The 62898-nt window shown below is 41.6% G+C and overlaps 3 protein-coding genes and 2 long non-coding RNA genes across 7 annotated transcripts; all 5 read left to right on the top strand.

Annotated features, from left to right (window-relative positions):
* Positions 1 to 558: 558 nt before the first annotated feature.
* Positions 559 to 4851, top strand: LOC109876558 (zinc finger protein 239-like). The gene is made up of 2 exons (XM_020468964.2): positions 559 to 1133; positions 3635 to 4851. Exons 1-2 carry the CDS (start codon positions 794 to 796, stop codon positions 4435 to 4437), a joined length of 1143 nt encoding a protein of 380 aa, XP_020324553.1. The 5' UTR covers positions 559 to 793; the 3' UTR covers positions 4438 to 4851.
* Positions 4852 to 7938: 3087 nt separating this feature from the next.
* LOC116359022 (uncharacterized) lies at positions 7939 to 16191 on the top strand. The gene is made up of 2 exons (XR_004206589.1): positions 7939 to 8353; positions 14398 to 16191. It is a non-coding gene; the product is annotated as an uncharacterized LOC116359022 (long non-coding RNA).
* Positions 16192 to 24474: 8283 nt separating this feature from the next.
* LOC109876726 (oocyte zinc finger protein XlCOF6-like) lies at positions 24475 to 36180 on the top strand. Its single transcript, XM_031811635.1, has 2 exons — positions 24475 to 25045; positions 33804 to 36180. The coding sequence occupies exons 1-2, from the start codon at positions 24724 to 24726 to the stop codon at positions 35981 to 35983; spliced, it is 2502 nt and encodes an 833-aa protein (XP_031667495.1). The 5' UTR covers positions 24475 to 24723; the 3' UTR covers positions 35984 to 36180.
* A 1227-nt stretch (positions 36181 to 37407) lies between these two features.
* Positions 37408 to 39373, top strand: LOC116359024 (uncharacterized). Its single transcript, XR_004206591.1, has 2 exons — positions 37408 to 38866; positions 38961 to 39373. It is a non-coding gene; the product is annotated as an uncharacterized LOC116359024 (long non-coding RNA).
* Positions 39374 to 46028: 6655 nt separating this feature from the next.
* Positions 46029 to 58536, top strand: LOC116359020 (zinc finger protein 501-like). Of its 3 annotated transcripts, XM_031811659.1 has the most exons (4): positions 46030 to 46554; positions 51239 to 51332; positions 57559 to 57608; positions 58001 to 58536. In XM_031811659.1, the coding sequence occupies exons 1-4, from the start codon at positions 46320 to 46322 to the stop codon at positions 58042 to 58044; spliced, it is 423 nt and encodes a 140-aa protein (XP_031667519.1). In that variant the 5' UTR covers positions 46030 to 46319; the 3' UTR covers positions 58045 to 58536. The 3 variants fall into 3 exon arrangements, with proteins under 3 accessions (XP_031667518.1, XP_031667519.1, XP_031667517.1); XM_031811658.1 differs by lacking the exons at positions 57559 to 57608; positions 58001 to 58536 and having other exon boundaries at positions 46029 to 46554; positions 51242 to 52278; XM_031811657.1 differs by lacking the exons at positions 57559 to 57608; positions 58001 to 58536 and having other exon boundaries at positions 46031 to 46554; positions 51239 to 52278.
* Positions 58537 to 62898: the final 4362 nt, after the last annotated feature.

Consider the following 62898-nt stretch of genomic DNA (forward strand, 5'->3'; position numbering starts at 1 on the left):
CTCATATGTATATACTGTACTCGATACCATCTACTGCATCTTGCCTATGCCGCTCTGTACCATCACTCATTCATATATCTTTATGTACATATTCTTTATCCCTTTACACTTATGTGTATAAGGTAGTAGTTTTGGAATTGTTAGCTAGATTACTCGTTGGTTCTTACTGCATTGTCGGAACTAGAAGCACAAGCATTTCGCTACGCTCGCATTAACATCTGCTAACCATGTGTATGTGACAAATAAAATTTGATTTGATTTGATTTGGGGTATAGACCTAGTCTGTTCATTATATACATCTACATGATGTATTGTTACACCATGTAGGAGCAGTATAGACATCTCTGCTTATTGTGATATCGGTGCTGGTCTAGAGTGAGTGCCTTAGATCGCTGTACCACTCGGGAGCCGTCACTCAAGACCTGTTTGTACGTTTTCATTTAACTATTCTTAATTATTATTTTACGAAATAAATGAAAATAAATCAAATACATATTCATTTCCTAAACTGCGTTACCTACTCTAGTCAGCAGATGGCTAATGGCGTCTTTCAGGCAATGCTGCCTGTGTGACGTATAATCTAATGGACGGGAAGTTTGTTCAACCACAACTGCGACCTCGCTTTGTTAGGCGACGTAGCAGGAACATTTGAGCTCTTTATATGCTTTTGGTGTTTATTCGCCACTCTGTTTTAAACACACGTCTGTCGTATCTACTAGTTATCCCTTTTAATATCATATGTACGTCAGCTAGCTGTCTGGTTAAGGTAGCAGTAGCACTAGGCTAATCGCTAATGCTAACATCCCCGACCATGAGTTCAAAAAGCTACCACCCCTCTGCTGAAGAGGAGGACTGCTGGACGGAGAGAGAAGCTCTCGTGAAAGATGAGAAGGAAGAAGAGGCTGTCACAGTTAAACAAGAAGTAAAGGATGAGGCTATTACAGTGAAAGAGGAAGACGTTTCAGTGAAAAAGGGAGAGGAAGTTAAACAAGAGGGTGCCGTTTGTACAGTGAAAGAGGAGACGACTGTCACGGTGAAAGAAGAGGAAGACGTTTTTGGAGTGAAGGAGGAGGGGGAGATCACTGTCACATTGGAGGAGGAAGAAGAGCAGAATGGAGATCTGATTAACACCAGTGAGTAGTGTCTTTAAACAAAGGGGCACAAACTCTGCAGTTGTTTAACAGATGACCCTGAATATCTCTTTCTGTTGAACCGATGTCCCTGAATATGTCTTTCTGTTGAACCGATGTCATTTTGAAGGGTCATTCTACTGAAGTTATGGGCGATTCCAGCGTTATAGACGTTACATTTGCACGGAGATCACAACTTTAATGTCTCACAGAAATGTAATACAAAATATAAATTAAACGTTTGATGTGTTTGTCTGTAGTACCCCTGAGTGTATACCCAGGAAATCTGAATTCTAAATATTGGCATGTTGGAGAAAAAAACCCAAATAGAAGCTTTATGGATGTTACATGTTACACGCTTTTTTGCGAGATTGCTAACGAGCGTTAACAAAATGACTGGAAGTCTATGGGTATATGCTAGCAGATACCTGTAGACTTCCAGCCATTGTGCTAACGCTAGTTAGAAATTGGCTTGCAAAACTACCTCTAAATTCCTTCATACAGGACACAGAGACATACAAATGGTATCCACAAGTTCCTCTGACTCTGGGGGAGTAGCTGAAGAGCCCCAGTGGCAAAATCACAAATCAGCCCTTTTAACGTCTGTATTTAGGATTTCAGGCTTTATTTGAAACGTTTAGGGAGGAAATTGCCTGAATTTTGACCATTACCTTGTTGCGGTCCAATCATATTTCATGGCTTTTAGAAAGGGCTCAGAGAGCTTGTTTTTTCCACTCACAGCTTTCCTCCAGTATTAGTTAAGATGTTAATGAAGCAGTACAGGCCACATTTTACAGTACAGTTTTGTTTGTGTGTTCTTTCGTCTTGTCAAGAGAGGGAGGAGGGGGTGACGGAGAGGAAATGTTTTTGTAAAACCTGCAGCATACATCGGATCATATTAAAACTTTATCTCTATAGAGAACTTTCATCAAGGTTTATACATGGTTTATATTGGTTTCTTTCCTTTCTTTCCTTATGATATTCCTAACATCCATAAGCATTTGTTGATATCTTGAAAAATGATGTGTTCTGGCTAAGATTCTCTCGCTCTCTCGTTCTCTCACACATCATTTTTCAAGACATCAACAATTGCTTGTGGTTGTTAGGAATATCATATATTTATATATATATATGCTAAAATAAATTTCTCATTGTGTTTATCAACTATCTGTGAAATAGTCCTGTAGTATTTATTCTTCTTCAATTTATTCTTGAGATTATTGCATAAAAGCAGGTTAATAAACTATTTAAACTTATGGTTGTGGAAGGAATGTATTTATCCTTGGTATAATTTCACAAGCCCTGAATTCATTAGATTATTGATGACTGTTTGAAATGCAGTGTATTTGACCTTTTAATTGTTCGACAAAGCTTATTTAGAGAGAACATGAACAATTAAGAGACACTCACCGGCCAATTTATTAGGTACACCCATCTAGTACCGGGTCAGATCCTCCTTTACCTCCAATCCTAGACACTGTCAGGCGTGAAAAGCCCAGGAGGGCGGCCGTTTCTGAGACACTGGATCAGGCCCGCCTGGCACTGACGACGACGCTCAGTCTCTTAGGTCACTTGTTTTGCCCATCTACTTAAAAATATGCCAAATGTAAGCCAATGTGTTATGATAGATTTGAATCAAGACATTTTTAGATCGGAATGTCTGTCCGTCTGTAACATCCATAACGGTTGTTTTCCTCTGTGATGTAATAATGAAAATCACAAACTTAAATGTTTTTGGTTTGTGTTCAGCCAAGCCTTTCCTTCGATATGCCTAACCATGTTATAACTAACACTGGGGGACAGCTGTGAGTGGAGAAACAAGCTCCAAGAGCTCTTTCAAAAAGCCATGAAATATGATTGACTGAAAAGCCTTCTTTGAGACTTGCCCTCCTACTCTGTAAGGGCCAAAATGCATGCAATTTCCTACTTAATTATGAATGTGGCCAATACAGAAATCATATTTAGATTAGGATTATGGTCATTAATATTAACAGAACATGCAACTCCTGTATTGAAGCAGCCAACAAAAACATCCTTTTAAAACATTTGCCAAAATGCAATTCGCAGTAAAACACCATTGTTAAACATCTCCGTCAGGAACTTAGAAAGAGATCTAAAGATGCCTGGGCTGCTAATATGACGAGGACTGTGTTAATCGAGGACTGTGTTTAATTAATGATTGTGGACATTGAAAGACAGAACAGGAGCCAAATGCTGACCAATAAGAACCTATGAAATAGGCCTAATTGACTCCACCTTTCTTTTGTCTGATTGTTGGCTACTGACTCATTGTTTCATAATGAGCACCAGAAAAACACCTATGGAACTTGGCCTCAGGTTTATTGAAGGATTTGATTTGGATTAAACCTAATAGGAAGACAGTTTTATCATGTGAAGGTTTCATTCAGGGTCGTATTCATTCGTGAACACCGTTTCGTTTTAGTTACGAGTGAATACGACCCTGATCTCCCTGTTAAATTAAACCCACGGTTTGTCTTTGGTAGGAGAGACACCAGACTCAGAAGATCCAGAGCAAGAGACGTCTGAACCAGCAAGACGACACCACTGTTCCCACTGTGGAAAGACTTTTACCCAGTTACGGACACTAAAGGTGCATGAAAGAATACACACTGGAGAGAAGCCTTACCAATGTTCCCAGTGTGGAAAGAGTTTTACCCAGTTAGGGAGCCTGAAAATACATACTAGAATTCACACAGGAGAGAAGCCTTACCAATGCTCCCAGTGTGGAAAGAGATGTTCACAGTTAAGTTGCCTGAAATCACATGAGAGAATGCACACAGGAGACAAGCCTCACAAATGCCTTCAATGTGGTAATACTTTTAAGCGGTTAAGTAACCTGAAGGACCATAAAAGAGTACATACAGGGGAAAAGCCTTACTACTGTTTATATTGTGAAAAGCGTTTCAGCTGGGTAAGGCAACTGAAAGAGCATGAGAGAACACACACCGGAGAGAAGCCCTACCAATGTTCCCAGTGTGGAAAGAGTTTTACCCAGTTCGGGAGCCTGAAAATACATGAGAGAATCCACACAGGCGAAAAGCCTTTCCAATGTTCCCAGTGTGGAAAGAGTTTTAACCGGTTAGGTAACCTGAAATCACACGAGAGGACACACAAAGAAGAAGAGCCACATCACTGCTCCCAGTGTGGAAAGAATTTTACCTCATTACGCTTCCTGAAGAATCATGAGCAAAGACACACTGGGGAAAAGCCTTTCCGCTGCTGCCAGTGTGGAATGACATTTACCTGGTTACGGCAACTGAAATCACATGAAAGAATCCACACATGAGAGAAATGTTACGAATGCTCCCAGTGTAGAAAGATATTTCCCCAGTTCAGGCACCTGAAAGACTGAGGTTACACACACAGGGGAGAAGCTTTACTCATGCTCCCAATGTGGAGAGTGATTTTTCACATACTTACAATTCATGAGGTAACACGCACATTGAGGTAACACACTTCTCATCCTCAATTCATGAGGTAACACACTTCTCATCTTATACTGAAAAGTGGTGCTTTGTGGTTTTGTTTATGCTCTTTTTTCCATATGAAATCAAATTGGAGAAAACCTACTCAAAAATACATTTGTATGTTTTATGTTTTTAAATCACAAGATATTAATTGAATATGGAGTGTGTCAGTTTTTATGTAGATTCTATGTACACTCTCTCTCTGATTAAATAGTCTTCTTTTTTTTACTCTGGCTCTGTGTGTTTTTCTGTGTGTGTTGGGGATGTGGAACGCCATTGGGGTCTTTGCGTGTCAAAAAAAACACTTTGATGTGTCAAATAAGCTTGTTGACCAATCAGGACCTGAATATGACTGCACGTCACATAATAATTTAACGCATTTATACATTTTTTCCCCCCCGTAGTTATTACACATTGATTACATGATCACTCGTATTTCATATGCTATGATGCTGGTAAAGTTGTCTCGCGCACCTACAGTGCAGGTCATTAAAAAAAGCTAGCTAGCTCATGGATGCTAACAATGTTCTTCCCCCAAAAACATAGCAAAACGACATCTGTTTCAGTAGCGCTAGCTAACTATATAGCGAGGTGTCATCATCTAAAAAGAACCCTCATTTATAAGACCGTTTTTATTTGATTAATGGTGTTCGGACCCATCTATGTGAAGCGAGCCACAATAAGGATTAGCTAAATAGTGGACTTTGTGGTTAGCCTTCAAAATAAAAGTATGTAATTAACAGTGATGAAAATGAATACAAATAGTGGAATTGTGCCGTAATTGAATAGATCATGCTAAAGAGGTTAGAATGTTATATAAAGTCAACAAAAGACAATTTGTTAATATGACAAAAATCTGTTTTAATCACACTGGATGTATTAGACTTTAGAATTGCATTAGGGGACATACTTATTTCACTGTACAGCCGTACCTATGGAGTGTGGCTCAATGACATGGGGTATCAGTCTACTCAGTGACACCCAGAGAACATTAGTGTCGTAGCTCCTATTGCGGGACCCAAACCACTGTGAATTGAGCCACATTTATTGTCAACCTATGGGTATTGAACACTATTCCAGAGGAAAAACTATGCAACGTGGATGTTGGAGTCTGAGAAAAAAGTATTTGGATACTGAGTCGACCCCATTTCATTAGTCCGCAATCCAACCTTGTTTAACATTATCTAGTCTAAATATGGCACGATTCCACCAATTGTAACCTTCTTTCAACGAGGGACTTTTATCTTGAAGGCAAACCGCAAATTCCACTGTTGTGGCTAGCTTCATAACACGTAACCCCGCTAGTTTTTTTTCATGAACTGAAGTTCAATAGCCTTGCAGAAGCATCCCCCAGATCATCACTGATCCTCCACAGAATTTCACAGTGGTTGCGAGACACTGGCTTGTAGGCCTCGCCAGGTCTCACCCCACTGTGAAATTTGGTGGAGGATCAGTGATGATCTGGGGTTGGGGGTGCTTCTGCAAGGCTGGAATCGAGCAGATTTATATTTGTGAAGGACGCATGAATCATGCCACATACAAGGTTGTCCTGGAAGAAAACTTGCTTCCTTCTGCTCTGACAATGTTCCCCAACTCTGAGGGGTTGTTTTTTCCAGCAGGACAATACTCCATGCCACAAAGCCAGGTCAATCAAGGTGTGGATGGAGGACCACCAGATCAAGACCCTGTCATGGCCGGCCCAATCTCCAGACCTGAACCCCATTGAAAACCTCTGGAATGTGATCAAGAGGGAGATGGATGGTCACACGCCATCAAACAAAGCCCAGCTGCTTGAATGTTTACGCCAGGAGAGGCATAAAGTCACCCAACATCAATGTGAAAGACTGGTGGAGAGCATTATTATTTTTATTACACCTTTATTTAACCAGGTAGGCAAGTTGAGAACAAGTTCTCATTTACAATTGCGACCTGGATGCCAAGACGCATGTAAGCTGTGATTGAAAATCAGGGTTATTCCACCAAATATTGAAAAAAAAAAAAAGTGATTTCCGAACTCTTCCTAAGTGAAGAAAACATTAGTATTGTGTTGTTTTAAAAATGAATATGAACTTATTTTCTTTGCATTATTCGAGGTCTGACAACACTGCATCTTTTTTTTTGTTATTTTGACTAGTTGTCATTTTCTGCAAATAAATGCTCTAAATTAGAATATTTTTATTTGTAATTTGGGAGAAATGTTCATTTTACCCAAACACGAACCTATAAATAGTAAAACCAGAGAAACTGAAAATGTTGCAGTGGCTGTATGTATTGTTACACCATGTAGGAGCAGTATAGCCCTAGTCTGTTCATTATATACATGATGTATTGTTACACCATGTAGGAGCAGTATAGACCTAGTCTGTTCATTTTATACATCTACATGATGTATTGTTACACCATGTAGGAGCAGTATAGCCCTAGTCTGTTCATTATATACATCTACATGATGTATTGTTACACCATGTAGAAGCAGTATAGCCCTAGTCTGTTCATTATATACATCTACATGATGTATTGTTACACCATGTAGGAGCAGTATAGCCCTAGTCTGTTCATTATATACATATACATGATGTATTGTTACACTATGTAGGAGCAGTATAGCCCTAGTCTGTTCATTATATACATCTACATGATGTATTGTTACACCATGTAGGAGCAGTATAGCCCTAGTCTGTTCATTATATACATCTACATGATGTATTGTTACACCATGTAGGAGCAGTATAGACCTAGTCTGTTCATTATATACATCTACATGATGTATTGTTACACCATGTAGGAGCAGTATAGCCCTAGTCTGTTCATTATATACATGATGTATTGTTACACCATGTAGGAGCAGTATAGACCTAGTCTGTTCATTATATACATGATGTATTGTTACACCTATAAATAGTAAAACCAGAGAAACTGAAAATGTTGCAGTGGCTGTATGTATTGTTACACCATGTAGGAGCAGTATAGCCCTAGTCTGTTCATTATATACATCTACATGATGTATTGTTACACCATGTAGGAGCAGTATAGCCCTAGTCTGTTCATTATATACATAATGTATTGTTACACCATGTAGGAGCAGTAGGCTGTTTACAAAGGCAGACCATTTCAGATATTTTTGGGGGACCTAACAAATCAGCTCTGAAAAATATCAAATTCTTAAAATATTACATGTGATTGATCAAAAGACCAACATGAAAAATTGTATTAAATATTTCCTGAAACTGCATTACCCGTCCCACTCCAGTCAGCAGATGGCGATATGCGTTTTACAGGCGATTCTGCCGGAGCGTGACGTGGCATTAAATGTAGTGGACGGGACGCTTCTTCTTCAACAGCTAATCAGCCACCTCGGTATCTTGCTAGCCAACATAGCCGAAACGTTGGAGCTCTTCAGACGTTTTCGGTGTATATTAGTCATTGTGTTTTAAACACACGTCTGTCGTATCTACTAGTTAACCAAGTCCACCACCCCGTATTTACATTGTTAGTTAGCTAACTTAGCACAAGGCTAGTCGCTCATGCTAACTAGCTAGCTAAAATCCCTGACCATGAGCTCACCAAGGTACTCTCCGCCTGCTAAAGAAGAGGACGTCTGCTGGACCGAGAAACAGGGTCTGTGGCTTAATATTGTCGTGAAAGAAGAGGAGGAAGAGAAGGATGTCACAGTGAAAGGCGATGAAGAAGCTTCCAGAGTGAAAGAGGACGAGACTGGAGATCTGATTAACACCAGTGAGTACTATTTTAAAAACTGGAGCAAAACCTTGTCAAACAACAAAATGTCCGCCATGACACTTAAAAAAAACCCCAATTTTAGTCATTTAGCAGAGGCTCTTATCCAGAACCACTGACTGGAGCAATTATTGTTAAGTGACTTGCTCACGGGCACATCGACAGATGATTCACCTAGTTGGCTCAGGGAATCGAACCAGCGACGTTTCAGTTACTGGCCCAAAGCTTGTTTTGGTAAACAGCTACGGGATGGGGGCTGGAGACCCCGGTATGTAACCATTCTCAAATTTTAAATAATCCGAATATAAAACGTTGTGTTCTAGCTCCGCCCTGATGGCGCAGTGGACTAATTCTACGGGTAGAGAACAGGAGATCATAGGTTCCAATCTCACTAGAAAATAGATGCGACAGTTGCCTGCTATAGGGTGCTCCTGTCGATAAAAAAAATAAAAATAAAAAAAACGTAATGACATCTCACCTAAAATACAAATCATTTTTTCGTAAAAACACGGTGTCTAATGAGAATGTAGAGGTTGAAGTGTTTCCAATACCCATTTAGGCTGTCGACAAATGTATTAATGACCAATTTGCCGGTCTGCCCTCCCAGCTATCAGTTTCATGTCTCAGCCCAGCCTGTCTGTTTCATGTCTCAGGTAGCCTGTCTGCCCTCCCAGCTATCGGTTTCATGTCTCAGGTAGCCTGCCAAAGCCAGCATGAATAAAATGCAATAAAACATTTGGGGGAAACATTAAGCAAGAAAGGCATTTCGCTATATTAGTGCACGTGACAATAAAAATTTGGAACTTGGCCATCTGCCCAAGATTGTTGAACCACTTTATAGAAGCCCATTTTCACTAGAGTAGCTACACTATCTGTGGACAACCCTTCAAATGAGTGGATTCGGCTATTTCAGCCACACCCGTTGCTGACAGGTGAATAAACTCGAGCACACAGCCATGCAATCTCCACACACACACAAACATTGGCAGTAGAATGACCTTACTGAAGAGCTCAGTGACCTTCAATGTGGCACTGTCATAGGATGCCACTTTTCCAACAAGTCAGTCGGTCAAATTTCTGCCCTGCTAGAGCTGCCCCAGTCAACTGTCAGTGCTGTTATTATGAAGTGTGAAAAAATCTAGGCGCAACAATGGCTCAGCTGCGAAGTGGTAGTCCACAAAAGCTCACAGAACGGGACAGCTGAAGCTCGTAGCGTGTAAAAAATCGTCTGTCCTCGGTTGCAACGCTCACAGAACGGGACCTCTGAAGCTCGTAGCATGTAAGAAATCGTCTGTCCTCCGTTACAAAGCTCACAGAACGGGTCCTCTGAAGCTCGTAGTGTTGCAACGCTCACTACCCAGTTCCAAACTGCCTCTGGAAGAAATGTCAGCACAATAACTGTTCGTCGGGAGCTTCATGAAAAGGGTTTCCATGGCCCAGCTGCCGCACACAAGCCTAAGATCACCATGCGCAATGCCAAGCGTCGGCTGGAGTGGTGTGAAGCTTGCTGGCATTGGACTCTGGTACAGTGGAAACGCATTCTCTGGAGTGACGAATCACGCTTCACCTTCTGGCAGTCTGATATACGAATCTGGGTTTGGCGGATGCCAGGAGTCGCTACTTGTCCCAATTCATAGTGCCAACTGTAATGTTTTTGGTGGAGGAGGAATAATGTTCTGGGGCTGTTTTTCATGGTTTGTACTAGGCCCCTTAGTTCCAGTGAAGGGAGACCTAAATTGCTACAGCATACAATGACATTCTAGATGATTCTGTGCTTCTGAATTAATGGCAACATTTTGGGGAAGGCCCTTTTCTGTTTCAGCATGACAATGTCCTTGTGCACAAAGCGAGGTATATACAGAAAGGGTTTGTCGAGATTGGTGTGGAAGAACTTGACTGGCCTGCACATAGTCCTGACCTCAACCCTATCGAACACCTTTTGGTTGAATTGGAACGCCGACTGCGAGCCAGGCCTAATCGCCCAACATCAGTGCCCGACCTCACAAATGCTCTTGTGGCTGAAAAGAAGCAAGTCCCCGCAGCAATGTTCCAACATCTAGTAGAACGCCTTCCCAGAATAGTGGAGGCTGTAATAGCATCACAGGTGGGACCAACTCCATATTAATACCCATGATTTTGGTATTCATTACTTGATCATTTAGGGATCTGTATTTCTCCCCAAATGCATCATTTCAATAGATATCCTGACATGTGTAATCATTTCAATAGATATCCTGACATGTGTAATCATTTCAATAGATATCCTGACATGTGTAATCATTTCAATAGATATCCTGACATAGCAGCAAAAGGGGGGGGGGGGGGGGGGGAACTCCATATTAATGGCCATGAGTTTGGAATTAGACGTTCGACAAGCAGGTGTCGACATACTTTTTTTGGTCATGTAGTGTTACCTTTTTTTTGTAATGAAATGAATACATATTTTAAAAAAAATAAAAAACATTTAAAAGGTACACTACATGACCAAAAGTAATGTAGTGTACCTTTTAAGTTATTTAGTGTTTTTTTAAGGTAGGGGTGTGGATCAGAAAACCAGTCAGTATCTGTTATGACCACCAATTGTCTCAAGCAGCACGACACATGTCCTTCTCATATGATCAGGATGTTGATTGTGGAATGTTGCCCCACTCCTCTTCAATGGCTGTGCGAAGTTGCTGGATATTGGCAGGAAGTGGAACACTGTCGTACAAGTCGAGCCAATGTCAATGTACATTCAAATTGCCGTTGATAAAAATGCAATTGTTCGTTATCTGTATCTGACGCTTGCCCACTGTCACAACCCCACTGCCACCATGGGGCACTCTGTCCACAACGATGACATCAGCAAACCGCTCGCTCGCTCACACGACACCATACATGCTTTCTGCCAACTGCCTGGTACAGTTGAAACCCGGGATTCAAACATTGAGCACACTTCTCCAGTGGCCCACTGAAGTCTGTTACAACACCGAACTACAGTCAGGTCAAGACCCTGGTGAGGACGATGCACACACAGATGAGCTTCTCTGCGGCGGTTTCTGACAGTTTGTGCAGAAATTGTTCGGTTGTGGAAAAAAACACAGTTTCAACAGCTGTCTGGGTGACTGGCCTCAGACGATCACGCTGGATGTGGAGATCCTGGGCTGGCTTGGTTAAACATGGTCTGCGGTTATGAGGCCGGTTGGGCACACTGCCATATTTTCTGAAATGAAGTTGGAGACTGCTTATTGTAGAGAAATTAACATTTAATTCTCTAACAGCTGTTATGGACTTTCTGCCGTCATCATGACAATTGCAAGTTCCCTCAACTTGAGACATCTGTGGCATTGTGTTGTGTGACAAAACTGCACATTATAGAGTGACCTTTTTATTGTCCCCAGCACAAGGCGCACCTCTGTAATGATCATGCTGTTTAATCAGCTTCTTGATATGCCACACCTGTCAGGTGGATGGATTATGTTGCTTTTTTATTGTCCCCAGCACAAGGTGCACCTCTGTAATGATCATGCTGTTTAATCAGCTTCTTGATATGCCACACCTGTCAGGTGGATGGATTATGTTGCTTTTTTATTGTCCCCAGCACAAGGTGCACCTCTGTAATGATCATGCTGTTTAATCAGCTTCTTGATATGCCACACCTGTCAGGTGGATGGATTATGTTGCTTTTTATATTTTTGTTCAAAAAGCTTAAAGGCAAATACGGCTACTTTTGCTGTTATTCTGGATACATTGTTTGATGTGACAGTGTTAGCCGTAGATGGCTAGCTAGCAAGCAAGGGATAAGAGGGATGCCAGCCTTTTGCTGTTATTCTGGATACATTGTTTGATGTGACAGTGTTAGCCGTAGATGGCTAGCTAGCAAGCAAGGGATAAGAGGGATGTACAATAACGGGAGAGGTTAGCATTTTATATATATATATATATATATATATATATATATATATCATAACCCCAAGACATGCTAACCTCTCACCATTACAATAACAGGAGAGGTTACCATTTATATATATATCATACCCCCAAGACATGCTAACCTCTCACCATTACAATAACAGGAGAGGTTAGCATTTGGTATTATCACTTTAACACTACAGCCACTCTGTGATGACGCACTCTGCTGTTCAATATTTACATTTCAGCCATTTAGCAGACTCTCTGATCCAGAGACTTACAGTACTGAGTCATTTAGAAGACACTGATCCAGAGACTTACTGTACTGAGTCATTTAGCAGACGCTCTGATCCAGAGACTTACAGTACTGAGTCATTTAGCAGACACTGATCCAGAGACTTACTGTACTGAGTCATTTAGCAGACGCTCTGATCCAGAGACTTACTGTACTGAGTCATTTAGAAGACACTGATCCAGAGACTTACTGTACTGAGTCATTTAGAAGACACTGATCCAGAGACTTACTGTACTGAGTCATTTAGCAGACTCTCTGATCCAGAGACTTACAGTACTGAGTCATTTAGCAGACACTGCTCCAGTGACTTACAGTACTGAGTCATTTAGCAGACTACCTGATCTAGAGAGACTTACAGTACTGAGTCATTTAGCAGACTACCTGATCTAGAGAGACTTACGGTACTGAGTCATTTAGCAGACTCTGATCCAGAGACTTACGGTACTGAGTCATTTAGCAGACTCCCTGATCCAGAGACTTACGGTACTGAGTCATTTAGCAGACTCTCTGATCCAGAGACTTACGGTACTGAGTCATTTAGCAGACTCTCTGATCCAGAGACTTACGGTACTGAGTCATTTAGCAGACTCTCTGATCCAGAGACTTACGGTACTGAGTCATTTAGCAGACTCTCTGATCCAGAGACTTACGGTACTGAGTCATTTAGCAGACTCTCTGATCCAGAGACTTACGGTACTGAGTCATTTAGCAGACTCTCTGATCCAGAGACTTACGGTACTGAGTCATTTAGCAGACTACCTGATCTAGAGACTTACGGTACTGAGTCATTTAGCAGACTCTCTGATCCAGAGACTTACGGTACTGAGTCATTTAGAAGACACTGATCCAGAGACTTACTGTACTGAGTCATTTAGCAGACTCTCAAAGTTGTGGCAAAATGGCTTAACCACTCTGGGATATTTGGGACGGTAGCGTCCCACCCCGCCAACAGCCAGTGAAAGTGCAGGGCGCCAAATTCAAAACAACAAAAATCTCATAATTAAAATTCCTCAAGCATACAAGTATTTTACACCATTTTAAAGATAAACTTCTCGTTAATCCAGCCACAGTGTCTGATTTCAAAAAGGCTATACAGCGAAAGCACCACAAACGATTATGTTAGGTCACCACCAAGTCACAGAAAAACACAGCCATTTTTCCAGCCAAAGAGTGGAGTCACAAAAAGCAGAAATATAGATGAAATTAATCACTAACCTTTGATGATCTTCATCAGATGACACTCATAGGGGTTCATGTTACACATTACATGTATACATGCAACCACGTACCTATGTGAGAGTGGATTCTCGGCCCTCACGAGCACGATAACTAAATACAGGCACAGACTGTGTGTGGGAAAATTATTTTAAGACTGTTACTCTCTCCAATACAACCCAACATTGCAGAGTTATGTGCATCCTTTCAAGCACACCCTTCTCATTAATCTGTGGTGAGTTATTCACACCCTTCTCATTAATCTGTGGTGAGTTACTATATTTTTGATGAACAAATAAAGTTTTCTATGTGAGATGGCTAAATAAAGTACAACATTATTGATTATTATTATTTGTGCCCTGGTACTACAACAGCTCTTTGTCACTTCCCACGAGTCGGGTTGCGACAAACTCATTCTTATGTTTAATAAATGTATCGTATAGTGTGTGTGTGGCAGGCTTACAATGATTTGAGAGTTTGAAAAACATTTGAGACTGCGCTGATCCTGGTGCTAAGAGGAGGATTCGCAGCTGGAGGTCGAATGTTTTGAAGGGGTATGAGACTATAAAACATTTAGGAACCACTGATGTAGAGGTTTCTTTCAGGTCTCTCTGTTTAACCAAATATTCTGTTTTGTCTTCAGCAGGTGAAAGACCAGACTCTCACAGAAGGAAAAGTCCTTCAGGGGAACCAGACCCACAGAAGACCAAACCAGCAAGACCACACCACTGCTCCCAGTGTGGAAAGTGTTTTAGACACTCGGGGAACCTGAAAACGCATGAGATGATACATACAGGAGAGAAGCCATATCAATGCTCCCAGTGTGGAAAGGGTTTTAGACTCTCAGGGCATCTAAAAGTGCATGAAAGAACACACACTGGAGAGAAGCCATATCTATGCTCCCAGTGTGGAAAGGGTTTTGGACACTCGGGCAATCTAAAACTGCATGAAAGAACACACACTGGAAAGAAGCCATATCTATGCTCCCAGTGTGGAAAAGAATTTTTCTCATCTGGGGACCTGAAAAAACATGAGAGAACGCACTTAGTAGAGAGGCCTTTCCAATGTGACCAATGTGGAAAGAGATTTATTCAGTCAGCGCATCTGAGAGATCACGAGAGAATACACCCAGGAGAACAACCATTCCACTGCTCCTTGTGTGGGAAAAGTTTTACCCATTCATGGAACCTGAAAATGCATGAGATGACACACACAGGAGGGAAGCCTTTCAGCTGCTCCCAGTGTGGAAAAAGCTTTAGCCAGTTAGGGACCTTGAAAACGCATGAAATGACACACACATGAGAAGGAGAGAAGCCTTTTCACTGCTCCCAGTGCGGAGAGGTTTACTTGGTTATGGAATCTGAAAACGCATGAGAGAACACACACAGGGGAGAAGCCCTACCACTGCTCAGACTGTGGAAATAGATTTACTCAGCTAGGCTACCTGAAATCACATGAGTGGACACACACTGTGGAAAAGTTTTACCTAGTTAGGGAACTTGAAAATGCATGAGATGACACACAACAGGAGAGATGCCTTTCCACTGCTCCCAGTGTGGAAAGAGTTTTAGAAATGTAGGGAACCTGAAAGTGCATGAACGAGGACACTATGGAGAGAAGCCTTTCCAATCTTCTCAGTGTGGAAATACATTTTCCCTGTCAGAGGACCTGAAGTCACATGAGAGAATACAGGCGCTGTGTTCTAACTTATATTTTTGACTTAAGATATTGTGTTTTGGTTTATGCCACATCAAATCCACGTATACGAAAGCTTACTCAAAAACAGGGTTACTTTTGTTTTTCTTTAAGACATGATAATATCTCAAATCAAAATATATATTTTTAAATGTCTATTGATTATGAAGTATAGATTTGAATATTGGTATTTAAAAATGTAAATTATTATATAGATTAATTAGAATGTACATTTCTAGATTCTAACCTTGAGACCTATTGGATATGATATGATTTGGATATTACTAAAGACATTTGATTGGATGCATGATTTGGATATTGCAAAGTGTAAATTGATTAGATCAGGAACAAAACTGATGGAGAAGCAAAAATAGCATCAATAAGGTAAGTATACCAGTTTCATTTGAGTACCAGAATGTTGAGAGGTTTTTTGGGGGTAGGGGGCTGCTATGTGTGGGTCTTGGATGGTTGGTGGCCTGGCGTTTTGGACCTTGGGCCGGTGGCCCGAGAGGTTGCTGGTTTGGTGGGTCCCTGATTCGACTGGGTGTGAGATCTGTCAATTTGCCCCTTGGCGTGGCGCTTGACCCTAGTTACTGTTGTGGGTTGCTCTGGATGGGATTGGCTGCTAGATGACTGAATACAATGTAAATGTTGAGTGGCTTCACTGCAGGTAGATTTGTATGATTTTCTTTTTTCAAATTCAATTGAAATAAAATAAATGTAACGTGCATTTCTTACATTTCATATGTTTGTCATTCAGCAGATGCTTATCAAATCACATTTTATTGGTCACATACACATATTTAGCAGATGTTATTGTAGGTGTAGCAAAATGCTTGTGTTTCTAGCTCCAACAGTGCAGTAATATCTAACAATTCACATCAATACACATCTATAAGAATGAAATATATAAATATTAGGACGAGAAATGTCAGAGTGGCATTGACTAAATACAGTAGAATAGAATACAGTATAGACATATGAGATGAGTAAAGCATTGACTAAATACAGAATAGAATACAGTATATACATATGAGTACAGCAGTATGTAAATGTTATTAAAGTGACCAGTGATTCCATGTCTATGTATATAGGGCAGCAGCCTCTACGGTGCAGGGTTTAGTATCTGGGTGGTAGCCGGCTAGTGAGGGCTATTTAACAGTCTGATGGCCTTGAGATAGAAGCTGTTTTAGTCTCTCGGTTCCAGCTTTGATGCATCTGTACTGACATCGACATTCTGGATGGTAGCGGGGTGAACAGGCAGTGGCTCGGGTGGTTGATATTTTTGGCCTTCCTGTGACATCGGGTGCTGTAGGTGTCCTGGAGGGCAGGCAATGTTCCCCCTGTGATGCGTTGGGTAGACCATACCACCCTCTAGAGAGCTCTGCGGTTGCGGGCAGTGCAGTTGCCGTACCAGGCGGTGCTACAGACAGGATGCTCTCGATGGTGCACCTGTAAAAGTTTGAGGGTCTTTTGGGGTCATGCCGAATTTCTTCAGCCTCCTGAGTTTGAAGAGGCTCTGCTGTGCCTTCACCACGCTGTGTTTTGTTGACGTTGAGGGAGAGGTTATTTTCCTGGCACCACTCTGCCAGGGCCCTCACTTCCTCCCTGTAGGCTGTCTCGTCATTGTTGGGAATCAGGCCTACTACTGGTGTGTTGACTGCAAACTTGATGATTTGAGTTAGAGGTGTGCATGGCCACGCAGTCATGGGTGAACAGGAGGGGGCTGAGCACACACCCTTGTGGGGCCCCTGTGTTGAGGATCAGCGGTGGTGTTGTTTCCTACCTTCACCACCTGGGGGCGGCATGTCAGTACCTAGTTACACAGGGCGGGGTTCAGACCCAGGGCCTCGAGCTTAGTGGTGAGCTTGGAGGGTACTATGGTGTTGAATGTCGAGCTATAGTCAATGAAACAGCATTCTGACGTAGGTATTCCTTTTGTCCGGACGGGATAAGGCAGTGTGATGGCGATTGCATCGTCTGTGGATCTATTGGGGCGGTATCCAGATCGACTTACAGTACTGAGTGCATACATTTTTGTACTGGTCCCCCGTGGGAATCAAACTCACAAACCCGGGTATTGCAAGCACCACGATCTACCAACTGAGCCCCATGGAATCATTGATTCTAACCTTGAAACCTTTTTCATTTTGTCATTAAGTTAATTTGTGTACTAGTACATCAAGTTAAGAGTATAAAAATGAAATTACATTGTTCCGATGACAGTGATAAGATGTTGACATGAAAAACATTGACCACCACATGAATGTTCACATCAGTATTATTCCACCATGTCAGAGAACTCGGGTGCTGATTGTAAAAAGGATTTGATTTAATGCAACATATTTGTGTCTGGAAAAATACATTAAATATTGATTTGATTTATTTTACCTTTATTTAACCAGGTAGGCAAGTTGAGAACAAGTTCTCATTTACAATTGCGACCTGGCCATTAAATATTAAATGTATTCACTTGGAATTTGAAAAAAGCATTCCAGGTGGAAAAGCAATCCAGGTGAAGCTGGTTGAGAGAATGCAAAGAGTGTGCAAAGCTGTCATCAAGGAAAAACGTGGCTACTTGGAAAAATCTCAAATATATTTTGATTTGATGAGCACTTTTTTTTGGTTACCACATGATTCCATATGTGTTATTTCATAGTTTTGATGTCTTCACAATTATTCTACAATGTAGAAAATAGTACAAAATAAAGAAAAACCCTTGAATGAGTAGGTGTGTCCAAACTTTTGACTGTACATATTACCTCAATCACCTCTACCTGGTACCTCAGCACATTGACCCGGTACCGGTACTCCTTGTCTATAGCCTCGTGACTACCTGGTACCTCAGCACATTGACCGGTACCAGTACTCCTTGTCTATAGCCTCGTGACTACCTGGTACCTCAGCACATTGTACCGGTACTCCTTGTCTATAGCCTCGTGACTACCTGGTACCTCAGCACATTGTACCGGTACGCCTTGTCTATAGCCTCGTTACTACCTGGTACCTCAGCACATTGACCCGGTACCGGTACTCCTTGTATATAGCCTCGTTACTACCTGGTACCAGTACTCCTTGTCTATAGCCTCGTTACTACCTGGTACCTCAGCACATTGTACCGGAACCCGAAAGAACATGAGAGGACACACGGGAGAGAAGCCTTGCAACTGCTCTGAGTGTGGAAAGGATTTTACCCAGTCAGGGAACAAGAAAGACCATGAAAAAAGAACACATTCAGCGGAGAAGCCTTTTCAATGCTCTCAGTGTGGATAGAGATTTACCGGATTAAAAAACCTGAAACTTCATCAAAGAACACATGAGAGGATACACACAAGAGAAAAGCCCTACCCATGCTCCCAGTGTGGAAAGAGTTTTACCCAGGTTGGGAGCATGAAACGACATGAGAGAGCACACACAGGAGAGAAGCCTTACCACTGAGAGTGTGTTTTTGTTCATGCCACATTGTACAGAATGTAATCAAAAATACCGTTTATTTTTTTAAATTTTAAAACAAATTGAATATGTTGGTTTAAAGCTACAATGTAACTTTATGGGCGACCAAATTCACATAGAAATATGAGTTATGGATCTTACATTCTCGTCAAAAGCAAGTCGAAAAAGCGGTATCTCTGTTCTGTGTGCGCTATTTCTCTGCTTCCTGTTCTGAAGTTTTTTGTTTCTTTTTACTTTCGGGTTTTGTACACCAGTTTCAAACATCTGAAAATACAATATTTGTGGTTATGGAAAATATATTTAACAGCTGTTTTGATGGTACAATGATTCTCTACACCAGGGGTACTCCACTAGTATTTCAGAAGGTCCAGTGGCCAAAGGGTCCGGATGGAAATCGTCCTTTATCAGGCGCTGTGGTACAGCGAAGTAACAAACATATTCGTCTACGACTTAGGAAACGTGTTGTTCAATAAAATGTACATTAAATACATTAAGATATATTTAACAGCGGTTTTGATGGTACAATGATTCTCTACACCAGGGTTACTCAACTACTATTTCAGAAGGTCCAGTGGCACTAATCTCCTCGGTGGCCAAAAGGTCCGGATGGATATCGTCCTTTATCGGGCGCTGTGGTACAGCGAAGTAACAAACATATTCGTCTACGACTTAGCAAACGTGTTGTTCAATAAAATGTACATTAAATACATTAAATGAGACTAAGAACCATGAATGAATTGCACACTTCTTTCTATTGCTAATAAGCGAGTACCTTGGTTCACTTCTTTTGAACATTACTGAAGAACGAAAGTGGTGGCATACGCAAAAAAAAAAAAGTGCACTGTGAACTATTAGACGTGGGCCGTTGAATTAAGCTTTAAGCCATCAGCTTCTGGGTGAAATCTACGTGGTTGGGAACATCTTTGTCTCCCTGCGTTTGCACGAGAAGATTGGGGAAGTGGACAATTGCTAATACGCGAGTACCTTGGTTCTAATCCTAGGTATTGCTAATAGTCCTGTACCTTGGTTCTAAACCTAGGTATTGCTAATAGTCCTGTACCTTGGTTCTAAACCTAGGTACTACTAATAGTCCTGTACCTTGGTTCTAACCCTAGGTACTACTAATAGTCCTGTACCTTGGTTCTAATCCTAGGTATTGCTAATAGTCCTCTACCTTGGTTCTAACCCTAGGTATTGCTAATAGTCCTCTACCTTGGTTCTAACCCTAGGTATTGCTAATAGTCCTGTACATTGGTTCTAACCCTAGGTACTGCTAATAGTCCTGTACATTGGTTCTAACCCTAGGTACTGCTAATAGTCCTGTACATTAGTTCTAACCCTAGGTATTGCTAATAGTCCTGTACATTGGTTCTAACCCTAGGTACTGCTAATAGTCCTGTACATTAGTTCTAACCCTAGGTATTGCTAATAGTCCTGTACCTTGGTTCTAACCCTAGGTACTGCTAATAGTCCTGGACATTAGTTCTAATCCTAGGTATTGCTAATAGTCCTCTACCTTGGTTCTAACCCTAGGTATTGCTAATAGTCCTGTACCTTGGTTCTAACCCTAGGTACTGCTAATAGTCCTGTACATTGGTTCTAACCCTAGGTACTACTAATAGTCCTGTACCTTGGTTCTAATCCTAGGTATTGCTAATAGTCCTCTACCTTGGTTCTAACCCTAGGTATTGCTAATAGTCCTCTACCTTGGTTCTAACCCTAGGTATTGCTAATAGTCCTGTACATAGGTTCTAACCCTAGGTACTGCTAATAGTCCTGTACATTGGTTCTAACCCTAGGTACTGCTAATAGTCCTGTACATTAGTTCTAACCCTAGGTATTGCTAATAGTCCTGTACATTGGTTCTAACCCTAGGTACTGCTAATAGTCCTGTACATTAGTTCTAACCCTAGGTATTGCTAATAGTCCTGTACCTTGGTTCTAACCCTAGGTACTGCTAATAGTCCTGTACATTAGTTCTAACCCTAGGTATTGCTAATAGTCCTGTACCTTGGTTCTAACCCTAGGTATTGCTAATAGTCCTGTACCTTGGTTCTAACCCTAGGTATTGCTAATAGTCCTCTACCTTGGTTCTAACCCTAGGTATTGCTAATAGTCCTGTACATAGGTTCTAACCCTAGGTACTGCTAATAGTCCTGTACATTGGTTCTAACCCTAGGTACTGCTAATAGTCCTGTACATTGGTTCTAACCCTAGGTATTGCTAATAGTCCTGTACATTGGTTCTAACCCTAGGTACTGCTAATAGTCCTGTACATTAGTTCTAACCCTAGGTATTGCTAATAGTCCTGTACCTTGGTTCTAACCCTAGGTACTGCTAATAGTCCTGTACATTAGTTCTAACCCTAGGTATTGCTAATAGTCCTGTACCTTGGTTCTAACCCTAGGTATTGCTAATAGTCCTGTACCTTGGTTCTAACCCTAGGTACTGCTAATAGTCCTGTACATTGGTTCTAACCCTAGGTACTGCTAATAGTCCTGTACATTGGTTCTAACCCTAGGTACTGCTAATAAGCCATCTTATTTCTGACAACTTTAGAACTCCTATCAAACCAAAATATGACCAGTTTATGACCTCCCAATAATAATAATGTAATAGGAGGTCCCTTCTCCCGTAACTGTGGTCTGTCTGGAGCATACATTATCACCAGTCTGAGGTCCCTTTTCCCGTAACTGTGGCCTGTCTGGAGCATACTTTATCACCAGTCTGAGGTCCCTCTTCCTGTAACTGTGGTCTGTCTGGAGCATACTTTAGTCCAAGGTCCCTTTTCCTGTAACTGTGGTCTGTCTGGAGCATACTTTAGCCCCAGTCCGAGGTCCCTTTTCCTGTAACTGTGGTCTGTCTGGAGCATACTTTAGTCAGAGGTCCCTTTTCCTGTAACTGTGGTCTGTCTGGAGCATACTTTAGTCTGAGGTCCCTTTTCTTGTAACTGTGGTCTGTCTGGAGCATACTTTAGCCCCAGTCCGAGGTCCCTTTTCCTGTAACTGTGGTCTGTCTGGAGCATACTTTAGTCCGAGGTCCCTCTTCCTGTAACTGTGGGTCGCAGACTGGTTGAGAAATGATTACAATAAAAGGGGAAAGCAGCACAATTTTACAATCTGTTGACTAAAATAATTTTGTTAACTATTTTGAACCTGAATAAATACTGCATTTAGTAACAGTGACCCACACAATTCCAGTCAAAATATAAGATTGTCTGTAGCCTACCATTACTATATCCAACCCAACTCCAAATGTTGCCTGTCATTACAGCCATAGTAAGACAGGCTACGGAAACAAACTGCATTTTACACCTGCCTTTGGAGCTGAACTTCATTCATGTTAGCAGCCAATATCAACGAGGGATATATCATGTCACATCACTGGAGTCCAGAGCAGAAACAACGAGGGATATATCATGTCACATCACTGGAGTCCAGAGCAGAAACAACGAGGGATATATCATGTCACATCACTGGAGTCCAGAGCAGAAACAACTTTTCTTCCTCACAAATACCTTAATAAATTCACCAGCATATGTTACATCTTCTTCCCCATAATATTGAAGTTAGTGCGATGTTACAACTGTTTATCTTTAGACACATAGCCAGTAGCCACCCAAACTAGGTCTATCTGAAATATGACAATGATCCATACACTTCTCAGGTAGCCTCTTGTCCTAGCAATCATGAGTCAGTAGAAAAACTGTATTTAGTACTGAACTCTATGCTATATTGGACGATGAACGTAGGCCTACTCAGTTTTTGTCAGACAAAAAAAGCTAAAGGAAATTAAACAAGTTGTTTCTTGTCACTAATCTGGATAATGGCGCTAGCCTTTGCGTCCCAATGCTAACGATTTGGATATTGACCGATAATCAAGACGCGCGGCGCAACCTTTCGGTTCTGAAGCATAGATGAGAATTTAATGAAGACTTGCAAGCAATGGATTCAGAACAACGACTAAACAATGTATACAGAAAGCAATTGGGGGTGAAATTATGCCACCACCCAAAGGGGCACTTTAGAGACAGGAAGGGTAAAGGGCATGTGCTCTACACAGGTAGAGTCCTATCTGTTCATGTGCCAAATAAAATGTAATATTTTAAATAACGAATGCCATGAGAGCTGACATCTGGTTTGAGTCATTTGGGAAGATGTTAGGGAAAAGACATATTTTTGGGGTCAAAATAAAGACTTATAAAACATCATGACCAGAATATACCCAGAATAAGATGTCAAAATTACTTTGTTTGCCCGCTGGGATAGCAACTAACCGCTACACACAGTCTACATTGTTGTCACCATATCAGCTAACGTCAAGTCAACATAGCTACTAGAACTAAAGTGTTAGTAAACCCACTACAGTCATGCAGAACAGTTAGCAAGCAGTTTAGCAGTTACACCAGCTGAAATAAATGTATAAAACCACTTCGAATAGTTCCAGTGTTGGATAGCCAGCTGGGTAAGCATCACTCTCTGTCTGGCCGGGCAGGGAAATGTATTGCTTCGTTTCCTATGGGAAACCAAAAACACATGTTCCCACAACTCCCAAGGAACCGAATGTGCTTGTTGGGTTCATTCTGTAAGTAGTAAATATAATTTGACAGCAACAGTAACCTCTTATCTCATCAATGGAAAAGCATTGGAACTAAACCTGTATTTGGCACCTTTTATTTGTAAATGTCCCCTTAAATAATGCCACTTTAATAATGTTGACATATCTTGCATTACTAACCTAATACTGTATTTTATACAATCTATTGCATCTTGCCTATGCCGCTCTGTCATTGCTCATCCATATATTTATGGGCGGCAGGTAGCCTAGTGGTTAGAGCATTGGACGAGTAACCGAAAGGTTGCAAGATCGAATAATCGAGCTGACAAGGTAAAAATGTGTCATTCTGTCCCTGAACAAGGCAGTGAACCTTAACTTTAACCAAGTTAAATAAAGATAAAAGAAGTGTATATATTCTTATTCCATTCCTTTACTTAGATTTGGGTGTATTGGGTAGTTGTTGTGGAATTGTTAGATATTACTTGTTAGATGTTGCTGCACTGTCGGAACTAGAAGCACAAGCATTTTCGCTACACTCGCAATAAATATCTGCTAAACATGTGAATGTGACCAATAAAATTTGATTAGAATTTCTTTGGCTTTTATTTAAAAAAAAAAAAAAAAATCTAGAAAAGTTTAGCCAGTACAGTACTAGTCATCAAAACTGTTGACATTAAAAACAGTCACTACCTCACGAATGTTCCATCAGTATTATTCCACCATGTCAGAGAATACAGGAGCTGATTGAAAAAAGGATCATGTAACATATGTTTATCTGAGTAAAAATGTATAATACGTTGTGTAGTAGATGTTCTGACTTCTCACTCATATTTTTTTATCAACTAATTAATCAACACATGGTTTCCTTCGTAATTCTTTACGTAATATTATTCTTTAATGAATTAAATGAAGAAAAAATAAACATTTTCCTCTACTGCTTTACCAACTCCAATCAACAGATGGCGATATGCGTATTTCATGCGCTGTTGCTAGTGTGACGTATTTTCTAGTGGACGGGACGCTTCTTCAACGAGAACAACACGGCTAGTGATTCAACCAGCTAACTGTTAGGTATCTTGCTAGCCAACATACAACCGGAACATTTACGTTTTTTTAGACCGTTTCGGGGAGTTAAAAATATGTCGTATCCACTAGTTACCCCTTAATTTTCATGTCTACATTTTTATTAGTCAACTAGCTGTCTGGTTAAGTTAGCAGTAGCCTAGTCGCTAATGATATTTAGCTAACGCTAACAACCCTGACCATGAGCTCACTAACATACTCCCCCCCTGTTGAAGAAGAAGATGTCTGCCGGACAGAGAAAGAGAAGGAAGATGAGGCTGTCGAGGTTGAGGCTGTTACAGTGAAAGAAGAGGACGTTTTTGTGAAAGAGGAGGAGGATTTTACTGTGAAAGAAGAGGAGGAAGATAAAAATGACGATGCTGTGTTGGGCGTGAAAGAGGAAGAGGAGGAGATGACTATCACAGTGAAAGAAGAGGAAGACGTTTTTGAGGTGAAGGAGGGGGAGATTACTGTCACATTGGAGGAGGAGGAGGAGGAGGAGGTTGGAGATCTGATTAACACCCGTGAGTACTATCTATCAGTGACATAAACTCTGCAGTTGTTGAACTAAAGTGTGGTTTTAAAAGGGCATTCTACTGACGTTCTACACTTAAATATGTTGTTCAGTACTGTAGGAATTGTTAAACTACACTGTAAGATGCGTGTAAGGTCCAGAGTAGGGCCACCACCAAAACGTGTATTAACAATGAATCAAATGCATCCAATGACATTGACTGAAATTAGGACTGTCTCTGACCAACAACAACAACATCTTGGTCGCCTGAAAATCCAATTGATTGGTCGAAATTTTGTAAATGTGTATTTTTCCATATGTAGACACACCCTATGTATGTGAGCTTGTCCGATGCTTTAAGCTTACGGTTTGATGCTTTGAACGTACGGTTTGATGAATTAAGACGAATGCCTCAAGAAGCCGCCTGAGATCTAGATAACCTGACCCAACTTTTCTCCTCCCTCTTTCCGCTGGCTTTCACAGATTCTGCCATTACTCACCTAATGTTGCCGGTAATACACGAGGAGATGGCAACCTTTCTCATGGAATGAGAAACGGCCATTTATCTTACCATTTCTACCGATCTGCGTGCCAATTATGTTTTTTTCCATATACACAGTTTCGTGGAACAGTTTATTTTAATTTCTAATAACGTGTTCATGTCTCTAAATCATTGGCATTGATTGGTTAATCAACATTCTATCCGAATCTAAATGAAAATAATCAACCTAAAAGTAACTAAAATAGCCAACAAATTAAAACATTGCAGCCTGCAGGTAGAACAAATCCTGATTAATTTGTTTAAATGTTTAAATCCTATAAATCACATTGGCTACACATGGCCTGTCTGCAACGAACTTGAAACATTGTTTAAACTATTAACTTGGGTCTGTCTGGAAGTTTGCTCTAGCAAGCTTGCAACATTGTATAAAAGATTCTGAGATTCTGATTCTGAGCCCCTCAGAGTTTCCAGTGCCAGTGAGCTCAGGACAGGCACGGCTGTAAAGCTATTTGCATAAGGGATAAGAAGCAGTGCTTGACTTGGACAGGAGCTCATCAGAGCTGAGTACCGGCACCTCAAATGCTCTACTGCTTGATCTCCTGTTCCTCTCATAAAATATTAGCTCTAAAGTATAGTGGCGCTCCTGCACCTACATATAAACAGTACCGGCACCCAAAATGAGTACCAGGAACCTATTTCAGTCCAAGTCAAACACTGATAAGAAGTAATCAGGTCTATTTTATGACGTTTCCGCTGGATCAGAGCATTACATTTTTCCCTTTTCACGCTATGTGGTTATCGAAAGGGAAAGAGCTTGAAAGATTTTTTAAAAATATATTGAGGAACTATTGTAATTCTCAATGGATGTAAAAACAGACTTTGTTTGAGGTGAAGAAAACATTACTTTGAGAAGCTCCACAGGTCATTCGTGGTGGTGAGTTGACTAGTTAACTACACATGGTTGATGATATTACTAGGTTAACTAGCTTGTCCTGCGTTGCATATAATCAATGCGGTGCCTGTTAATTTGTCATCGAATCACAGCCTACTTCAACGACAAACGGGTGATGATTTCACAAAAGCACATTCGCGGAAAAAGCACAATCGTTTCACAAATGTACTTAATCATAAACATCAATGCCTTTCTTAAAATTTATACACAGAAGTATATATATTTTTTAAACCTGCATAGTTAGTTAAAATAAATTGTTAGCAGGCAATATTAACCAAGGAAATTGTGTCACTTCTCTTGCGTTCAATGCAAGCAGAGTCCGGGTATATGCAACAGTTTGGGCTTACTGGCTCGTTGCGAACTGTGTGAAGAACGTAATTAGTTTGCCAGAATCTTATATAATTATTGCATAATATTGAAGTTTGTGCAATATTTAGACGTAGGGTTGCCACCCGTTCTATAACATACGGAACGGTTCCTTATTTCACTGAATGAATAAACGTTTAGTTTTAAAAATTATAGTTTCCTGATTTGACCATATTAATGACCAAAGGCTCGGATTTCTACGTTGTTGTTTTTTATAATTAAGTCTATGATTTGATAGAGCAGTCTAACTGAGCAGTGGTAGGCAGCAGCAGGCTCGTAAGCATTCATTCAAACATCACTTTACTGCTTTTTGCCAGCAGCTCTTAGCAATGCTGAGATGCACAGCGCTGTTTATGACTTCAAGCCTATCGACTCCCGAGATTAGACTGGCAATACTAAAGTGCCTATAAGAACATCCAATAGTCAGAGGTATATGAAATACAAATGGTATAGAGAGAGAAGTCGACACGTCATAATTCCTATAATAACTACATCTTAAAACTTCTTAACTGGGAATATTGAAGAACTGGGAATGTTGAACCACCCAGCTTTCATATGTTCTGAGTGTAATGGATGTGAAACGGCTAGCTTAGTTAGCGGTGTTAAATAGCATTTCAATCGGTGACGTCACTTGCTCTGAGACCTTGAAGTGGTGGTTCCCCTTGCTCTGCAAGGGCCGCGGCTTTTGTGGAGCATGGGTAACGATGCTTCGTGGGTGACTGTTGTTGATGTGTGCAGAGGGTCCCTTGTTCGCGCCCGGGTATGGGCGAGGGGTCTAAAGTTATACTGTTGCATGAGCAAGGAACTTAAACGTTAGCTTTTTTACATAGCACATATTGCACTTTAACTTTCTTCTCCAACACTGTGTTTTTGCATTATTTAAACCAAATTGAACATGTTTCATTATTTATTTGAGACTAAATAGATTTTATTTATGTATTATATTAAGTTAAAATAAGTGTTCATTCAGTATTATTGTAATTGTCATTATTATTTTTATATATATATATATATATATATATTTTTTTTTTTTTTTTTTTTTAAAGATTTAAAAAAATATATATATTTAAAAAATTATAATTATATATATATTATATACAGTGGGGCAAAAAAGTATTTAGTCAGCCACCAATTGTGCAAGTTCTCCCACTTAAAAGATGAGAGAGGCCTGTAATGTTCATCATAGGTACACTTCAACTATGACAGACAAAATGAGAAAAAAAATTCCAGAAAATCACATTGTAGGATTTTTTATGAATTTATTTGCAAATTATGGTGGAAAATAAGTATTTGGTCAATAACAAAAGTTTATCTCAATACTTTGTTATATACCCTTTGTTGGTAATGACAGAGGTCAAACGTTTTCTGTAAGTCTTCACAAGGTTTTCACACACTGTTGCTGGTATTTTGGCCCATTCCTCCATGCAGATCTCCTCTAGAGCAGTGATGTTTTGGGGCTGTTGCTGGGCAACACGGACTTTCAACTCCCTCCAAAGATTTTCTATGGGGTTGAGATCTGGAGACTGGCTAGGCCACTCCAGGACCTTGAAATGCTTCTTACGAAGCCACTCCTTTGTTGCCCGGGCGGTGTGTTTGGGATCATTGTCATGCTGAAAGACCCAGCCACGTTTCATCTTCAATGCCCTTGCTGATGGAAGGAGGTTTTCACTCAAAATATCACGATACATGGCCCCATTCATTCTTTCCTTTACACGGATCAGTCGTCCTGGTCCCTTTGCAGAAAAACAGCCCCAAAGCATGATGTTTCCACCCCCATGCTTCACAGTAGGTATGGTGTTCTTTGGATGCAACTCAGCATTCTTTGTCCTCCAGACACGACGAGTTGAGTTTTTACCAAAAAGTTATATTTTGGTTTCATCTGACCATATGACATTCTCCCAATCTTCTTCTGGATCATCCAAATGCTCTCTAGCAAACTTCAGACTAGCCTGGACATGTACTGGCTTAAGCAGGGGGACACGTCTGGCACTGCAGGATTTGAGTCCCTGGCGGTGTAGTGTGTTACTGATGGTAGGCTTTGTTACTTTGGTCCCAGCTCTCTGCAGGTCATTCACTAGGTCCCCCCCCCGTGTGGTTCTGGGATTTTTGCGATCATTTTGACCCCACGGGGTGAGATCTTGCGTGGAGCCCCAGATCGAGGGAGATTATCAGTGGTCTTGTATGTCTTCCATTTTCTAATAATTGCTCCCACAGTTGATTTCTTCAAACCAAGCTGCTTACCCATTGCAGATTCAGTCTTCCTAGCCTGGTGCAGGTCTACAATTTTGTTTCTGGTGTCCTTTGACAGCTCTTTGGTCTTGGCCATAGTGGAGTTTGGAATGTGACTGTTTGAGGTTGTGGACAGGTGTCTTTTATACTGATAACAAGTTCAAACAGGTGCCATTAATACAGGTAATGAGTGGAGGACAGAGGAGCCTCTTAAAGAAGAAGTTACAGGTCTGTGAGAGCCACAAATCTTGCTTTTTTGTAGGTGACCAAATACTTATTTTCCACCATAATTTGCAAATAAATTCATAAAAAATCCTACAATGTGATTTTCGGGATTTTTTTTCTCATTTTGTTTGTCATAGTTGAAGTGTACCTATGATGAAAATTACAGGCCTCTCTCATCTTTTTAAGTGGGAGAACTTGCACAATTGGTGGCTGACTAAATACTTTTTTGCCCCATTGTATATGGCGTTGAAAAATCATAATCAGTCGACCTCTACCAGGCAGCCTATTATTATGCATGACTCAACATTGACAGGAACGCTCAAAACAAAAGTCAGTGACTAAATTGCCAAAACTCATAAATGAAATGAAATAAACCAAAATGTATCCACTCTGCAACAATGTATCCACTCTGACAAGGATAACAGGAAGACTGGAATAATAATATTGGTTACTGTAACCAAAGTAACACATTTTGTAGATTAGAAATGATCGGAATTAACAGTAGATGTTCTACTGGTCGTACTTGTAATGGGGAATTGATAGACACTAAAACTCAAACTATTCACAGAATGAAGTTATGAAACAATGTGCACAAATTGGCAGGAGAGAGAAGTGCGTTCAGGAGAGAGAAGTGCGTTCAGGAGAGAGAAGTGCGTTCAGGAGAGAGAAGTGCGTTCAGGAGAGAGAAGTGCGTTCTGGAGAGAGAAGTGCGTTCTGGAGAGAGAAGTGCGTTCTGGAGAGAGAAGTGCGTTCTGGAGAGAGAAGTGCGTTCTGGAGAGAGAAGTGCGTTCTGGAGAGAGAAGTGCGTTCTGGAGAGAGAAGTGCATTGTGCGTCTGGGCTGCATGGTCAATCCAACGTCTGTATTGGCCATGCAGAACTCAGGGCATTCATACGTCTGTATTGGCCATGCAGCGTTTTACGGTGATACGGTCTCAGCAGAACTCAGGGCATTCATACGTCTGTATTGGCCATGCAGTGTTTTACGGTGATACGGTCTCAGCAGAACTCAGGGCATTCATACGTCTGTATTGGCCATGCAGCGTTTTACGGTGATACGGCCTCAGCAGAACTCAGGGCATTCATACGTCTGTATTGGCCATGCAGCGTTTTACGGTGATACGGCCTCAGCAGAACTCAGGGCATTCATACTCCTTCGCTTCGCGGAGCAGTGCTGAGCTTTTCTGAAGGAAGTGAGTTTGTGTTTATACAAGATGTTCCGCCCCCACCTACCGTCAACCAATCATGTCAATGCAGAGCTGTACAGAGCCATGGCGATGCGGTACAGAGTTTTGATTTGGCCTCCGGAGGCTCCATTATTGCGTCACCAACCACATTTTCGATCAAGCATAACATTTGCTTTTAGTCTAGGCCTCCGCAATGGATCAGTTAATTGAGATGGGTGCAAATATACATGTGTGTTACTGCTTGACTAAAACCATCTCGGTCAACAAACAGCCTAACGACCAAACAATTGACCAGTCAACTAATTGGGGTCAGCCCTAACTGAAACACTGTAGTCCTCATGATCTATTATGATAGAGCTCTGCTCAGCCTAGACATGACACCATCTATTATTATAGAGCTCTGCTCAGCCTGTAAACATGACATTATCTATTATTATAGAGCTCTGCTCAGCCTGTAAACATGACATTATCTAGTATTATAGAGCTCTGGACAGCCTGTAAACATGACATTATCTAGTATTATAGAGCTCTGGACAGCATGTAAACATGACATTATCTATTATTATTATTATAGAGCTCTGGACAGCCTGTAAACATGACATTATCTATTAGTATAGAGCTCTGGACAGCCTGTAAACATGACATTATCTAGTATTATAGAGCTCTGGACAGCCTGTATACGTGACATTATCTAGTATTATAGAGCTCTGGACAGCCTGTAAGCATGACATTATCTAGTATTATAGAGCTCTGCTCAGCCTATAAACATGACATTATCTATTATTATAGAGCTATGGACAGCCTGTAAACATGACATTATCTATTATTATAGAGCTATGGACAGCCTGTAAACATGACATTCCATGAGAGCCAGATTACAGCGGTCTGCTCAACCTCTGCAGATCCTCTCAAGCTCTGTCGGGTTAGATGGGGAGCGTCGCTGCACAGCTATTTTCAGGTCTCTCCAGAGATGTTCAATCGGTTTCAGGTCCGGGCTCCGGCTGGGCCACTCAAGGACATCCAGAGACTTGTCCCTGAAGCCACTTCTGCGTTGTCTTGGCTGTGTGCTTTAGGGTCGTTGTCCTGTTGGAAGGTGAAAGAGTCTGAGGTCCTTATCAAGGATCAAATCAAATCAAATCAAATCAAATCTGATTTGATTTGATTTGATTTGATTTGACTTATCAAGGATCTCTCTCTGTAACTTTCTCTGCTCATCTTTCCCTCGATCCTGACTAGTCTCCCAGTCCCTGCCGCTGCACAACATCCCCACAGCATGATGGCGCCACCACTGTGCTTCACACTAGGGATTGTTGTTGTTCTTATATAGGACACTAGAAGTCAATCTTAAATGAATCACTCTTTATTGTCAGCGAGCTGGAGAGGTCACAGTCAAACGTAGATACGTAAATACCCGGTCTGAAGTGAGCTGTGAACGGGCCTTCCTTACATAGCCTTATATACTGATATCTAAACCTACATAAACATGATTCACTGGATCGGTTCACACGTGTAACTGGCTCCGTCTCTATCTTAACTTAAAGAACATATTCTGGGTGTTCTGACAGATGCCCCTCCCCCTCCTCTCTTGACCAGACCTTAGACAGGAACCAAGGATTGTTTATGACACCATATTCTGGGTGTTCTGACAGATGCCCCTCCCCCTCATCTCTTGACCAGACAGGAACCAAGGATTGTTTATGACACCATATTCTGGGTGTTCCTCCAGAGGGGCCCCTCCCCCTCATCTCTTGATTGTTTATGACATAAGATGCACAAAGTACATTTCATCCGTTTTACATTCCATTCTTTTATCATTTGTGTGATAACAATAATTACATGTTAAAGTAAGCACAAATCACCTTACAGCAGTTAATAACACCATTAACTAAACAAAACACCACACACTGCAGCCCACTGGGCAATCTGGGATCCCCAATTCCCAAGCAGGGATTCAAACCAAGTTGCAAAGCGTCCAGTCTGGTTTTGGATAATTATTTTTTAGCACCAGTGGCAATGAATTCTGCAAGATCAGTCACATTAGAAGAGTAATCTGGGACAGAAGTACAACATTCATCACCAATGATTGCATATGTGCCCCCTTGACCTGCCAAAATATAGTCAATGACCTCTCTGTTTTGAAGAGCTAACTTCAGCAATTCTTTCATTTCCCCATTTAATTCTTCCTGGGCATTTCGAGTAACATTGCCAATTTTCTCTCTGTGTGTCTAGAGATGTATCAAATCTGATTTAACGCACATGCAACTCCATACATACCCAGGGGGAAATAACACCCTTAAAAAGAACCTGGAGGCCGGTGCCTGAGTGTGAGTGATGCCAGCCAGAGATCTCTTATCTCCTCATTCCAGGAGGTCTGTAGTCTTTAAACGTAGCCTTCAGATCCCTCTCATTATTCTGAACGGTTCTCATAGCTGGTCACCACAAACCCTACAGTACACGTCCCTCCCCAGTTCCATGGAATGCTATAGTAAGCCATTTTTCCACACAAACCAATAGGTTCCATTTGGAGCTCCTCTGAAAGAACACTATTCTGATGATCATTTCCTATTGGATTTTGACCTCCTAGGTACCCTCTATAAGGTCGGAGGTCACCATAAAGCAGGTCTTAGTGATTGGTGCATCAACCCATGGGTGTCCTGAAGTGACTCAAATGTAAAGTCTATTCAACCTCCCGAGTCAGCCTTGATTTAATGTTTTGACCCGGGGAAGGAGGAAACGAGATGTGCTGCCATACGGGTCAGAAGCCTGGACTAATGGATATACAACTAAAAGACTTCAGAAGTGGGTCGCATCTCCGGAAACTTAACCGATAGAATGAATGACCATCGGCTTGACTAGCAGCCATAGATTTGTGTCGGGATTATATCTCATGGAAGGATTAAACAGACCCCCCCCCGTGAGGCAGCCTTGATTTAATGTTTTAACCCAGGGAAGGATGAAACAAGGAACTGTTATGGCCAGAGTATTTAGGTCTGCCCTCCCCTCAGGAGGGTGGCACAGTGTTACAACCTTGGAGAAGAGTCATTTCAGTCTCTGCAGTCTTCCTGTGCACATCTTTGTTTAATAAAACGATACAGAATTTGTTCAGCTAATCTCTTGCATCCATCACAGCCTGAAGGAGGAGGGGCAGTTCCTCCCCTTACTGCTCCGTAACCAAGCACCAGGGTCTTGACGATGATGCATTTTATTGAAGGGATCTAGTCTCGATTAAACCTTGTAGAAAGACAGTTGTATCATGTAGAGGTTTCATTTAGATCTCTCTGTTTAACCAAATACTCTGTTTGTCTTCAGCAGGTGAAAGACCAGACTCTCACAACAGGAAGAGTCCTTCAGACCCAGAGACAACCAAACCCTCAAAACCACATCACTGCTCCCAGTGTGGAAAGAGTTTTACCTGGTTAGGGAATCTGAAATCACATAAGCGCACACACACAGGAGATAAGCCTTTCAACTGCTCCCAGTGCGGAAAAAGTTTTACCCAGTTAGGGAACTTGAAATCACATGAGATGACACACACAGGAGAGAAACCTTTCCACTGCTCCCAGTGTGGAAAGGGGTTTAGACACGCAGGGAACCTGAAAGTGCATGAAAGACGACACACTGGAGAGAAGCCATATAAATGCCCGCAGTGTGAAATAAAATGTTCCTCATCCGGGGACCTGAGAAAACATGAGAGAACACACTCTATAAAGAGGCCTTTCCAATGCTCTCAGTGTGGAAAGAGTTTTACCCAGTTAGGGAATCTACAAAAGCATGAGAGAACGCACACAGGGAAGAAGCCCTACCATTGCTTAGACTGTGGAAAGAGATTTACCCAGATAGGGGACCTGAAATCACATGAACTGACACACACAGGAGATAAGCCTTTCCAATGCTCCCTGTGTGGAAAAAGTTTCCCCCGGTTAGGGAACTTGAAAATGCATGAGAGAATACACACAGGAGAGAAGCCTTTCCACTGCTTCCTGTGTGGAAATAGTTTTACAGAGTTAGGGACACTGAAAAAGCATGAGAGGACACACACAGGTGAGAAGCCTTTCCAATGCTCCCAATGTGGAAAGAGTTTTACCCAGTTAGCGAACATGAAAAGGCATGAAGGAACACACACTGTAGAGAAGCCATATCAATGTTCCCAGTGTGAAAATACATTTTCCTCATCGGGGGACCTGAAAACACATGAGATGACACACTTAGTAGAGAGGCCTTTCCAATGTTCTCAGTGTAGAAAGAGTTTTACCCTGTTAGGGAATCTACAAACGCATGAAAGAACACACACAGGAGCGAAGCACTACTGCTGCTCAGACTGTGGAAAGAGTTTTACCTGGTTAGGGAATCTGAAGTCACATGAGCGCACACACACAGGAGATAAACCTTTCCACTGCTCCCAGTGTGGAAAAGGTTTTACCCAGTTAGGGAACTTGAAGACACATGAAATGACACACACAGGAGAGAAGCCTTTCCACTGCTCCCAATGTGGAAAGGGGTTTGGACATGCAGGGAACCTGAAAGTGCATGAAAGAATACACACTGGAGAGAAGCCATATCAATGCTCCCAGTGTGAAATGAGATTTTTCTCATCAGGGGACCTGAAAAAACATGAGAGAACACACTCGGTAGATAGGCCTTTCCAATGCTCCCATTGTGGAAAGAGTTTTACCCAGTTAAGGAATCTACAATCACATGAGAGAATGCACACAGGGGAGAAGCCCCACCACTGCTCAGACTGTGGAAAAAGATTTACCCAGATTGGGGACCTGAAATCACATGAGCTGACACACACAGGAGATAAGCCTTTCCATTGCTCCCAGTGTGGAAAACGTTTCCCCCGGTTAGGGAACTTGAAAATGCATGAGAGAATACACACAGGAGAGAAGCCTTTCCACTGCTTCCTGTGCGGAAAGAGTTTTACAGAGTTAGGGACACTGAAAAAGCACGAGAGGACTCACACAGGAGAGAAGCCTTTCCAATGCTCCCAATGTGAAAAGCGTTTTACCCAGTTAGCGAACATGAAAAGGCATGAAGGAACACACACTGGAGAGAAGCCATATCGATGCCCCCAGTGTGAAAATACATTTTCCTCATTAGGGGACCTGAAAGCACATGAGAGAACACACTTAGTAGAAAGGCCTTCCCAATGCTCTCAGTGTGGAAAAAGTTTTCCCCGGTTAGGGAACTTGAAAATGCATGAGAGAATGCACACAGGAGAGAAGCCTTTCCAATGCTCCCACTGCGGAATTTTTTTTGCCCGGTCAGGGACATTGAAAATGCATGAGAGATTACACACAGGAGAGAAGCCTTTCCAATGCTCCCTGTGTGGAAAGAGTTTTACAGAGTTAGGGACACTGAAAAAGCATGAGAGGACACACACAGGAGATAAGCCTTTCCAATGCTCCCAATGTGGAAAGAGTTTTACCCAGTTAGCGAACATGAAAAGGCATGAAGGAACACACACAGGAGAGAAGCCGTTCCAATAATGTCATTGTGGGAAAACATTTTCCCGGTCAGAGGACCTGAAATCACATGAGAGAATAGCGAGGCTGTGGTTCTGACTTTTTCTGATATTGTTCTGATATTTTTGACTAATAAATTGTGCTTTGGTTTATGCCACATCAAATCATATTGTATGTATGAAAGCTTCCTCTAAAATAGGCCTACCTTTTGTTTTTGTTTATTCTTCTCAAGTCAATCTAAAATCAGAATATATATTGTTGTATGTGTATTATGATTATGAATTTTGATTGATTGAATACAAGTCTAGTGTTGAATATTGGTATTTCAAAATAGATTCATAGAATGTGCATTTCTTGATTCTAACCTTGAAACCTCTTGAATTTGATGTGATTTGGATATTACTAAAGAAATTTGATTGGATATATTTTTGGGATGTTGGTAATTGAATTTGATTGGATACGTAATTTGGATATTGCAAAATGTAAATGATTAAATTTACAGTGCCTTTGAAAAGTATTCAGACCATTTGACATCTTGTTATGTTACAGCCTTCAGAAGTCAACACACAATACCCCATAATGACAAAGCAAAGCAAAAACCATTTTTGTGAATTTGTAGTAATTTTATTAAAAATAAAAAACAAATACCTTTTTTACATAAGTATTCAGACCCTTTGCTATGAGACTTGAAATTGAGCTCAGATGCATCCTGTTTCCATTGATCATTCTTGAGATGTTTCTAGAGATGTTTCTAGAACATGATTGGAGTCCACCTGTGGTAGATTCTATTGATTGGACATGATTTGGAAAGGCACACACCAGTCTCTGTAAGGTCCCACAGTTGACAATGCATGTCAGAGTAAAAACCAAGCCACGAGGTCGAGGGAATTGTCCGTAGAGAGCTGAGACAGTATCAGCTGATATCTCAAAGTGCTGTACAGAAACCCAGCCTAAAACCCCAAACAGCAAGCAATGCAGGTGTGAAAACCTGCTCCAGAGCGCTCAGGACCTCAGACTTGGGTGAAGATTCACTGTCCAACAGGACAACGACCCTAACCTCACAGCAAAGACAATGCAGGAGTGGCTTTGGGACAAGTCTCTGAATGTCTTTGAGTGGCCCCGCCAGAGCCCGGACTTGAACCCGTTCGAACATCTCTGGAGAGACCTGAAAATAGCTGTGTGGTGACTCTCCCCATCCAACCTGACAGAGAAGATCTGCAGAAAAGAATGGGAGAGACTCCCCAAATACAGGCATGACATGCTTGTAGCATCATACCCAAGAAGACTCGAGGCTGTAAACGCTGCCAAAGGTGCTTCAACAAAGTACTGAGTAAAGGGTCTGAATACTTATGTAAATGTGATATTTCAGTTTTTTTATTTTATAAATTAGCAAAAAAATTATCTAAACATTTTTGCTTTGTCATTATGGGATATTGTGTGTAGATTGTTGAGGGGAAAAAATATTTAAATCCATTTTAGAATAGGGCTGTAATGTAACAAAACATGGAAAAGGTCTAGGTGTCTGAATACTCTCCGAAGGCGCTGTAGATTAGTAGAAGGTGCATTTCTTAGGTCTAGGTGTCTGAATACTCTCCGAAGGCGCTATAGATTAGTAGAAGGTGCATTTCTTAGGTCTTGGTGTCTGAATACTCTCCGAAGGCGCTGTAGATTAGTAGAAGGTGCATTTCTTAGGTCTAGGTGTCTGAATACTCTCCGAAGGCGCTATAGATTAGTAGAAGGTGCATTTCTTAGGTCTTGGTGTCTGAATACTCTCAGAAGGCGCTGTAGATTAGTAGAATGTGCATTTCTTAATTCTAACCTTGAAACCTCTTGAATTGAATCATTGAGTTCATTTGAGTACTAGTCTTCCAAGTTAAAGGAGTATACAAATGTGATGACGTTGTTCGGGATAACAGTGATAAGATGTTGACATGAAAAACATTCACAAGCACGTGAATGTTCACATCAGTATTATTCCACCAAGGTCAGAGAACTAAAATAATGTTCATTAATGCAACATATTATCTGAAAAATGAAATGATTTTTTTTGTGACAGTGTTAGCCATTATTTGTTTTAACTGTGTTCATTATATACATCTATGTACTGTTACTGGACTCCATAAAAACACCATGCAGCTACGACTGGAAGTCACTTTTTCATAGCAGGGGCCTCATTTATATATATTTTTTAATCTTAAGATTTATACATGAACTTAGTCGTAAGATCATTTCCCGATTCGATTCATAACAGATACTGAGCATAAGAACGTTGCTTATGCAGGTTCTAAGAAGCCCATTGGTAACTTAACGCACCTGTGATCTATAAATCTCAAATTAATTTAGAATTGGTGGCACCTGAACGTGCCTTACAAATCAGCGATTTCCCCGTATAGAATGCGGGTTTAGTATTGGTAACTTAACGCACCTGTGATCTATAAATCTCAAATTAATTTAGAATTGGTGGCACCTGAACGTGCCTTACAAATCAGCGATTTCCCCTTATAAAATGCTAGTACAAATGATGGTTTAGTCAGGAATAGCCCAAAAAGGACCAAAAGAGAAAAGCAAACTTTTTTTGTAAGACGAGATCACAGCGATGGTAGAAGATATTGAAGACAGGAAACACGTATTATTAGGTGGACTCAGGGGCGCCGCCAGGGATTTTGGGCACCATGAAAAGATATCACATTGGACCCCCACCACCACAGGCCACGCCAACCCTGCGCAATAGCTGTAACCACACACCTTCAGAACCCAATCGACCCAAAGCTTTAAATATCTCTACCTGATGGTGGCGCTAGAAGAGGTCAAGTGGTCACCAAATCAATAGGTTTTTTCCACTTGGGGACTTGATTGTGCACGGAAACGGTGAAGTCTGTGCATGAAACCCCCCACGAGTGGATCACAGTAAGTAATTAAGAGAATGTGAAACTTGGTTGTTGGTTATCTTCATATACAAGATATGCACTGATTTATTTAATTTACATGGAAATGGGGGAAGCTGCGTTGCAGCTAGTGCGCCCTCCACCCAGGGATAAAGTGCGTGAGGCTCTCAAATCAGCAGGTGCAAGGAGTGAGGGGGGAAGGTTTGGCCACAGGTGTCGAGGGTCCGTCCACGTCTGCATCGCTGCGCAGGGATGAAGTTCGTAAGACCCCGGTTCCCAAGCGTTGCAGACCCACAGGTGCCAGGAGTGAGGGGGAATGTTTGGCCACAGGTGTCGAGGGTCCGTCCACAGTTCGCGTGTTGACCGCCTCGGTCCTGCAAACCCAGAACGAGTTGAACACATTGGTATGGGCAGATTGTGGACTGAACTTGGATGAATACGCAGGGGTTTTGATTCAATTTTGATTCAATTTACATAATGCAATTGTTGAACGTTTTCCACAACGTGAATAAAAACAACTATGCGTTTATATATGATCTGGTATTCTGTTTCTTAGCACCAATCTCTGTAGGAGGGGCGGCAGCGTAGCCTAGTGGTTAGAGCGTTGGACTAGTAACCGGAAGGTTGCAAGTTCAAACCCCCGAGCTGACAAGGTACACATCTGTCGTTCTGCCCCTGAACAGGCAGTTAACCCACTGTTCCTAGGCCGTCATTGAAAATAAGAATTTGTTCTTAACTGACTTGCCTGGTTAAATAAAGTTTTTAAAAAAAAGAGCTGTCTCCTCCTCACTGGAGGCGACAGGGAAACCATTCATTCTTAAAACAGGCCAACATTTTATATTTAGGTTTGAAATTTCACAACCCAATGTTCTTGTCAAACAAACTTGCACTTCTAATGGGCACTACAGTTACTGAGATGTCCACTTAATCTGTTCACATTTTTGTTGTAATGCTAGTGGAAACGATTACACCTGCATTGCTACAAAACGTATCAGTAACCATAGGGACAAATTAAAAACTGTTTTCAGCTATTTGGCCAGAACCTTTTGGGTGTGCAATTTCAATAAAATGTTGGTATGTGTTGCTTTAATTAAGTTGACCATATTAAAACTACATTTAAGTTTTGTATTTTTATTAAATGAAGTTCGCTTCTCTGGCTTGTAGAGGAAAACTCAAGGCAACGCCACCTGCCCTTCAGCAGTCCCATGGGTGTGCTCCACAACCGACCTTGTTCTGCCGTGCGCCAAATTGAAGCGTATTTCCTCTGCTATTCGGGGATCGGCAAATGGAGTGAGAAGCAACCTTTTCAATGCATAGCCCCGGTCGCCTAATAGGGTAATACCGTTGTGTTACATTGTTTTGCACGGTTAATAAGCTATTATACAATGGGGGGAAAATAACTCGCGAGAAGCCACCCGAGTCGTGCGTTGACACTGGCCACTTGGAGCATACATTGAGTAGTTGCATACGGGCATCGCAGATGATCTGAACATTCAATGAATGGAAATTCTTCCTGTTAACATTTACATGTTCATCTACAGACGGTGCGCTTAAGGCAATATGCTTGCAGTCAACTGCACCTCTGACCCCTGGGAAATTACATGAGCGGACAAGCTCAGCTTTGCCTGTTCGTCGGCTGTATGGGAAACGAATATATCTCGTGGACAATACGTGTCGAGAATTGCCTCGATCACTTGTGGCAGGATGCTCTAGAATGTCCCAGTAGCGAGGAATCCCAGAGTGGACAGTACTTCGACTGATAAGGGTATGGCATGATTACAGCGTGTCTTCCTTTCCAGATTAAGTGCTAAATTCGCGCACAAATCTAACAGAACATTTCTTGGGACACGATAGCGATAAACAATGGATCATCATGCGCAAAAAAGTCATTCCGGTCTCTGAAAACTCGGTTTTCAATGTCTTCCAATAACGCAAGAACAGAAATGGTTACTTTTTTTTCTAATTTAACACATTATTTATAGAACATGACATCCTGTTTTTAATTCAAAACACCTTGCGTCTGGCAATGAATTCTTCACACCTTTAATTGATAATTCTTCACAAATTGTTCATAAAGCTAATGCAACGTTCACCACAGGCTTGGATGCACATGCGTCCCAAACTGCAATACCCCTACATAACCAGCAGGGAAATCATGTACGTTTAAGTCTAGACTTTGCGCAGAGAAGATCATTTTCACGTCAAAGTAAAGTTTTATAAATAACTACTTATACGTGGTTTTGTGCGTAAATTGACCGTAAATCCGTTTTATAAATGAGGCCCCCGGATTGGAGAATTTATGCAGGAGGTTAGGATAATTAATGTTGCAGGTTTACGAGAAATAGGTTAAAGGTTAGGAAAAGGTTTAGGGATTGCGAAAATGCTTTCTTACGGGAAAGTCACTTCCGTATGGAAGTCGTGTTTTTAAGGGAGCATTGTTACAGACCTAGCTGCTTGTGATATCTGTTTTCTCATTATATTAAACAGATCATTTCTATTGAATTTAGAACAAGGCTGTAACGTAACAAAATGTGGAAAAGTTAAAGGGTCTGAATGCATTCTGAATGCCCTGTCTATTTAAGGTGAAAGGGTCTGAATGCATTCTGAATGCCCTGTCTATTTAAGGTGCAAGGGTCTGAATGCATTCTGAATGCCCTGTCTATTTAAGGTGAAAGGGTCTGACAGCATTCTGAATGCCCTGTCTATTTAAGGTGAAAGGGTCTGAATGCATTCTGAATGCCCTGTCTATTTAAGGTGAAAGGGTCTGAATGCATTCTGAATGCCCTGTCTATTTAAGGTGAAAGGGTCTGAATGCATTCTGAATGCCCTGTCTATTTAAGGTGAAAGGGTCTGAATGCATTCTGAATGCCCTGTCTATTTAAGGTGAAAGGGTCTGAATGCATTCTGAATGCCCTGTCTATTTAAGGTGAAAGGGTCTGAATGCATTCTGAATGCCCTGTCTATAAGTAATAACACCATGACTAATTGGATTCAGGTCACTTTTTTTTTAAATGAAACAATATACCACATTACTTCTGACTAATAATACATTTATTCTTTTAGAAACATTACAAAGCATGTTCATCTGTTTTTTGTGTGTTTTGTTGGTGTAGTTTTAGACAAATTTGGTCTGGTAAAAAATCTGAGTGGTTGGTATATATTTTTTATCTACCTGCCACAGTCGCTGGTGGACCCAAAAAAGTTAATTTTAGGCCCCGTTGGGTCTTTACTTCATCATTATTGTGTTGTGATGAATTTCTAATAGCAATGATAAACATCTTCTTGTGTTGTCTTTATTTATCGAGGTTAGTCTCAATGATAAACATCTTCTCGTGTTGTCTTTATTTATCCAGGTTAGTCTCAATGATAAACATCTTCTAGTGTTGTTGTTGTCTTTATTTATCCAGGTTAGTCTCAATGATAAACATCTTCTAGTGTTGTTGTTGTCTTTATTTATCCAGGTTAGTCTCAATGATAAACATCTTCTAGTGTTGTTATCTTTATTTATCCAGGTTAGTCTCAATGATAAACATCTTCTAGTGTTGTTGTTGTCTTTATTTATCCAGGTTAGTCTCAATGATAAACATCTTCTAGTGTTGTTGTTGTCTTTATTTATCCAGGTTAGTCTCAATGATAAACATCTTCTAGTGTTGTTATCTTTATTTATCCAGGTTAGTCTCAATGATAAACATCTTCTAGTGTTGTTGTCTTTATTTATCCAGGTTAGTCTCAATGATAAACATCTTCTAGTGTTATTTATCCAGGTTAGTCTCAATGATAAACATCTTCTAGTGTTATTTATCCAGGTTAGTCTCAATGATAAACATCTTCTAGTGTTATTTATCCAGGTTAGTCTCAATGATAAACATCTTCTAGTGTTATTTATCCAGGTTAGTCTCAATGATAAACATCTTCTAGTGTTATTTATCCAGGTTAGTCTCAATGATAAACATCTTCTCGTGTTGTCTTTATTTATCCAGGTTAGTCTCAATGATAAACATCTTCTAGTGTTGTTGTTGTCTTTATTTATCCAGGTTAGTCTCAATGATAAACATCTTCTAGTGTTGTTGTTGTCTTTATTTATCCAGGTTAGTCTCAATGATAAACATCTTCTAGTGTTGTTGTCTTTATTTATCCAGGTTAGTCTCAATGATAATCATCTTCTAGTGTTATTTATCCAGGTTAGTCTCAATGATAAACATCTTCTAGTGTTATTTATCCAGGTTAGTCTCAATGATAAACATCTTCTAGTGTTATTTATCCAGGTTAGTGTCAATGATAAACATCTTCCTATCAGTATTTTTAAAACCATTCACTACCTCATGAATATTCCTATCAGCATTATTAAAAACATTCACTACTTCATGAATATTCCTCACAGTATTATTAAAAACATTCACTACTTCATGGATATTCCTCGCAGTATTATTAAAAACATTCACTATTTTATTAATATTCCTATCAGTATTATTCCACTATGTCAGCGAAAACCTGTGCGAATTTGTAAAAAAGATTGGATTAATCCAATACATTATTGTCTGAATAGTATGTGGAACACCACTAGTGGACACTCATTATATATACATCTACATGATGTATTGTTACACCATGTAGGAGCAGTTTAGACCTAGTCTGCTCATTATATACATCTATGTAGTGTTACAGGAGCAGTATAGACAGTTGTCTGTTCATTATATACATCTACATGATGTATTGTTACACCATGTAGGAGCAGTATAGACCTAGTCTGTTCATTATATACATCTACATGATGTATTGTTACACCATGTAGGAGCAGTATAGACCTAGTCTGTCCATTATATACATCTACATGATGTATTGTGACACCATGTAGGAGCAGTATAGACCTAGTCTGTTCATTATATACATGATGTATTGTTACACCATGTAGGAGCAGTATAGACCTAGTCTGTTCATTATATACATCTACATGATGTATTGTGACACCATGTAGGAGCAGTATAGACCTAGTCTGTTCATTATATACATCTACATGATGTATTGTGACACCATGTAGGAGCAGTATAGACCTAGTCTGTTCATTATATACATCTACATGATGTATTGTTACACCATGTAGGAGCAGTATAGACCTAGTCTGTTCATTATATACATCTACATGATGTATTGTTACACCATGTAGGAGCAGTATAGACCTAGTCTGTCCATTATATACATCTACATGATGTATTGTTACACCATGTAGAAGCAGTATAGACCTAGTCTGTTCATTATATACATCTACATGATGTATTGTTACACCATGTAGGAGCAGTATAGACCTAGTCTGTCCATTATATACATCTACATGATGTATTGTTACACCATGTAGGAGCAGTATAGACCTAGTCTGTTCATTTTATACATCTACATGATGTATTGTGACACCATGTAGGAGCAGTATAGACCTAGTCTGTTCATTATATACAGTACCAGTCAAAGGTTTGGACACACCTACTCATTCAAGTTTTATTTTATTATTTTCAACTATTTTCTACATTGTAGAACAATAGTGAAGACATCAAGACTAGGAAATAACACATATGGAAACATGTAGTAACCAAAAAAAACGATTCAAAATATATTTTATATTTGAAATTCTTTCAAGTAGCTACCCTTTGCCTTGATTACAGCTTTGCACACTCTTCGCCTTCTCTCAACCAGCTTCATGAGGTAGTCACCTGGAATGCATTTCAATTAACAGGTGTGCCTTGTTAAAAGTTAATTTGTGGAATTTCTTTCCTTCTTAATGCGTTTGAGCCAATCAGTTGTGTTGTGACAAGGTTGGGGTGGTATACAGAAGATAGCCCTATTTGGTAAAATACCAAGTCCATATTATGGCAAGAACAGCTCAAATAAGCAAAGAGAAACGACAGTCCATCATTACTTTAAGATATGAAGGTCAGTCAATCTGGAAAATGTCAAGAACTTTGAAAGTTTCTTCAGGTGCAGTCGCAGAAGCCATCAAGCACTCTGATGAAACTGGCTCTCATGAGGACAGCCACAGAAAAGGACCCAGAGTTACCTCTGTTGCAGAGTATACATTCATTAGAGTTACCAGCCTCAGAAATTGAAGCGCAAATAAATGCTTCACAGAGTTCAAGTAACAAACACATCTCAACATCAACTGTTCAGAGGAGACTGCGTGAATCAGGCCTGCATGGTCAAATTGCTGCAAAGAAACCACTACTAAAGGACACCAATAAGAAGAAGAGACTTGCTTGGGTGAAGAAACACAAGCAATTGGTATTGGAACAGTGAAATCTGTACTTTGGTCTGTTGAGTCCAAATTTGAGACAGCCATGTCTTTGTGAGATGCATAGTAGGTGAATGGATGATCTCCGCATGTGTGGTTCCCACCGTGAAGCATGGAGGAGGTGTGATGGTGTGGTCGTGCTTTGCAGGTGACACTGTCAGTGATTTATTTAGAATTCAAGGCACAGTTAACCAGCATTGCTACCTCAGCAGTCTGCAGCGATATGCCATCCCATCTGGTTTGAGCTTAGTGGGACAATCATTTGTTTTTCAACAGGACAATGACGCCAAACACACCTTCAGGCTGTGTAAGGGCTATTTGACCAAGAAGGAGAGTGTTGGAATGCTGCATCAGATTACCTGGCCTCCACAATCCCCCGACCTCAACCCAATTGAGATGGTTTGGGATGAGTTGGACTGTAGAGTGAAAAAAGAGCAGCCAACAAGTGCTCAGCATATGTGGGAACTCCTTCAAGACTCTTGGAAAAGCATTCCTCATGAAGCTGGTTGAGAGAATGTGAAGAGTGTGCAAAGCTATAATCGGGGCAAAGGGTGGCTACTTTTAAGAATCTCAAATATAAAATATATTTTGATTTGTTTAACACTTTTTAGGTTACTCTATGATTCCATATGTGTTATTTCATAGTTTTGATATCTTCACTATTATTCTACAATGTAGAAAATAGTCAAAATAAAGAAAACCCCTTGAATGAGTAGTTGTGTCTGACCTCTACTGTACATCTACATGATTACACCATGTAGGAGAAGATGCGTATTTTGATTAGTGGAAAAAAATGCAGAATTGGGCTGCCTGTGTAAACGCAAATGAAATACATGAAAAATAAACGTTTTTCCAAACTGTGTTACCTACTCCAGTCAGTAGATAGCGATATGAGTTTTTACAAGCGATGCTGCCGGAGTGTGACGTATAATCTAGTGGACGGGACACCTCTTCGACAACGACAGCTAATCAGTCACTTAGATAGCTTGCTATCCAACAAAGACGAAAATATTTGAGCTATTTAGACGTTTTCGGTGTATATTAATCACTGTGCTTTAAACACACGTCTTTCGTATCTACTAGTTACCCATCCCAGCTTCATATTTACGTTGTCGGGTTGCTAAACTGGTTAAATTAGATTTAGGCTAGTAGCTTATGCTAACTATCTAAGTTGGCTTTCTTAATAACATTCCGGACCATGAACTCACTAAACTACTCTCCGCCTGCTAAAGAAGAGGACGTCTGCTGGACCGAGAAACAGGGTCTGTGGCTTAATATTGTCGTGAAAGAAGAGGAGGAAGAGAAGGATGTCACAGTGAAAGGCGATGAAGAAGCTTCCAGAGTGAAAGCTGAGGACCAGGGAGAGATTACTGTCACAACGAAAGAGGAGGACGAGGAAGAAGAGTATGAGACTGGAGATCTGATTAACACAAGTGAGTAACGTTATACCATCTTAAAAACAGGAGCACAAACTGCCAATTGTTGAACTGATGTGGTTTTTCGAAGTGGCAATCCGTGATTCAAACAACAACAAAATGGCCGCCATGGCACTCGTTTTGGTGAACAGCTAAAGGTTGGGTGCTGGAGACACCGATATGTAACAACTTTCAAATCCATAAAATAGCTATGAATACAAGGACTGACCATCCAAATGATAAAAATAATAGTTTAAGCAGGTTCTAAAACTATACAGTGTTTGTTTACAACTTTTTTAAGCACGCTATCAGCCTAACTGACGTGTGAATTACAACACACCCTTCCGTTCTCTAACTATGGCTACATGGCATATCTACTAAGGCGACTCAGTGCATCCAATGGCAATGTCCACGATAGGTATCGGGCCCCACAGTGGAGGTGTCATAATACCCATAAAACCTAGCGGTCAAGCAGGGAAATGCTTCTATTAGTTTTTCCGCCATACATTTTTCCCATAGGGAATATTAGAATAAGGGCCATCTATTGTGTAGCCTTACCCTGGCGTGACGTTTTGATGACAGTTTAATGTTATCTCGGACAAGGTGACTTTTATCAATATATTCAGCTATATTTTACTCTCAAATTCGAAAATGCTAATCGACATTATGCAGACTAGAAATCCCTGCAAGATCCTGCACGTCCACAAAAAATCTATTGGTCACATACACATGGTTAGCAGATGTTATTGCAAGTGTAGCAAAATGCTTGTGCTTCTAGTTCTGACAGTGCAGCAATATCTAACAATTCCACAACAAATACCTAATACACACACAAGTAAAGGAATAATGGACTATATACTGTTTACATACCCTACATTATTAATCTCATATGTATATACTGTACTCTATCATCTACTGCATATTTATGTAATACATGTATCACTAGCCACTTTAAACTATGCCACTTTGTTTACATACCCTACATTACTCATCTCATATTTATATACTGTACTCAATACCATCTACTGCATCTTGCCTATGCCGCTCTGTACCATCACTCATTCATATATCTTATGTACATATTCTTTATCCCTTTACACTTGTGTGTATAAGGTAGTAGTTTTGGAATTGTTAGGTTAGATTACTCGTTGGTTATTACTGCATTGTGGGAACTAGAAGCACAAGCATTTCGCTACACTCGCATTAACATCTGCTAACCATGTGTATGTGACAAATACATTTGATTTGATTTTGAGAATATATAAATATATGGATGAGTGATGTCAGAGCGCATAGACTAAGATGCAATAGACAGTATAGAATACAGTATACACATATGAAATGAGTAATGCAAGATATGTAAACATTGAAAGTGGAATTATTATTATTTTTTAACCTTTATTTAACTAGGCAAGTCAGTTAAGAACAAATTCTTATTTTCAATGACGGAACAGTGGGTTAACTGTCTGTTCAGGGGCAGAACGACAAATTTGTACCTTGTCAGATCAAGGATTTGAACTTGCGACCTTCCGGTTACCAGTCCAACGCTCTAACCACTAGACTTACTACCCTAAAGTGACAAATGTACGATATATTACAGTGGCCAATGAGTCTATATCTAGGCAGCATCCTCTCTGTGCTAGTGATGGCCGTTTAACAGTTTGATGGCCTTGAGATAGAAGCTGTTGTTTCAGTTTCTCGGTCCCAGGTTTGATGCACCTGTACTGACTTCGCCTTCTGGATGATAGCGGGGACAACAGGCAGTGGCTCGGGTGGTTGTTGTCCTTGATGATCTTTTTGGCCTTCCTGTGACAACGGCTGCTGTAGGTGTCCTGGAGGGCAGGTAGCTTGCCACAAATACTGCATCAAAAACACATTTTTAACGTCGTCCGGCCTAACCCGGACAACACTAGGCCAATTGTGCATCGCCCCACGGACCTCCCGGTCGCGGCCGGCTGCGACAGCCTGGGCGCGAACTCAGTCTCTGGTGGCATAGCTAGCGCTGCGATGCAGTGCCCTAGGCCACCCGGGAGGCCTCGATATTACATTTTTGACCGATATTCAATATTTTCCTTAACCGATTATTTAAAATTTTAGCGGAATTTTAATCATTCTAGTACAGTTAAATAGTTAACACACATGGACACAGCAGTCTAAGGCACTGCATCTCAGTGCTAGAGGAGTCACTACAGTCCCTGGTTCAAATCCAGGCTGTATCACATCCGGCCTTGATTGGGAGTCCCATAATGTGGCACACAATTGGCTCAGCGTCGTCCGGGTTTGGTAGGCCGCCATTGTAAATGAAATGTGTTCTTAACTGACTTTCCTAGTTAAATAAAGGTTCAATTAATTAATTGCAAAAAATATATACACTGCTCAAAAAAGTAAAGGGAACACTTAAACAACACAATGTAACTCCAAGTCAATCACACTTCTGTGAAATCAAACTGTCCACTTAGGAAGCAACACTGATTGACAATAAATTTCACATGCTGTTGTGCAAATGGAATAGACAACAGGTGGAAATTATAGGCAATTAGCAAGACACCCCCAATGAAGGAGTGGTTCTGCAGGTGATAACCACAGACCACTTCTCAGTTCCTATGCTTCCTGGCTGATGTTTTGGTCACTTTTGAATGCTGGTGGTGCTTTCACTCTAGTGGTAGCATGAGACGGAGTCTACAACCCACACAAGGGGCTCAGGTAGTGCAGCTCATCCAGGATGGCACATCAATGCAAGCTGTGGAAAGAAGGTTTGCTGTGTCTGTCAGCGTAGTGTCCAGAGCACGGAGGCGCTACCAGGAGACAGGCCAGTACATAGGAAACGTGGAGGAGGCCGTAGGAGGGCAACAACCCAGCAGCAGGACCGCTACCTCTGCCTTTGTGCAAGGAGGGGCAGGAGGAGCACTGCCAGAGCCCTGCAAAATGACCTCCAGCAGGCCACAAATGTGCATGTGTCTGCTCAAACGTTCAGAAACAGACTCCATGAGGGTGGTATGAGGGCCCGACGTCCACAGATGGGGGTTGTGCTTACAGCCCAACACCGTGCAGGACGTTTGGCATTTGCCAGAGAACACCAAGATTCGCAAGAACGTGGAGAATGTTCTGCTGCCTGCAACATCCTCCAGCATGACCGGTTTGGCGGTGGGTCAGTCATGGTGTGGGGTGGTATTTCTTTGGGGGGCCGCACAGCCCTCCATGTGCTTGCCAGAGGTAGCCTGACTGCCATTAGGTACCGAGATGAGATCCTCACACCCCTTGTGAGACCATATGCTGGTGCGGTTGGCCCTGGGTTCCTCCTAATGCAAGACAATGCTAGACCTCATGTGACTGGAGTGTGTCAGCAGTTCCTGCAAGAGGAAGGCATTGTTGCTATGGACTGGCCCACCCGTTTCCCAGACCTGAATCCAATTGAGCACATCTAGGACATCATGTCTCGCTCCATCCACCATTGCACCACAGACTGTCCAGGAGTTGGCGGATGCTTTAGTCCAGGTCTGGGAGGAGATCCCTCAGGAGACCATCCGCCACCTCATCAGGAGCATGCCCAGGCGTTGTAGGGAGGTCATACAGGCACGTGGAGGCCACACACACTACTGAGCCTCATTTTGACTTGTTTTAAGGACATTACATCAAAGTTGAATCAGCCTGTAGTGTGGTTTTCCAGTTTAATTTTGTGTGACTCCAAATCCAGACCTCCATGGGTTGATAAATTTGATTTCCATTGATCATTTTTGTGTGATTTTGTTGTCAGCACATTCAACTATGTAAAGAAAAAAGTATTTAATAAGAATATTTAATTCATTCAGATATAGGATGTGTTATTTTAGTGTTAATATATATACATACACACGCATACATATATACACACATACCCAAACAAACAAAAGGATGTGTTATTTTAGTGTTCCCTTTATTTGTTTGAGCAGTGTATATTCATTCAACAGGTGTTTCACGTTCGTAAATTCATCAGTTATCCTGCGCTCTGGTACAGTCAGACGAGAGTGCTCTGAAATTGGAGTAGATAGCCACAGTGAATTTGCAAACCCAAGAGATATATGCTAACTGGATAACAGTCGTTCTTAGCTAGCTAACCAAATGACACCTGCATCTCTAGCTGTGTAGCCACCAAAAAAACAATACGAGGGGGAAAAGTTACCCACTCCTCCAATGACATCACTTCCTCTTGTTAGCTAGCTAGTGTTAAGCTCCATGTTTTTTAGCTTGCTACCTAAATAGAAACGCTAGCCTATTAGCCACATTATGACTGCCTCGTGATCATTGCCCTTGCTAGTCTGATTGTATAGACATTCCCAGCCTTAGTTACATTCGTTTGTTTTTGTCCAAAATATTGAGTCATTGAATCTGATACGGTGCATCCCGAATGGAGGCAGTAAACAATGTACCAGGCCAGCTGTAATTTACAACCTGAGAGCAATATTTTTTGGGACTAAGAAATGTATTGTTGAATTATATTATTCATGCATTGAACTGTATCCATCTATTCTGCCAACAATGCCTTAGTGTTCGTCATGGAATGTTGAGTCAAATATAACCTATTTTTAAAAACCTCTTATAAAGTTGGTTTCGTAGCATTAATTTTATAATTTTGACTGATTTATGATTGTCTGTTTGTTTCATATCTGCAAATTAGTTAAAATGCTTTCAGTTCCACTTTAAATAAACACTTTGTCTTTGACAGCAGAGAGACCAGATTCAGCAGAGGAACCAGAGCCAGAGACTTCCGAACCAGCAAGACGACATCACTGTTCCTACTGTGGAAAGAGCTTTAACCAGTTAGGTGACCTAAAGAAACACGAGAGGATACATACAGGAGAGAAGCCTCACAAATGTTCCCAGTGTGGACAGTGTTTTACCTGGTTACAGAATCTAAAACAACATCAAATAATACACACAGGCGAGAAGCCTTACCAATGCTCTCAGTGTGAAAAGGCTTTTACCCGGTTAGCACATCTGAAAGAACATAAAATAGTACACACGGGAGAAAAACCTTTCCACTGCTCTCAGTGTGAAAAGCGATTTACCAAGTTAGGGATCCTAAAACAGCATGAGAAGACACACACAGAAGAAAAGCCCTACCATTGCTCCCAGTGTGGAAAAAGATTTTCCTTAGCAAAGTACCTGAAAGAGCATGAAAAAATACATACAGGAGAAAAACCTGGAGAGAAGCTTTTTCTCTGCTCCCTGTGCGGAAAGAGTTTTACCCAGTCAACCCACCTGAAATCCCACACAAGAACGCACACGGGGGAGAAGCCTTATCAATGCTCCGTTTGTGGAAAGAGTTTTTCTCAATCAAGTTGTCTGAAAAAACATAAGAGAATACACACCGGAGAGAAGCCTTACCACTGCTCCCTGTGCGGAAAGAATTTTACCCGGTTAGATTACCTGAAATCACATAACAGAACACACACAGTTGAGAAGCCTTTAAACACAGGAGAGAAGTCATCATTGTAAATAAGATTTTTTTTTCTTAATTAACTTGCCTGGTAAAAAAAATATTCTTATACTTCCCCAAAAAATATGAATATGAGGTGTATGTAGTTCAGTGATGTTCAGAATGAACAGTTTATATACTGTTTATGCCATTTGATGAAAGTGTAGTTTGTATTTTTTAAATCTCAAGACATTGAATATGAAATACATTGGTTTGATTGTAGACTACCAATATGTCAGTTTGAATGTGTATGCTCTCTGCGATTACATGGTCATTTTTCAACTCCGGCTCTGTGTGTTGTGTGTCATTACTCGAGCACTCTCAAGTGCCATTTACTCTATTGTTTACATTTGCTTTCAATATGTATCTTACAGGCTTTAAGGGAATAGTATGGTCCTGTAAAGATAACAGACCAAGAAAACAATTAGTGCCACAAACAAAGGCAATTGTCACTAAATGTTTGTCATTGCGGTTCTACAGTGGAAATGTACCTCTAGTTCCAACTTCTGAACAGCAACGTATGTCTCCTTTTATAAATATGGATGAATTGAGTGAGCACATCTCATGTTCCCCTGGTCTCTGGCACAGCCTATAGGCTCTGGGAGACGTGAATCGAGTCCTCTTCATTATATTTCTATATGTAATGTTCAGAATCAAAATGATTCACCTGAATATATGTTTCTCTTGTTTTGGTATGTTTTATTGCTGTTATTGGTTCTGTTTTAATTGTGTCGTGCTTTATCTAGTTCTGATCACATACGCTGTGCAGTTTTATAGATTCGTTTTATAGTCCAACAACAACCCCCGACATGAAAGCAAGTTTGCAGCACTTTGGTGGCAGTCAGAGTAGCTTTGCTAATCAAGCGATGAACTCAGATCAAATATATATATATTTTCTTACTCCCTGTTTCACCATCAGCCCTTCCAGCATTGCAGACAGAAGTAAACCACTGTAGCAACAGGTCATAAACAGGAACTAATAAGCTCACACTTGGAGTATGTTTGTAGATGGTTACAAATGATAAACCCAGCCCTTATCAGAAACTTAGTCAAATTACTTTGCGAGTCAGTTTATCAATGAAAGACCACAAAATGAATTATTGACTCATGGTTTTGTACAACATCACAGATAAGCCCAGCATTATCTTTCAACTGATAAAAGTCACGTTTCCTGTTTTTTTTTCTTCTTCTTCTTGCTAGCTTTAGCTCAAAGCTCGGTGGCTTTTAAAGGCTAGCTAGCTTTAGCTCAAAGCTCGGTGGCTTTTAAAGGCTAGCTAGCTTTAGCTCAAAGCTCGGTGGCTTTTAAAGGCTAGCTAGCTTTAGCTCAAAGCTCGGGGGCTTTTAAAGGCTAGCTAGCTTTAGCTCAAAGCTCGGTGGCTTTTAAAGGCTAGCTAGCCTTTAAAAGCCCCCGAGCTTTGAGCTAAAGCTAGCTAGCTTTAGCTCAAAGCTCGGTGGCTTTTAAAGGCTAGCTAGCTTTAGCTCAAAGCTCGGTGGCTTTTAAAGGCTAGCTAGCTTTAGCTCAAAGCTAGGTGGATTTTAAAGGCTAGCTTTAGCTCAAAGCTCGGTGGCTTTTACTATAAGATCCATGTGTAATGCTACTTGTTGGTGACCCATGGCCCTTAACTAGCCTTGTGAAGGCTAGCTAGCTGGAGCGGTGGTCAGGTAACACTAGCTGGAGCGATGGTCAGGTAACACTAGCTGGAGCGGTGGTCAGGTAACACTAGCTGGAGCGGTGGTCAGGTAACACTAGCTGTTCTTTTCCAACTTTGTGATTAGCCCTTTTTGCCATCTATATCACTTGAATACCTTGCTTCTATATTGATCTGCATTGCTTGCTGTTTGGGGTTTTAGGCTGGGTTTCTGTGCAGCACTTTGTAACATCGGCTGATGTAAAAAGGATTTTATAAATACATTTGATTGATTGGAACCTGTTACACCTCCCCTGGATTACAATGCTTTCTGTTACCTCTTACTATCCTGGAATCTGTGTGGGTAACAATGGACATTTCCATGGTAAAACAACGTTCTGAGAACCATATGTTTCTAAGAGCGTGGTTGTCTTATGGTTATTTTGCATTCAACCTTTCCACAACGTTCTGGGAATGGTGCAGTATAGTTGATTGGCTTTGGAACATTCTCTGCGTATTTACAGGAACTTGACGAAATAATTTTCTCGGTATTTCATTACTGTAATATAACGTATCCTAAAAGTTCAGACATATTTAATTAAATGTTTGTTCGCGTTCTAGAAACGCATTGGGAATGTTCTCAAATAGTTCCCGAGAACGTTAACATTATTTTGTGGGAATTTCAATACTTCAACAAGAACAGCTAGTCAACATGACCAAAACATTGTACCTCTTTTTCTGAACGCTTTCCGTATATATTAGCCACTGTGTTTAACACACTTCCAAAGTATATATTAGTTACCCCATTTATTTCACATTTACGTTTGTTAGCTAGCTGGCTGTATAAATGAGCAGACTCGAATCCTAACTAGCTCACATCCGACCACGAGCTCACTAAACTACCCCTTTTAGCGGTCGCTATCACGTTTAAGGTAAGAACCAAATGCAGGCTGTCGAAGTAACAATGTTTATTTCAGCAACAAGGGCAGGCAAACGACAGGTCAAGGCAGGCAGGGGTCGATAATCCAGAGTAGTGGGGCAAAGGTGCAGGCAGGGTCAGTGCGGGTGAAAACAGGAACAATAGGGGCAGAGGGAAAACTACTGGTAAACTTGAAGAAACAATAAGAACTGGTAACAAACAGAACACCGGTATAAATACACGGGATAATGGGGGAGGGGGTGTGACAGTCGCACAGTTTGTCTTAGTAATAAACGTGACCTCCAGGTCGAGGGATCTGATTTGTTTTCAACCTCACAGGAAGTCAATTTTATCATGTGAAGATTTAAATCAGGGTCATATTAATTAGTGCACACCATAGTGAAATGTTTTGCAACCGAAAACAAAAACAAGCTGTATTGGGGACATTTAAGCTGAATGCAGTTTATATTCAGTTAAGAGTAAATAACACAATGCTAAGCTTATTTCTATGTTTTCCCTGTCTGTAATACACACGATTTCCACTGATCTTAATTGTGACACTTTATTTGTGTATGGGTTCTGACGTCAGCTGACGTCAGACTGAAGGTTCCAGGACTGAGGACACTGATTTGTTGTTGTATTTAAAAAAAATATTTAACCTTTAGTCATAAATCACCAAGGTATATTTTATAGATGGCTCTGTAGTTACACAAACTATACACATCAATACTTTTTTATTTCTTTCTTTAGCATTTACAGACCAAGGCCTCTTTTTATAGATCAGCTCTGTGGTTACAACAACAATCTATATACATCAATACACTAAAAGCCAACCAGAGACCCCAAACACCCAATCATAGAACACAGACCCATTATCCAGGGGTCGCCCAAACTTTCTGCCCTAGAGCAGGGGTCTCCCAACCTTTCTGCCCTAGAGCAGGGGTCTCCAACCTTTCTGCCCTAGAGCAGGGGTCTCCCAAACTTTCTGCCCTAGAGCAGGGGTCTCCCAAACTTTCTGCCCTAGAGCAGGGGTCTCCAACCTTTCTGCCCTAGAGCAGGGGTCTCCAACCTTTCTGCCCTAGAGCAGGGGTCTCCCAACCTTTCTGCCCTAGAGCAGGGGTCTCCCAAACTTTCTGCCCTAGAGCAGGGGTCTCCCAAACTTTCTGCCCTAGAGCAGGGGTCTCCAACCTTTCTGCCCTAGAGCAGGGGTCTCCAACCTTTCTGCCCTAGAGCAGGGGTCTCCCAACCTTTCTGCCCTAGAGCAGGGGTCTCCAACCTTTCTGCCCTAGAGCAGGGGTCTCCCAAACTTTCTGCCCTAGAGCAGGGGTCTCCCAACCTTTATGCCCTAGAGCAGGGGTCTCCCAACCTTTATGCCCTAGAGCAGGGGTCTCCAACCTTTCTGCCCTAGAGCAGGGGTCTCCAACCTTTCTGCCCTAGAGCAGGGGTCTCCCAAACTTTCTGCCCTAGAGCAGGGGTCTCCCAACCTTTCTGCCCTAGAGCAGGGGTCTCCCAACCTTTCTGCCCTAGAGCAGGGGTCTCCCAACCCTTTCTAGCATCACGTCATGAGTTTGATGTTTTTAAATCTTTCAAATAGGCACATTCTTCTGTTCTCCTCTACCTTGCAACTCTTCCCTGGGTCCTTAGTGTAGAAGAGATTTTGTTTTCTATCAGTTTACCTGGTAAAATAATGGTTGATAAACTTAGTGGATCTTCCAGTAAGACAGTATGCAGGTTTCCATTGACCAGGTTTATTCAACAAAAGCAATGTCGGAAAAAATAAAAATGAAAGAAGTTGGCCGTCATGGCGCGGAGCTCCGGGTGCTGCAGTAGGTACAAGGCTCCTCCTTCAACTCCTCATCTAAAACACAAGACAAATGTGATGTTGGAACCTTAGTGGTCAGTGGTTTAACAGTAAGGGGGTTAAGGTGACAGTAGGGGGTAATGGTAGGGTGTAGGGAAACTAATGTCCTCCTCCCATACCAGACTCCTCTTCTCTGGCACAGAACACTCATACACACGAACATGTAAATAGGGGGAACGTTCCTACGTGTGTGTGTGTGTGTGTGTATTAGTGGCAGGAGCAGCAGGAGCTCCATGTTGATGATAGAGCCCACCGGCACTCGGCTGGCTTGGTACCTGAACAGGAACAAGGATATGACTTCACACCTCCACTCCCACCGTCCTTTCCACTCCCACTGTCCTCTCCACCTCCAACCATCTCCATTCCCACTGTCCTCTCCACCCCAAACACCTCCACCACCTCCACTCCCACCGTCCTCTCCACCCAAAACACCTCCACCACCATCACTACCACTGTCCTTTCCACCCCAAACGCCTCCACCATCTCCACTCCCACTGTTCTCTCCACCTCCAACCACCTCCACTCCCACTGTCCTCTCCACCTCCAACCACCTCCACTCCTACTGTCCTCTCCACCTCCAACCACCTCCACTCCTACCATCCTCTCCACCCCAAACACCTCCACCACCATCACTACCACTGTCCTTTCCACCCCAAACGCCTCCACCATCTCCACTCCCACTGTCCTCTCCACCCCACACACCTCCACCACCTCCACTCCCACCGTCCCCTCTACTCTCACCGTCCTCTCCACTCCCACTGTCCTCTCCACCTCCAACCACCACCACTCCCACCGTCCTCTCCACCTCCTCTCACCGTCGGCACCCCAGCTCCCTCTGACCATAGATAGACCACACATGAACCACTCAACATGGTCAATACACGGACACCTTGTCCCCAGGCTCCCGAGCACAGCGCAAATAAGCATGGGATATCAACCACTCAAAGTTGACCTTACTGGGAGTGACCACATAATTCTAAGTTGACCTTACTGGGAGTGACCACATAATTCTAAGTTGACCTTACTGGGAGTGACCACATAATTCTATGGGACCTACTGAATGATAATAGAGACAGTCAGACTTTTCTAATCCAAATTGTTTACTGTGTTTTTGAAATATGACGCTCAGAAAACAGTGTTTATTGAAATATGACAACAGGAGACGTTCCAGACCAGCAATTCATCTCAGATTAAAAAGGAAGAAAAAAGGTCAGCTTCAAGGGTCCATTGAAAAACTGTTGTCATAAAGTGGGTCAATTTAGAAGTGGAGCGCCTGGGCCAATCCCAAATCATCCCCCTAAAACCTATACGCCCTAAACACTTATGGAGATCTGAGATGATCCACTTTGACCCCCCACCAGGTCACAGTTACACCATATTGCTTATATGGATCAAGTCTCCCTCAGATGTCCACAAGGGCACAGGTTTTAGGGGATGATTTTGGGATTGGTACAGGCTCTCTACTTTTAAGATGACCCCCCCACCTCTACACAAACTGTTTTTATTTTTGTCCAGACCCTTTTTAAAATGGCCCCTCCTATGCACTTGTGGAGAGGAGGGTCTCAGCTGAAGTCTAAGAATACTGATGTGTTTCTGTCCAGTTGTACCTCAAACAGGCCTGCAGGAGCACACGGACCATCTGTGAGTGGAACTGTGAAGACTGTTGAGGTGGGAGAATCAACAGGCCTGCAGGAGCACACGGACCATCTGTGAGTGTAACGGTGAAGATTGTCGAGGTGGGAGAATCAACAGGCCTGCAGGAGCACACGGACCATCTGTGAGTGGAACGGTGAAGACTGTCGAGGTGGGAGAATCAACAGGCCTGCAGGAGCACACGGACCATCTGTGAGTGGAACGGTGAAGATTGTCGAGGTGGGAGAATCAACAGGCCTGCAGGAGCACACGGACCATCTGTGAGTGGAACGGTGAAGACTGTCGAGGTGGGAGAATCAACAGGCCTGCAGGAGCACACGGACCATCTGTGAGTGGAACTGTGAAGACTGTCGAGGTGGGAGAGTCAACTGTCAACTGGTAATTGTTTATTCCACTTTGCTTTGGCAATGCACACATCAGTAACCTCTACATAATGTACCATCAAATACATATAGAATTATATTCCTGACTCTGACGTTGCTCATCCTAATATTTCTATATTTCTTAATTCCATTCTTTTACTTTTTAGATGTGCATGTGTTATGTATTGTTAGATATTACTGCACTGTTGAGCATTTCGCTACACCAGAAAAAACATCTGATAAATGTGTGCATTTGACCAATAAAATTTGATTTCATTTGTTGTTGGTGGAGTGTCTTGGTCAGTTTAGCACAGAAAATGCCACCCTTGTCAACCTGTCACCTAATCATGCCTAATGACCTTATTGGCTGTAAGAGAAAACATAACACCTGGTTGTTTTTAAATTACTTATTTTGAAATTGTTTGCCAGAATTAACAATGTTATGAATATTTGTCGAAATTGCGTTATGCACTCCAGTCAACAGATGGCGATGTGAGTCTTTCATGTGGTGCTTCTTGCGTGACGTATAATCTAGTGGACGGGACTGGACGCTTCTTCAACGACCAACAAGGCTACTTATTCAACCATTTCGGTAGCTTGCTAGTCAACATAAAATCGAATCATTGAAGTTCTTTAGACTATTCTTGTGTATATTAATCAGTGTTTAAAATACAATTATGTGTATGTATTAACGTAAAATTAATTTGCTTGTAAAATTTACCAATTTGTTTAAAAAAAAGTTATACCAGCCCCAGGCTAGTCGCAAATGCTAACTAGCTACCATCCCCGACCATGAGTTCACTAAGCTACTCCCCCCCTGCTAAAGAACAGAAGGTCTGCTGGATGGAGAAAGAAGCTCTGGGTCTTAACATTGTCGTAAAAGAAGAGGAGGATATTACAGTGAAAGAAGAGGAGGATATTACAGTGAAAGAAGAGGAAGAAGCTTTCAGAGTGAAAAGGGAAGAAGAAGAAGAGGCTATCACATTGAAAGAAGAAAATGATGTTACAGTGAAAGACGAGAAAGAACCTTTTGGAGTGGAAGAGGAAGAGGGGATAGAGGCTGTCACAGTGAAAGAGGAAGAGGGGATAGAGGCTGTCACAGTGAAAGAGGAAGAGGGGATAGAGGCTGTCACATTGAAAGAGGAAGAGGGGATAGAGGCTGTCACAGTGAAAGAGGAAGAGGGGATAGAGGCTGTCACAGTGAAAGAGGAAGAGGGGGTAGAGGCTGTCACAGTGAAAGAGGAAGAGGGGGTAGAGGCTGTCACAGTGAAAGAGGAAGAGGGGATAGAGGCTGTCACAGTGAAAGAGGAAGAGGGGATAGAGGCTGTCACAGTGAAAGAGGAAGAGGGGATAGAGGCTGTCACAGTGAAAGAGGAAGAGGGGATAGAGGCTGTCACAGTGAAAGAGGAAGAGGGGATAGAGGCTGTCACAGTGAAAGAGGAGGTGGTAGACGCTTTCAGAATTAAAAAGGAGGAAATCACATTGAAAGAAGAAGAGGATGTTATTACAGTGAAAGAAGAGAAAGAACCCTTTGGAGTAAAAGAGGAAGAGGAGGCTATCACATTAAATGAAAAGGAGGATGTTCTAATGGAAGAAGAGGAAGAACCTGTTGGAGTGGAAGAGAAGGTTATCTCAAAAGAGGAAGACGTTTTGAGAGTAAAAGAAGACGGGGATGAGGAGGACGAGTCTGAAGATCCGAATAACACAAGTGAGTACCATCTTAAAATAGGGGCACAAGCTATGCAGTTGTTGAACTAATGTGTGGTTTTAAAGGGGCATTCTACTGATGTTCTACACATGAATATGTTGTTCAGTACTGTAGGAATTGTTGAAGGAGCTCTCTGTGATTGTTCCATACATTTGGGGATTTTTAAAGTAATGACATATATGCCTTGCTCGAACTTAGACCCCTTTATTCATGATTTAATGTATTAATAAGATTGGGTCTCTGGCATACCATAGCGAATGCGTTGGTACTTACGACCAAATCTGTATCCGTGTATCGATGAATATCCATAGTCAGTATGCAGTGTTTCTTTAATAAAAGGTCGTCCCTTACATCACCGAGCGGTGCCCAGGAAATAATGACATCCAATTGTTAGACGCGACTACCTCCCGTGGTCTACGTTTGGGCTAATAAAGGAGGTCGGTATAATTTGTGGAACGTTCCAACAGGAATCTGTAACAAAAACAGGATTCTGTAACAAACAGCGCATACAAAGTTGTATAGAGGCAGAATAAGATACCGGGTAGAGAGTGGGTTATTTCATTACGTTTTTTCACTCACCACGTTTATCCACTCTGGTAGCCTACGGACAAACATTAAGAATAAGCTACGTGGTGAGTTGATGCCTATTCAGCTGCTAGTTAGCTAGGTGATTTGATCATGCTACTTTGTATGCGAGGTTTGTTGGCATCCTTGTGCATTACGTTTTTGGAACAAATTCCTGTTGGAACGTTCCACAAATTATACCCACCCTAATAAAGGCATATCCATTGATTCTTGGAGACTATAATTTATTAATGCCCAATACATTTAGTTCAACTGTCGTACCCCGTCTGAGGGGTATATTACAGTAGCGAGATAGAGTTAGCGAGCTAACTTGGGTCAATTCTGAATTTAACTCATTGAATTGTTTTGCCCTCTGATTGTTAGTGTCTATGGGTTATTGTGTGTAGATTGATGAGGACAATAAATAATTTAATCAATTTTAGAATAAGTCTGTAACGTAACAAAATGTGGAAAAATGGAAGGGGTCTGAATACTTTCCGAATGCACTGTAGTCTGGAAATAAGACCGTATTTAGTTATATTTTCTGAGGTTTAGAGACAAAAGTACTGGTTGTCCCTTCTGTTTGGCATAGTTTCTAGCCAAGCACACTGGTTGTCCCTTCTGTTTGGCATAGTTTCTAGCCAAGCACACTGGTTGTCCCTTCTGTTTGGCATTGTTTCTAGCCAAGCACACTGGTTGTCCCTTCTGTTTGGCATAGTTTCTAGCAGGGCACACTGGTTGTCCCTTCTGTTTGGCATAGTTTCTAGCAGGGCACACTGGTTGACCCTTCTGTTTGGCATAGTTTCTAGCAGGGCACACTGGTTGTCCCTTCTGTTTGGCATTGTTTCTAGCAGGGCACACTGGTTGTCCCTTCTGTTTGGCATTGTTTCTAGCAGGGCACACTGGTTGTCCCTTCTGTTTGGCATAGTTTCTAGCAGGGCACACTGGTTGTCCCTTCTGTTTGGCATTGTTTCTAGCAGGGCACACTGGTTGTCCCTTCTGTTTGGCATTGTTTCTAGCAGGGCACACTGGTTGTCCCTTCTGTTTGGCATTGTTTCTAGCAGGGCACACTGGTTGTCCCTTCTGTTTGGCATAGTTTCTAGCAGGGCACACTGGTTGTCCCTTCTGTTTGGCATTGTTTCTAGCAGGGCACACTGGTTGTCCCTTCTGTTTGGCATTGTTTCTAGCAGGGCACACTGGTTGTCCCTTCTGTTTGGCATTGTTTCTAGCAGGGCACACTGGTTGTCCCTTCTGTTTGGCATTGTTTCTAGCAGGGCACACTGGTTGTCCCTTCTGTTTGGCATAGTTTCTAGCAGGGCACACTGGTTGTCCCTTCTGTTTGGCATTGTTTCTAGCAGGGCACACTGGTTGTCCCTTCTGTTTGGCATTGTTTCTAGCAGGGCACACTGGTTGTCCCTTCTGTTTGGCATAGTTTCTAGCAGGGCACACTGGTTGTCCCTTCTGTTTGGCATTGTTTCTAGCAGGGCACACTGGTTGTCCCTTCTGTTTGGCATTGTTTCTAGCAGGGCACACTGGTTGTCCCTTCTGTTTGGCATTGTTTCTAGCAGGGCACACTGGTTGTCCCTTCTGTTTGGCATTGTTTCTAGCAGGGCACACTGGTTGTCCCTGCTGTTGCCATAGTTTATAGCCAAGCACACTGGTTGTCCCTGCTGTTGGCATAGTTTCTAGCCAAGCACACTGGTTGTCCCTTCTGTTTGGCATAGTTTCTAGCAGGGCACACTGGTTGACCCTTCTGTAGGCATAGTTTATAGCCAAGCACACTGGTTGTCCCTTCTGTTTGGCATAGTTTCTAGCCAAGCACACTGGTTGTCCCTTCTGTTTGGCATAGTTTCTAGCAGGGCACACTGGTTGTCACTTCTGTTTGGCATAGATTCTAGCAGGGCACACTGGTTGTCACTTCTGTTTGGCATAGTTTCTAGCAGGGCACACTGGTTGTCACTTCTGTTTGGCATAGTTTCTAGCAGGGCACACTGGTTGTCACTTCTGTTTGGCATAGATTCTAGCAGGGCACACTGGTTGTTTGTTCTAAACAGAAATGTTTACTATGCAGGCTGGCTAACGTGCTTCTCCCTTGCTAGCTTGTTAACACAATCACATCAAACTCTGAAGCTGGAATGACAGCAAACCAGATGCAATTTCGTAGAACTTTTTTTCTATTGAGATTTCTTTAAATGGTTCCATAATAGTGATG

The sequence above is a fragment of the Oncorhynchus kisutch genome, unplaced genomic scaffold (assembly GCF_002021735.2).
Source record: "Oncorhynchus kisutch isolate 150728-3 unplaced genomic scaffold, Okis_V2 Okis01b-Okis20b_hom, whole genome shotgun sequence".
In the NCBI taxonomy this organism is placed as follows: domain Eukaryota; kingdom Metazoa; phylum Chordata; class Actinopteri; order Salmoniformes; family Salmonidae; genus Oncorhynchus; species Oncorhynchus kisutch.

Coding starts and splice junctions, on each gene's coding strand:
- LOC116359020 (XM_031811657.1), top strand. CDS start 46,320: ATGAACTCACTAAACTACTCTCCGCCTGCTAAAGAAGAGGACGTCTGC. Junction 46,555..51,238: donor TGGAGATCTGATTAACACAA/GTGAGTAACGTT, acceptor TGTCTTTGACAG/CAGAGAGACCAGATTCAGCA.
- LOC109876726 (XM_031811635.1), top strand. CDS start 24,724: ATGAGCTCACTAACATACTCCCCCCCTGTTGAAGAAGAAGATGTCTGC. Junction 25,046..33,803: donor TGGAGATCTGATTAACACCC/GTGAGTACTATC, acceptor GTTTGTCTTCAG/CAGGTGAAAGACCAGACTCT.
- LOC109876558 (XM_020468964.2), top strand. CDS start 794: ATGCTAACATCCCCGACCATGAGTTCAAAAAGCTACCACCCCTCTGCT. Junction 1,134..3,634: donor TGGAGATCTGATTAACACCA/GTGAGTAGTGTC, acceptor TGTCTTTGGTAG/GAGAGACACCAGACTCAGAA.